General features: G+C 41.9%; 2 protein-coding genes across 2 annotated transcripts; both read right to left on the bottom strand.

Moving 5' to 3' along the window:
* Nucleotides 1-12,977: 12,977 nt before the first annotated feature.
* On the bottom strand, nt 12,978-29,433 carry LOC307247128 (cadherin-5-like; the record flags this gene model as incomplete). The annotated part of the gene is made up of 12 exons (XM_080023194.1): nt 12,978-13,064; nt 15,355-15,494; nt 21,202-21,298; nt 21,792-21,901; nt 22,336-22,469; nt 22,570-22,712; nt 23,662-23,769; nt 24,145-24,377; nt 24,749-24,916; nt 27,866-27,988; nt 28,390-28,657; nt 29,248-29,433. 12 exons carry the CDS (start codon nt 29,431-29,433, stop codon nt 12,978-12,980), a joined length of 1,797 nt encoding a protein of 598 aa, XP_079879320.1.
* Nucleotides 29,434-35,478: 6,045 nt separating this feature from the next.
* On the bottom strand, nt 35,479-52,463 carry LOC307247127 (cadherin-11-like; the record flags this gene model as incomplete). Its single annotated transcript, XM_080023193.1, has 18 exons — nt 35,479-35,518; nt 36,166-36,307; nt 37,360-37,435; nt 38,733-38,872; nt 41,182-41,278; nt 41,602-41,711; nt 42,398-42,531; nt 42,632-42,774; nt 42,868-42,975; nt 43,352-43,533; nt 43,938-44,105; nt 44,767-44,889; nt 45,291-45,558; nt 46,110-46,322; nt 48,219-48,292; nt 49,503-49,542; nt 51,082-51,180; nt 52,368-52,463. 18 exons carry the CDS (start codon nt 52,461-52,463, stop codon nt 35,479-35,481), a joined length of 2,253 nt encoding a protein of 750 aa, XP_079879319.1.
* Between the last annotated feature and the right edge of the window lie 19,626 nt (nt 52,464-72,089).

The following is a 72,089-nucleotide window of genomic DNA, read 5'->3' as shown; positions in this document are numbered from 1 at the left end:
TAAAATACATCAGTGTAGAAATTGCAAACCTTAGCTGACCTCAATTACAGGGCTGATTGCGACCACAAGTTCCATATATCAATTGTGTTTGCTGTGGTCAATTAGTAGTAACTGAAATAGGTATGTTCTATGGAGAATGCAGCTCCCATCAGTTGGCCAGGCAATTGGGGTTTTGTAAATAGGAAATTAATATAAATTAGTTATTGTATTGGGGCTGAGGGGTATAGTAAAAGAAGGTTGCTATGTCCGTCGTTGGCTCCATTTGGCCATAATGGAGAGCACCACACCCAGGACTCTACAAGGCTGAGACTGAAGATAAAAGGCTGGGCTTGAAGCAGTTTCTAGGGGGCTGCTCTGGAGGGAAGACTTTGCTTTGTTAGACTGAAGCGGTGAGCCAGATAGCAGCCCAGGGATCTTTTAGCTGGACAGCTTTTTTGATTGTTGAGCCATGACTCTGTTGACGCACCCGTAACATTATGTATTACTTATATTTGTATTTATTTCTTATATAAGAAACACAAATGGACTACCCATATTTAGAAGTTCATTTAAATGTGTATTTTATTTGTATTTCTTTGCCCTCATAATTTAAAGCCGCTGCATATCATTGTGTCCTGCAATGTCACATACGATGTGATCACAACACCTGCCACTGCCAGTGACCAATCTACCCTAACCCTTCAATAAATGGTTTAAATGTTTTTTTTAATTAGTTCATGTTGAGTCGTTTCAATGAAAGCAAACAGTATGACAGCATTATCAATCAACTGAAGCATATAAGCTTCCATACAAAAAGTGGCATACAAAAAATGAAAGGCAAGGAAACTTTATTTATAGAGCAAATTTCATACACGACAGAAATTCAACATGCTTCACATAAGGCATCAAATACACTTTATATAAAAGCAAAGAACTAAGGTTAAATAAAGGTTATTTTAACCAGTTTGACTCATCAGCTTTTATAACCACTTTGTAGAAGCAGTTTGAATTTACTAAATGTGTGGGCATTTTCTACACCCCAAGTTCCACCACACTAGAAACCAAACACTCGTTAGTTCCAATGGGGCCAAACAAATCGTGAATACACGGAAATTGCGAAGAAAAAGTTGTTTCAAAAATTTGGATAAAAATGCACTATTCCTGAATATGCTGAACATTTTGTGTTGATAGCTTCAACAGTGTTGAAGTAGTTGAATATCAAAAATCAGGCAGAAGAAAAAGAAATACAAAAAAGTAAATAAGAGAGTAGTAGTGTGACTTGCTAAAGCTAGCACACTAATAAAAGCAAAGATAACAGAAGCTAAATATAAAATCAAGTTTCAAATGTTTCCTTTACCCTGCGTAGTCTCGGTTTGGAAACTAGTTGTCTGATCCATCTGATCCATCTGATCCATCTGATCCATCTGACCCATCCACTCCGTACATCTTTGCCAACATTCTAAACTTTGGCCCACACCCCTTCAGGAAGCGGAAATCCAAATTTCTGTGGCTGGAGGAGCTCACCAGGGAGCTGAGGCTTCCAGCCAGAGACCCAGAGCCCTCGTAGCTGTAGCTTCGCATGGTGTCGTTGGGGAAGCTGTTCACCTCGTGGTCAACCTTGTCCTTTTTTTCCTGGATCATTACGGCCAAGTTGGCATTGCAGGCGGGGTGCGGCACGTGATCTTGGTGGCGGGGCAGGGAGCTGTCGCGGGGAGTCAAGATCTGGATGGAGAGGCCGTCTCTAGAAGAGAGAAAGAGATTGGCAGAGCACCTAGAGGTTGGAAGAATGTAACGATCCTGGCTGATGACGTCCAATTGTTTTATTCATAGGTTTTTAAAATGGAGATTTATGGAGAGGTCAGTCAGGAAGACTACATTATTGTCAGCAGGTGGCATTCATCGGCTCCGGCATGCATCCATCCGATCAAGAGCCAACCACAACCACAGAGGAGCCAATCCCCGGGCTCCCCGCCAGTATTTGTACAGCCACTCTGTCATTTCAGAAAGTGCTATCATCAGGTTCTCTAATTACCCGGTAAATACTCTAACTAGCATCAGGTTCAGCATTTCTCTACTTTCCAGATTATCTCAAAATGTCCATTTCCACCTGTGGTCTGTTCCACCCATGGAAAGAGCCGTCTCTCTCCAGCTCAAATGGCAGGTCTACCGGACAGCGCAGAGGGCAGAGACCACCCGTCGCCACACACTTCAACCAGCCAGAGAGCGGGAGAGAATTGCAAAGTCCTCCCCGGTCATTCCTTCATCCAAACGTTCACATATCACAAAGGTGATTATACCCCGGTTAATTTCACTCCTCAGCACCAGTCAAGACTCCCCCGCTCACCTACACAAATAACACCGTCACACCTCAACCGCTATGTAATTCTACATTGCGTGCTACCCAGCTGGATAGCACCAATTGACAGAAACTCAATCATTTCTTAAGACGGAAGTAGGTACTGTATTTATAGATGGAGAGAAGTAGGAACTTGTTTTCACGCAATTTGAATATGTGTACCTCAATGGCTTTGTTTATTATTTTTATTTGCTCAATGTTATTCAAGCAACGTAGAAATATATTTAGAAGAGCCCTGAACCTTACAAACACCGAAAACACTGTACACACGAGAAACATAGATGATGTGGAACATGGTCACCATCTACTGTAGGAGCGCGTTTGTGTTCTACTGACGATGTCTGACATTTTAAACTCTTGGGTAAGACTTTTATTTGTTCTAAGTTATGTTGGGGTAAATCTCAATGCCTTATCTCTGCTCCTGGTCTTCAAAGTGTTGGAATCAGATCCACAATGTCTTTAAGGCACAATATGTCATTTTTGCCGCCAGGTGTCTCTCAATCAAAACAATAACACGGAGATGGTATTTGATGACGTCCTGAGTAGCATGATAATTGTTTGAAAATTGAATCTAAAAGAACGTAAAGCAAACAGCAATAAATAAGCGTACTCATCAAAAATATTAGAGCAATACGAACAATTGTGGAGTAGAAAAAGTTTGGGGGGAAAAAGTTCCGTTGTACCATCCCGTGTTTCCTCGACAGTTGTAGTAGTAGAGAGGGTAAAGGGTATATGACGCCCTTGACAGGCAACCTAATGAAATTAATTGTTACCTATATTAAAATGAGGGATATCTCTGGGTTGAAAAATTGTGAAATAACTTATTTTAGATGGATTGTTTTTTTGCTTGATTTCCTTATTGAACAAAACTATAGAAGCACCGTGAGTGTCTGGGACATTTTTGTAAGTCACTCTGACAAAGTGAGAGAGGCTTATGCAGTCAACCCTATTGGTACCATCTTTCGTTGGAGGCATGCCATTAAACAAAGAGTTTATAGTGTCAAAGGCCCCAACCGCTTATGGTAAGTATACATATATGTTTAATATAAATATCATATACAAACTAGAAATTGGCACTCACTAGAGCACAGACCTCCACCAAATAAGCAAACTATAAAGTGTTGTAAAGCCACCATCACATCCCCTTTTGGCCATTAAGTGTATGATGCCAAGGGTAGTCAAGGAATCCTGAGTGGAAAGTTAATCAGTTCGTCCTTGGCCCATGTTCAACCTTTCTAGAAAGTTTTGTGGCGTTACCGGACTCCGTTCAGAAGTTATACACATATGATTGGTCACACCCGTTACAGCACCCCCTTTTCGCAGATAAGTATGGAAATTTAATCAGTGCTCAGTAGGCGTACGATGAACCTTCCGACAAAGTATTGTGCAAATTTGTGCAAATGGCCACGCCCATTGCTAGATACCAGTGGTTCTCAAACTCAAAAATAATTTTTAGTTGTGTAACCCCTCTAAGATCTTTTTTTCAGCTGAGTACCCCTATCACTGGCATTGGGAGAAAAGAAAAATCAACATAAATTATGTACTGTTTGTGTGTCATATGTGTTTTTTAAACACATACACAAATTATATATAACAAATATATTTTAAAACGTTTTTTAAATTTTTGGAGTACCCCCTGCAGTACCCCCTAGGTGTACAAGTACCTCCATTTGAGCGATATCCAGCAGATCAGATGAAACAGTGTAGAAAGCTAAGGAATGCAACAGGCAACACATCATTAAAACCACAGAAAAGGTGTTCTCGATCGCAATAAATGCAGTCTTATTGGTTAACATCCATGCGACTTTTAAGCAGCTCCTAGCTTTGTTAACCAATGAGATTGCGTTACCTTGATTGTGATTGAGAACACCTCTATCGGTCCTGGGCTTTTAAAGGTGTGCTGCTTGCTGCATTCTTCTCTTGCACTGATGAAAGTCCAATGAATATATGTATATATTTTATATATACATTTGTACCAACATCTAACTATAAAAGCAGGACTGTGTCTGTCTGCCGGTATGTCCTTTGATTATCTCAACAACTTTATGAAATCATTCAATTCCACTAAACGGGGCAATTATTACATCATCATCCCATATGTGAGCCAGTGGGGGGCGGGCTTCAGGGCTGTGCGACAGTCACAAAGAGTGTCTTTCTCCTGTGTATGACTAGCCAATAATTTAATCTTCTATTGTCTAACACAAGCCTAAATTACTGACATTCCCAGACAAAGACAGTCTTTTCCCTGGGGTATGACTTTAACAGGCGGTTTCATCTTCCATTGTGGAAAGTGGACAGTAGTGTGCGTGACTTCACAGTTATGCACACATGCAGCTGAGTTGGACCAAGCACGAGATGGACGGCTGGCAAACAATGATGTGCGCAATGCAAACATGAGGACAGAGGCAGGCCTGTGCAGAGACGTTAAGAGGGGCAGGTGCTCAAAAAAAGAAAGAAAAGGTACAAGGACTCAGCACCAGTTCGAGGCATTTTGGAGGAGGGGGGACGGTGCACACATTGCGGGCACGCCAAGGACACATTCCTCATGAATATGGATATCTTGCCCAGCCTTCAATGTCAGAGGCGCACAAGAGGGGAGGAGACCCCTATGCAAAAAGCGGAGCGCTTGGCAAGTGAAGGGAGGACAGAAGACCTAACAACGCTGCCTTCTTAACCAGACCCTCTACTACAGCGTTTTTCTTTCCGTTGAAGAATATTGTTTCGGAACTGAATGAGCGCCACTGCAGGGCTTCCAGCAGTTTTCCAACAGAGCGCACGCCCTTCAGCAAGTATGTTCTAAACTAGATGTTTAATATCATATTGTTATATATCAATATTATATAGATATAACGAAGGTTAATCACACTCTCCATTACTCGTCAATCAGCAGTGACTTAATTTCCCATTAATGCTTTCCCTATCTGTTTTTATAGATTTTCAATTACTTTATTCTATATTTTTCATTCCTTTACCTTACATTTCCTCATGAATATTTTAGATAAAACATACAACATCAGTCCTTGTTTTGCTTTCTTTATCGTTAAGGACATTGTTTTGTGATATTTAGCTCCTGCTACTACTGTGATCGCTGAAAGAAATGGACCAGACACTTTAGATATGAGGTTGACTGATTTACTTCAATTAAACACACTTTTAGATATGAGGTTGACTGATTTACTTAAATTAAACACATTTTTAGATATGAGGTTAACTGATTTACTTAAATTAAACACATTTTCGTTTCCTTCAACTTAACAAAACAGAGGTGGTGCCCGAATGAGATAATTTTTAATTATAGATTATTGCTTATTTATTTAATTACAAATTTTTACTTATTAAAGAAACCAAATTGTAGAGGTATTGGTTTCAATGTCCAAAATGTTGACATTGTGGTGCCTTTGTATGAAAAGCAAGGAAAGTATTCTGCTGCAACTCAGGGAACATTGACCTTACGTATGACCCCACAAATCCTAAAACTGGTCAATCCCACCAGTTTTAGGATTCCAGACGCTATTATGGACCTTTTCCTTAATCAGTACTTTGAAGCAGGCCAAACAGTATAACAACGCGCTGGCAATGGCAAGTATTGGTGTTAGGGAGATACCTATGTCTTGCTCCAATCCTGGGGTGCGCATACAAGGTAAGGTTTGTCATTACATTGCTGGTCCCCTTTCAGAGCATAGCCGTACCCACTTCCATGATCCTTCCCATGAGCTCCAGTACCATCACGCCCACCCCTCGAATAGCAGTCTGAATGAACACTTTTTGCCGAGAGCACAAGAGGCCATTCACAAGTGCAACCTTTACGTGCAGCAGTTCAAATCAGCCATTATGTGGCCCAGAACGATTGCCCCAATGAGCTCAGTGGTACCGAGACCTTAATCGTGGCACCATGAACCTTCCGTCAGATATCGACATGGCTGTCATTGCTCCAGGAGCAACGACGACAGAGCAGTTTGGAAAGCTGGCAGTCACTCTTTACCTCAGAGGAAGACGTCCGATGATCTACGCCAGGCATCCAGCATATGTTTCCTTGCAGTTCCAAAGGGGTACCACACTGAGCTGGCAGGAATCACACTAAAACTGTTCTCCCCTTACCATGTTCTACCCCTACCATCTTCAAGTGCACGACCCTGCTCATCAAGTCAATCTACTGCTCTGTGGTGGAAAACTGACACAGCAGTACGTATGTGACATGATGGCAAAAATTGAGTCACACCGCCTCAACTTGATCCGCCACAACCAGAAATCCATGAAGACTAAAAAGTACAAGGTTATTTTTGATGCCCTGAACAGTGATGCTAAGGTAATACTTGGGTGCCTGACTGTCCTGCCACCATCCACTTATGGATCACCACAGTGGTATACCAAGGAGTTCCAGGATGCACAGGCACTTTTTGTATTTAATACTATAATTTTTTAATACTATATACTAAGAGTATTTGTATGCCATTTGCATCCAGGACAGAGTTAATCTGCAAGAGGAGTTCAAGTTCTCAACCTGCAATACAACTCTTTATTATTCTTAAATCATCAAGAACTGCTGCAATAACTCTTGTCCTGTGGATGCCCTGTAGAATGACAAGAGCACAGTTTTGGTTATGGAGAGCCACCACCAGTCCCCGTCTTTGGAGAACTATTCATCATGTTTGGATCTATAAACAACTGATCACTACTCCAAGAGGGGGAGAATCACCACGGTGAGACAAATAAACATAGAAACAAACAACATTTACACAAAAAAATGAACATTGGATGACAACATGTATTGAAAAAAAACTAGGTCCAGGAATTAGGTCCAGGAAAACTGGAACTACAACTGGTCCCGTGGCCTCTTCCTGTCAAAGTTATGGCAGTAAATAAGGAGAGGAATGCAACCAGGAGGGTGCTGGGGTGCACTCCAAGCAGGGATGCGTGTGTGCATGTGTGTGTGTGTGCATGCATGCATGGGTGTGTGTGTGTAAGATGTCCAACGGTGAGTGTACATGACTTATCCCCATTGGTACTGGTGTAGAAGGTCGGTATTATGTTGCGGCGCCTCCAGGCAGCCCAAGGGGCCCTGAAGCCCCCCGAACTCCACAGCCCCGCGGACAACCCCCGGCTGCAGGAGATCCCCGGGTACCCCGCCCTGCGGCCACGGAAGACCCCTGGGCCCCCAGAGAAGCCAGAGGGCCATGGAGCAACTCCCGCGCCCAGCCCGAGGAGCATGACCAAGTCCCAGGGAGCACGAGGAGGCCCTGCGCCCCAGGGGCGCACACATACAACCAACCCCCGGGCGCAGGCACAAGACGCAGCCACCGGCACAGAACCCGGGGCCACGGGCGCCCCATGGGCGAGCTGGCAAGACCCCCACCCAGGCCCCGCACAAGGGGGGGGGGGTCTTGTCAGGGTCTTGTTTTGGCACTGGGAGATATAGGCGAGTCGCGACCGGATCGATCCAGGGGCCCAGCAGGCCGGGGAGCAACCACACGGCAGCCCCGGCAGACCTGGAGGGCCCCCACATGCCCCAAAGCGCAACGACACTGCACCGACTTAGGAAGACTCAAGTATTAAATGATGGAGTTATGCCAGTGATAAAAGTAGCCCATATCTCATTAAATGAATCAACATGGTTTTGGGATATTGCCAATAGTTTTTCCATTGAGATGTAATCTATTAATAACTGCAACCATTGGGATGTGGTGAGATTATCTCTATTTTTCCAATTGAGTAATATAGTTTTCTTGGCCATTGTTAAGGCGATCAAAATGGGTTGGTGTTTCAGTGGTGGGTCGACTGAGGAGAGGTCACCGAGAAGACATATAGATGGGGAGAATGGAATGCTGCGACCCAGAAGGGTTGATAGCTTCTTGGTGATGTTGGTCCAGAATGCTAAGATAGGTGGGCAGAGCCAGAAGGCATGAAAGTAGTCATCTCTGGTATCAAGGGAACATTGAGAGCAAATGTCTTCACCCACAAAACCCATTTTCAACATTTTGTGTTTCGTGATATGGGCTCCGTGCAAAATCTTATATTGGATGAGTTGCATTTTGGAGTTGCGGGTCATATAAAAGGTGTTGTTGCAAATAAGCTTCCAGAGGTTGACATCGGTGGGAACAGCAAGGTCTCTTTCCCATTTCATTGTAGGTAAAGATAAGGTGTCGTCTATTTTTAGTAAAAGTTTGTAGATTCGGGAAAAGGGATTTTTCAAGTGAACGATATGAGTGAGATGTTCAATCATTTCAGGTGGTTGTAGGATGTTTTTCGTCAATTTGATTTTAACTTTTAGAGACTGCTGTAATTGAAGGAATTGAAGGGAGCCGTGGCCACCGATATTAAACCTTTGGGTTAAGGTTGGGAAGGATATAAGCAAATTGTTTCAAAAATGTGTTCCAGATGAGTAATTCCTTGTCTTTTCCAAGACCTAAAGATTATTGGTCTGTTTTTAACCAGGAAATCTGTGTTGTGCCAGATTGGCGTGAATTTCTTCGGCGATAGGGTGTGACCACTGAGTTTGAGGAATTTCCACCAGGATGACTGAGTTGTTGCGATAAATGGGTTTTTAAAGCAATTATGTTTCTTTATAGATTCAGTAAGGAATGGGAGATCGGATAATGATAACTCCTGACATTCAGATTTTTCAATGTCTCGCCATCCATGGGCCAATTGTTGCTCTGGTTGTAACCATTTAATTATAAATTGAAGATGGTTTGCTAGATAGTAGTACCTAAAGGTTGGGGCTGCTAGGCTCCACAGTCTTTTTCTGTAGTGTTGCTAGTTTAATTCTTGGTTTCTTGTATTTCCATTAAAATTTGTTGACTATTGAGTCGAGAGTATTAAACCAATGTACTGTTGGTTGCACTGGGGTCATTGAAAATACATAGTTTATTTTTGGAAGTACATTCATTTTCACTGCTGCTATCCTACCAATTAGTGAGATGGGTAGGTTGTTCCATCGAATGAGGTTTTCTTCAATGGATTTGAGCAATGGAGTGAAGTTAAGGGTAAACAAATCTGATAGATTGGGGGAGATATCAATCCCAAGGTATCTAATATTGCCCTTTGTTATGGTTAAGTGAAGTTTCTGGGTTGCAGTATTACAGTCCCCCCCAATGAGTGGTAAGACTGTGGTTTTAGTCCAATTCATTAAATAGTCTGAGATAGCTGAGATTTTAGATATAAGATTGAACACCTCCGGTAGGCATGATATTGGGTTCCGTTTGTACAGTAGGATATCGTCTGCATACAAACTGATTTTGTGAACAGAGTTTCCTGTTTGCATGCCTACAATATTACTGTTTTGACGGATAGCTGCCGCGAGGGGTTCAATAAAGATGCTGAATAGTAAAGGCGAGCGCAGACATCCTTGTCTTGTGCTGCGTTGTAGAGTGAAACGCTGTCAAGTGTAACCATTGGTGACGACAGAAGCAGATGGAGAGTTGTAGAGGATTCTGATCCATTGAATGAGGGACTCTCCAAAGCCAAATTTGTTGAGAATTGAAAAGAGATATGTCCAATTCACTCTATCAAATGCTTTTTTGGCATCCAAAGAGGCAATGATAGTATTTAAGTTGTTTCTTTTAGATATGCTCATTAGACTGAATAAACAACGCCTGTTTGATCTGGGTGAATTATAAATGGGATTACTTTTTCAATTCTGTTGGTTAGTGTTTTACTTATAATCTTAAAGTCGCCGATTAATAAGGCTTATGGGTCTGTAACTAGAGGTGAGGGTTGGGTCCTTTTTGGGTTTCAGCAAAACTGTGATAAGAGCAGTGTTCATGTGCGGAGGCATGGTTGAGGTTGACTTGACCTCTGTAACCATTCTGATGAATAATGGGGAGATAAGTGGCCAGAAGTGTTTATAAAATTCCACTGGGTAGCCATCTGATCCAGGTGATTTAGTGTTGGCCATAGAGAAGAGCGCTTTCCTGAGTTCTTCAAGAGTAAGTGGTTGAACAAAGGTGGTAGCCTGTTCTGTCGAAAGTTTAGGAAGGTCGATATCATCAAAGAATGAGTGAATGTTTGTTATATTCGATTCAATATCTGAGTGATATAGGTTCTTATAAAAGTCTCTAAATATGTTATTGATGTCTTGCGGAGAATATGTTATTCTACCCTGTGAATCTTTAATGGCTGTAATAAGTGATTTTTCTCTATCACGTTTCAATTGATTGGCAAGAAATTTACCTGATTTTTCATTGAATTCAAAATAATTTGCTCTTGTCCGTGTCATAAGGAATTGTGTCTTTTGATGGATGATAGTTTCAAGCTGAGATGTAATTGTCCTGATCTCATTTCTGATTTGCTCAGAAGATGAGTGGGCTTGTTGGGAATGCAACTCCTCTCGTCGCTGTTGGAGTTTATTTTGCCATTCTTGTCCTTTCTTTTTCTTGTGAGTGGAGCATGAAATAATACTTCCTCTTAGAACTGCCTTAGCTGTTTCCCAAAGTAAGGATGGTGATATTTCTGGGGAGTCATTCAGTTCATTGAAGGAAGTCCATTCTCTTGAAAAAAAATGATTAAATTCTTTATCTGTCAAAAGTGAGGTGTCAAATTATAATTATAATTAATTACAATTGGGTGGATTTCTGGATTAGTGATTTGGACAGTGCAGAGTTACTTGTTAGGAAAAGGTCGATTCTAGAGAAACTTTGGTGGGGTGGTGAGTAATATGTGTTTTCTCTAGAATGTGGGTTATTTGATCGCCAACAATCCCCAAGAGCATGATCACTCATGTATTGTTTTATAGTGTCCGACGAACGCCATGATTTGGAAATATTTAGGGTTTGAGAGCGGTCTAAATTTGGATCCAGTACTGTGTTGAAGTTTCCTCCCAATATGATAACTGATTCAGAAAATTCTAAAAGTTTTAAAAATATATTGTGAAAGAAATTTGGTTATTTTGATGTTACCTAAAATCCCATTAATCATTATGAAACGCCCTTCTGGGTCTGATATTGTGGTTTTATTTTGATATGGGATACTTTTATTGATCAATATAGATACCTCTTTTTTTTGAGTTGTATGATGCGGAAAACATCTGATTAACCCATTTAGCTTTGAGTATGAGGTGCTCAGATGCAGTGAGGTGGGTCCCTTGCAGTAGACTGAAGCTGGGGTTCATCTTAGTGAGGTGAGTTAGGATTTTGCTACGTTTAGCAGGTGAGCCCAAGCCTCTCACATTCCAACTAACAAACTTAATGGGTGTCATTGAAGCTAGTTAGGGAGTGATGGCACAGTGCATGCAAGGCAATAGCTATACTACCGTTCCCATGCTTTCCTGTGCTTGCCTTCAACCCTCATACTGCTGTACTATCTGTGCATCCCACTGTATGCTGTGATGGACCAACATGCTTACAGGACATCAGACGTGTTGAGAGGATTATACTACAGTATATGGCAGTCTGCATTGTGCATGGCATTGTTGACAATGAGCAGGAGGTCAATTTGGTTATGGAGGAGGCTGCAAACGTCACGTTTGGCCCAGCAGTGCATAGAGTATTTGCTAACATGCTCATGTTCATTGTCAGAGAGGAACACTTGCAGTTCTGGGAAGACAAAAACATGTACTGTGGTAGGACTTAATGCGTGAAGCAGGTATGTATGTGATGAAGCGTCTTTGCATCCCCTATCAAGGATATCAAGCTGTTTTTCTATACTATCTGACTAGTTTTGTTTTTTTCTATTGGGAATATACTGTACATTGCACCAATAACTAATTCCAGTGTCTGTATTGATGCTCATTACTAGTAAAAATACATTCCTATAAGCAGCATATTATTTCCTCCATCATCCACATACCTGCCAATGTCCATCTCTTTTCCATCCTCCTCATGGTCGACAACCAGCGGATCATTGCTCACCTCTCCTCCATCCTTCCTGTTTTTGGAGACCAACTGATTGTTGCTCATCTCTCCTCCATCCTCCCTGTTGTTGGCCACCAGCTGAGCATTGCTCATGTCTCCTCCATCCTTCCTGTTGTTGGAGACCAGCTGATCATTGCTCATCTCGATTCCATCCTCCTCACTGTCCTTCATCCTGGCCAGGGTCTTATTCTTCTGGTAGCGCCTCCACATCATGAGCATTCCTGTGACAGGAGAGTGAGAGGAGATAACTGTCTCCTCGTCTCATCTTGACATTCATACATTCTCACTGTATACTTTTACTTCATCTATAGCCCCTTTCCCACTTGCACTGAAAACTGAAATCTACTGGCAATGTTCCGTTTTTGTTTCATGTGGGTAAGGGTTCCAGTGTCAGTGCTCTGTAAAAGTTGTTCCATAAATTTCCCCACTCTTAACCTAGTATAATTTTGGGGAAAATGTTGGTATGGCTATCAATGGAAGTGTTTGGGAATGGAAGCAGTTGCATTGCCGTAAAGTTGGGGTCAAGCCAAATCCGAATAAAGCACAAAAAGTGGATTTTTACAGATATGTATTTCATACAAATATAAAAAACGAAAACATTTTGAAATGGTGAGTCTATTCATAACCATGGCTCGCGGCTGCAAAGACTCGAAACTGAAACACGTCCAGTCTCTTCCCATACTGGTATTTATATTCTTAAATTGTATTATTTCTCTTCTTTAAAATGACACTCAGACCCTAGACTTGTCTTTTACAGTTAAGGTAGCCGTGTGGGGACATCGGGCACAAACACTTCACTTGCACACTGGCTGCACCGGAGTGTGGAGCCGGAGGGAGCGAGCGGACAGGGAGAGGTAGAACAGGTGCCGAATGTTCCTTTTCTGGAGCAAAGGGTGTAGGACAGTTTGAAAATGATCACACTGATTGAATAACGTTGGGTTAGGGTAATTGCGTTCAGGGATGGGGGCTCTGTCAGCGGAGGGAACCGAGTCCGTCACAGAGAGACAAATCGACAGGGAGTGAAGCGCTGGTCTAAAAAACAAATTAATTCTTTGCCTCGCATGATATTAAACAACTCTCGTGCGAGCATTACGTTATGTATCCGTAACATTGTAGGAACAGACTCCATACAGAACATTTCCGTAAAGGAGGCCAATTTGTGAATGACAACCTACCGCCTGCCTTTGCTGGTTATTTTTTTATGGGAAAGGGTGGAAAGGGGAAAGGGGCTTAAGCGTCAGAGCCGCTGAATTCCTCTGTATGTGTTCTTAGACATGAAAAGGAGCTTGTCTTAAAAGGCAAAATGTGTTTTCTCAAGATGGAGCAATTCAGGATCAATCAACTGCCTCCATCAACGGACAGATCAGCATTTATTGGTAATAAAAGATGATCTATCACTTCACAGTCCAGATGCATTATGGCGACTGCGACAATCAAATGTAGTGTGTTCTACATTTCCTGGATTAAATTTACAATCATTCTCTCATGTTCAAGTTCAAGAGATTATTTGTCACATACATACACATGCGGTCGTACATATATGCAGTCATGTCTGTTATTTCCAATGTTTTTGGGCAGAGGTCTTTCAGTTGTTCTCTTAGCCATGACTGCTTAAGGCTTCAACGTGGTTCTGTGTGACTCCTGACTTCTTTGTGATGTGCGCAATGTCGCAAACAGCCTAAAATGTACACATCTGTGATGGCTATACGCAGCCTACACAGCATGGTGTCAAGACACCTCTGTACACTGGGTGGCACTGGACTGAAAAAGGTGCATAAGCTTGCCCGACCAGGAAACTTCATTCATCATCCAACTTCAGCATGAGGCATAACAAAAGCGAATTGTTGTTGTGGTGTACTCACTATGCTTGCAATGCTTGTTTGTGAGGAGGAGAAGCTGCTGCTTTGATGAAATGCAATTTGATACAAAATGCTAAACAAATCTTACGGTGTGTGTCACTGTCATTTTATGTAATTCACGCAATGCAGGATGCCATAAAAGGCTGATATGCAGAGCTCGGGGCTAGTAAGAAATTCAGCTCCAGACCCAACCAGCTCTCCAAAAAAATAGGTGTGTGTGTGTGTGTGTGTGTGTGTGTGTGTGTGTGTGTGTGTGTGTGTGTGTGTGTGTGTCCGTCCATCTTCACTTACCCAGTATGGCCGGAAGGCAAACCAGTACGATTATCAGCGCAATAACACCAACATCCATCTTAGAAATGACTTTACACTCCTTGTAGATCCGCTTGTCGTCACATGGACATACCTAAAGTATGAGACCAATTGATATTTCAATCAGTCAATCAATAAATGTAACATAAAGCACGTTTGTCAATGTCTAGCAAATCAATCAGTTTTTCCTGTACAAAAAATGTAATAATATTTTGCTCTAAGCAGCAAACAAATCTTATTTACTACACATAGTATAGAGCAGTGTTTTTTAACCGCTGTGCCGCACCACACTAGTGAGAGCTCACCTGGTGCACCGTGAACATTTTTCAAATTCCACTTCCACAGTTTCACTCTGAGAGTGAGGACCTTTCGTAGTGATGAACGGTTTGACTCCTTTTTAAAACCTGGTTCTTGATGAGTCACTCAGTAAAAAGAGCCTGATTTTCCAACTCTTTTTTTCCATTTCGTTCAGTTGGTGTCACGTACGATGAGCGAGGGAGGACTTCAGGTGAACGGGTCACAATAATCGCTTCGGCTCTGAGTTGTAAATGCATTTCTCACAACAATCATTTAATTCTGTCAAAACTATTTACTTTGGTGGAATGCAAAGAGTATCAGTCACATTCAATATGAATTGTGCCAAATGCCTGGGCCTTTTTTGTCTTGGACATTAGTTTAGTCCTCAGTCATTATTTTCAGTTTGTGAGTAGAACATTCAATCTCTCGTTCCACTCTTTCCAGAGTGACTTCCAACTCCGAGTGGTTTGTTTCCTACAAACAAATCGTTCGTGAGGCTTGCATCACTATTAGGCCTGAATAATAAGCACTTATACATGCTTCTTACATGTTTAGTGGTTAAAGGGATAGTGGTGCGTCGTGTCATTGTAGAGGTGGGGAAACACTGGCAGAGTGTGAGAGTGAAGCTGCATAGACACACACACACACACACACACACACACACACACACACACACACACACACACACACACACACACAGACAAACCTTGATGGGCACTTGAACAACACTGCTCATAGGGGGGCGTCCTCCATCTTCAACTCGCACCTCCAGCATGTAGTCTGTAGGGTCATCCAGGCTGAAAAGGCTGCGCTTCAATCTGATGTCTGCTGTGTTGTCTGAGTTGTCTGAAATACAAGAAAATTTTAACATCACTCATAACAGAAGCATGAACACTGTGAGACACTGTTTTTCAGTCAGAGGCTTTGCTGATGTTCCCTCCTTTCTAAACCATGTTGACAACCTGTATCCCCCAATTCTGGGTGTCATTCTGGTCCTCAGATATTTTGGACTTGGTCCCTGCCATGGGTACAAGGGAGGTATCAACAGGCAGGTGCTTGACTTGAAGGACATGTCGTACCTGCTCACTAGTGACAGAGATAGAATTCTGCACAACTCAGTTGTGAAAGCCACTATAGTACCCAGCTTCTATGCAGTCCATTTCTAAACACACTAGTTCTCATCTCCTTCACCTGCCTCACTCCCTCCTAGACTGGGGGGACTCAATTTCAGCATATAGATAGATAGATCCAGCTTTTACTGGAATAGAATAAAAACACTAGACTAGACCCAAGATGATAACAGAATGAAATCAAATGAAATAAAACGACACAATAGATCAAAATAACAGAAAATAACAGATTAGAAAGAAAACAACTTCAACAAAGGCTACTGGAGCTAATTGGATGGTTGAGATGATAATAAGTGTAATTAGTCAGATCTCCTCCCAAAAGAAGTTTCCTTGGAAGGCCAGGGGAAGATCTCCTCTACACAATCTCTGTATTATCTGTATGCACAATAACTGCCAAAGGAATTAGAAATTGAAATTGGGAATTTATTTAAGTTTGTGGAAATAAGATAGAAAATTAACTTTACATAGCACATTTCATAAACAAGGGCATTTCAAAATACATTCCATTCATTGTAAAAGGCATTATATGAAAAAAGTGCAAATTGATGAAGTGCATTTTACTCGCTTACGGAAGTTGCTCATTCGTAATGTATGATTTCGCTGAGGAATGTACACACAGAGAACAGGGACATACACATTCAGCATAAAGACGTGCACATTTGTAATGTACACGCTAAATAAAAACACATTGTCCCTTCTTCTCTCAATCCATACTGTGCTGGTAGATAAAGGCAAAGATGTTCAAAATATATAAAAAATAAATTAATTGTTTACCTGGTTTCCTTGACTACCTAACGCATCCCTCTGCAGGGGTTTCCATTCAGCGTGTGAATAACTCCGGTTTGGTATTGTTTACAAAATGACGATACCAGTACCAATACCAGCACCCAAGTGATACCGACACCAATGGAGAACTTGATTCGATACATTTTATTTTTTTCGACTATACCCATTGTGGTGTGGGGTCGTTTGAGTTTAAGACCCTGTCTTGGGTCTAGGTAATTGGGCCTGGGATCAGGGTTTGTGTACGCCTGTTGCCCATTAAAGCAATCAACGAGCAACAGGTAAAACCCCCATCCCCATATACACACAGTGAGAGCCTCTGTCATGACATGTGTCCATCTGCTCCCGGCTTGTTCCATCTTGCCACTTTCTACAATAAAGCGCTGTGCTTGCAGCATCTCTGTCTGTGTCTCTGTGTCGGAGGGCCCTGAAAAGGCCACTCGGTAGCAAGCACCCATCATGCAAACTGAAGCGTTCAGTTGCGTAAAATGCCACCACTACTCCCCATGCAAATTATTTTTCACGAATACTTTGAAATTATTGAATTATAGATTAAATAACTACAAAACTGTACAATGAAGTATTTGAGCAGTGTAATTTTAAACAAATTGCCAGTGTCCAGGAGGAATGATTACAGCGAGGAAAGTCTCTTGCACTGTTCATGTGGACACATGACTGCTGTTTTACGATAGACATTAAAAATGATGGACCTATCCTTTGACAGACTGTTGTAGCTGCTGCTGCGGTAGTGAGCCAATAACACATTGCATTAAATCGAAGAATGCCTGCGGTGATTGGCATAAAAACAATACAATTCATCTTTTTTTTCTAGATCTGGGTACAAAAAGGACCTAATGTAGGTATCATTTGACTGGAGAAGTTTCGGTACTACTTGGTATTGGCTTTTTTTGATCGATGCTTTGGAGGTACTGAGTACCAATAGCCAACACTAGAATTCACGCAACACAATTTGGTGTGCATATAATAAATATACACGTCTTCATGCCAACTAGTACATGCAGCTGTAGTACAATTGATTTTTATAGTTATAATATCAGATGTAAATATAAGTCTTGAATGAGCCCTCCACTGTGACGGTAGACCACCACCAGGCACGTTGCCACAGCGTATGGGCACTACATTCTGTGAGTGCCGCTTCCTATTAAAACTGCTATTGGAGCTCCACCAGGTCAGCTGCACGGGGCAGTATTTCTGATTTTTATAGGTCTATTTTTCTTTTTTCAAATGCGTGCGTCTACACGAGCCTTTTCCATACAAACTTGAGATATAACTACATAGAAATGTTTTTTTAAAGCGTGCAATCAATTTTAATGTGTTTTATATGAGTCAACATTGTACCAGAGAGCTGGAGCTGCTGTCAGATTTGCTGATTGATCAAGATCCGTTTTAAATACAAAGAACAAAAATAACGGAAATATATAGATATAATGCAACGCAGTACAAACGTCAACAATTAACAATGCAGTTCACATTTCAATTATATTAAAATGTATTTATGGCAGACGACTATTAAAACATTTTGTATGCCTTAAACTGCATAACTGCAAGACCTTGTTTAAGGTAAAAGTGTCTGCAGAGATCATATGACATTGTGAGACAGTCTAAACAATCAAAATGTTGTTATGTGATTTTTAAACAAGTAATAAGCAGAAAGTTTTATATTGGTCACACAATAACTAATAAAAGAATTGGCAGTATTTCAGACATCAAAGTTATTCTCAAATCAATGTTAAAAACATGTTTAAATGGCTGGTTGTTTCCAATACTCCTTCCCTCTCTACAACAACATTGACTCATCTAAGACACCGACACAGCACTGTCGGACCTGTACGATGTGTTGTGCGGATTTCAAAACAAACATCCCGACGAGGCTGTGGTGGTGACTGGGGACTTTAACAGGGCCAACCTTGAAAAAGTTCTGCCTAATTTCCACCAACACATCACGTGTGCCACCAGGGGAGATAGAACTTTGGACCCTTACGACACACCTTACAAGAACGGATACAAGACCGTCTCGCTCCCTGCTCTCGGGAAATCTGACCACGTCACGATCTCGCTGGTTCCCATTTACAGGCGTGATTACGGGGGAAGTGAAGCGGTGGACGGATCAATCGGAGGCTGTGCTTCAGGACGCTCTGACTGACATAGACTGGGACATGTTTCAATCAAGTTCAAGTGACGTCAGCGAGTTTACGGAGGTGGCAGTAAGCTTTGTAGCTGCGCTAGCAGACAACATCGTTCCAACGGTGAACGTTCGGATATTTCCAAACCAGAAGCCGTGGGTTGATAAATCCATCCGCTGCGCTCTGAATGCTCGCACGGCTGCTTACAACGACAGTCTTGTAGACGGAAATATGGACAATTACAAAGCGGCGTTGTACAATCTGCGGAGGGCGGTGAGGGACGCTAAACGGACGTAGAGAGAGACCGTGGAACTACAGATGGAGCGGGGGGGGACACAAGACGCTTGTGGGAGGGGCTGCGGACAATAACAAACTACAAGAGCAGCTTCTCCCCAGCCACGAGTGTGGACGCCTCCCTTGCCAACGAACTGAACTCCTTTTATGCGCGGTTCGAGTCTGGCAATAGCACCGCTAGCACGCCGGCTAATTGGAGTTACACCGCTGGGGATGAGCGCGCACTCTCAGTGTCCGCGCACGAGGTCAGGAGGGCTCTGTTGCGGGTGAACACCAGGAAAGCTGCGGGCCCAGATGGCATATCTGGGCGAGTACTGAAGACCTGTGCTAACCAGCTAGCTCCGGTGTTCACCACAATATTCAACATCTCCCTGGCTGAATCAGTGGTCCCGTCCTGCTTCAAGAGGTCCACCGTCGTTTCTGTCCTGAAGATCGCCTCTCCAACCTGCCTGAATGACTACCGTCCGGTGGCCCTCACCTCGGTGGTCATGAAGTGTTTTCGAGAGGCTGATTAAGGATTATATCTGCGCCTCCCTCCACCGCACCTTGGACCCGTTGCAGTTCGCGTACCGGCAGAACAGATCCACGAATGACGCGGTCTCCCAGGTACTGCACACCACGCTCACGCATCTGGATGGCCAGAAGGGGGCCTATGTGAGAATGCTGTTCATCGATTATAGTTCAGCTTTCAACACCATAGTCCCCACCAGACTGGCTGTCAGGCTGAAGGAGCTCGGACTGATTGCTCCGCTGTGTGCCTGGATCCTGGACTTCCTCACAGCCCGCCCCCAGGTGGTCAGGGTGGGGAAGCATATGTCAAGCTCCCTCACCCTGAATACAGGATCCCTCCAGGGTTGCGTCCTCAGCCCCCTACTATACTCCCTGTACACACATGACTGTGTGGCCAGGTCCAGCTCCAACACCATCATCAAGTTTGCAGACGACACCATTATCGTGGGCCTGATCACCGACTGCGATGAGAAGGCCTACCGCCAGGAGGTGGCTGACCTGTCACTCTGGTGCCAGGACAACAGCCTCCACCTGAACGTCAGCAAAACTAAGGAGCTGATTGTGGACTTTAGGCGAGGATCACAATCAAGGACGCACACGCCCTTGGCAATTAATGGGACTTCTGTTGACAGGGTGAGCAGCTTCAAGTACCTGGGAGTCCACATCACAGAGGACTTAACATGGACTTTACAAACAGACACTCTGGTGAGAAAGGCAAGGCAGCATCTTTACCACCTATGGCAGCTGAGGTAATTCCGGGTCTCGGTGAGGATCCTCAAGTCCTTCTACTCTGGAGCAGTGGAGAGCATCCTGACAGGCAACATCACTGCCTGGTTTTGGAACTGTTACTGCTCAGGACAGGGCCCTGCAGAGGGTGGTGCGTTCAGCTGAACGTACCACTGGAAATACCCTCCCCGCCCTTGCAGGAGTTATACACCAGGAGGTGTAGTAGTAGAGCCCGCAGGATCATGGAGGATCCTCATCACCCTAAGAATGGACTGTTCCAGCTGCTGCGGTCAGGCAAGCGCCTCCGCAGTCACACAGCTAGAACAGAGGGACTGAGACTGAGTATTTTCCCGCAAGCCATTACAACTGTCAACGCTGACCTCACCAGGGCTCCTCACTGAGCCACACACATAGGCTCCACTACCTTCTGTACTGTATGTAGCATACTGTGCCGCATACTGTGTCACTGTTCAGGGTTGTTTGTGATGCCGTATTGCTGCGCCGTACTGTTGTATACTGTGCTGTATTATCCCAAACACTACCTCACTTTATTCACATGCCACTTTAATTCACATGCCAATTTAATGCACATATCTGTATATACAGTACATAATAGCCTATTCCATATACATAAGCATATTCCCTCTATTCCATTTTATTTTATTGTATTATATTTTATTCTTTATATTTGTATTCTATTCTATAAGTATTCGACTTACTGTATTACGTTTTAGGAGTCAGTTAGTTGGTCTATTAGAAATACATTTTTCACCGGGTGCGTTGCATTACATTTCACTGCATATATGTATGAAAGTATGTTTATGTATGTGACGAATAAACCTCTTGAATCTTGAATCTTGAATTTGATATTGTTCACAAGCCTTTCTTTCTTTATTTCTATCACTACAGTGTTTAAGGAAAACAAATGATGAATAAACTATTTGTCCAACCGCCACAGGGACTTACTGGTTGTGATGGAGAAGGTGGTTGAAGGTTGAACGAGGGAGAAACTAAAGAATGGAATCTGGTCATCTGTGTCAGTGGCGTTTAACCTTCCGATTACCTGAGAAGCAGAGAAAGACTCTGTTTCAATGTAATACATTTATTTCATTGATTGATCACATTTGCGCTTTCAATTTCAAAAAGGCATCTATCTATGTATCTACATTTTCAAAGAAGTCGAAATCAGGCAGCCTCCATTTACTCCACTATGATCCAAGTTACTGTACCTGAACATGCTGCCATGTTGCCATGTGACAGAAGTGATGAAAAGGTAAAATGAAAGGTTTTAATCCCAGGGTGGGACAAAATGCAAGGTGGCCCAGCACAAATCCTCTCCTGACTGGCAGCCCAACCAAGGGTGTCTGGCGGAGGACCGGGGAAGCAGCAGCCGCAGCAACCACCACAGGTAACTGCTGGCAGCTAGCGTCTCCGCCCAGCAGCCACCACCGGGACCATTCAGTGCCGGAGGTCCCTGAACACCCCACTTGGGTGACGCGTGGTACGCAAAACTGCCACACCAGGCATCTTGGTTAGTGAGATAATGCATATCTTACCGTTCCTGCCATGTCATTCTCACAGACAAAGACCTCATCCCAAACTAGTTCTGGTGCATTAGCATTGATGTCCTGAACCAGAATGTTGACCTTGGAAAAGGATTCCAGACCTGAACAGGAGGAATGACCACATGGATTGTCACACAATCAGTCATAGATTCAACATAAACACTTAAGATACAAAGGGCATCCATGCAAATGCAACCACTCCCTTCTTATGCTTCATCATAATAACGACAATAATCATAATGATTGTTTTATGGTATAAGTAGGAATTGCAGTAGTTATACTAATAATGGTAGTGAATAATGGTGGTAGTGCTACTACCCTGAATCTGTCAAATACCTTAAGAAGAAGATATGATTTGATCAGAGCTGTTTTATCTAACTGTGTGTGTGTGTGTGTGTGTGTGTGTGTGTGTGTGTGTGTGTGTGTGTGTGTGTGTGTGTGTGTGTGTGTGTGTGTGTGTGTGTGTGTGTGTGTGTGTGTGTGTGTGTGTGTGTGTGTGTGTGTGTGTGTGTGTGTGTGTGTGTCTGTGTCATACCGCCTGGCTCCTCCTGAGCTCTGACTTGGAAGATGTGTGTGGCCTCCAGCTTTCTGTCCAGCTTCCTCAGAGTGAACAGCTGACCTGTGATGGGGTCTACTCCAATCGGACAGTCCTTGTCTTCTATTGAATACCTAGAGGAGGAGGAGGGATTACAACTAATAAATAATTTTCTCTCTATAACTTTAGTGTGGAATATATTTTTATATAAATACTATATAATGTGTGTCGTACCTTATGCTCTTGCTGGCCTTGTCAGGATCTCTGGCGCTCACGGCCCCTATGTTGGTTATAATGGTTTCCTCCATCACGCTAAACTTGTAGATAGGCCTGGTAAACATCGGGGGCTCGTCCACATCTATTACCTTGATGTTCACCTGTCAAATTTAGTCAGTTCAATACCACTGAAACATTTTGTTTATACATACATAAACACTTTCTTCTTCAATCCTAGAATCACATTTTTTAGGATTGGCTGGCTTAGTTTGCACATGTTTTGTTCCATTTTGCTTGTTTTATCCAAACCTTGAGAGCTGCCCCTGTATGAGCACAGTCTACAGCTGGCTAATGAGCTGCTCCTCTATAGCAGGTTGGGAATGTTTTTCTCTTTTAAAGTTGCTCTCGTGCTATCAACCACAAATAGAGTGTAATGATTGAACAGGGATGTGAAGGATATCTTCAAACTGACACTTCACGAGTGGTTTCACTACAGATTTTGCAGAAGAGCTATTCTTACCATTACAAACGTTCATACTACATTACACATATCAGGTGTGGTTAGACAAATTAGTCAAGCACTTTGTGTCCCATGGACTAGAAAGAGTGCTATATCAGATGCCGTTCATTTACCATATCAAATACCAACGCTCCAATTTCTATACTGCAAGGCCTCATTCCAATGACCTCACGAATGGTTTGATTTAGTTTTTTCAACAAACTACTCTCCATAATCATTGCTTTGCGGTTGAGGACAAAGGGGCGATGACAGTTTCCTGTCATTGTAAACAAACACAGCTTGATTCAACTGACCAGGACTAAGACAAGACCACAGTGAAGATAATGGTATAGCACAGAGCTGGAGACCACGGCCCTATAGCATCATCTCTACCAATAGAAAAATGAAATGGGCACAGTCTCAAATCAGCAGGGAATTCAGTTACAACAAGGTTTTAACATTGTAAATTCATGTCTGTTGAGAAGACACAGACTGGAAACTGTTCTTATTTTTCAAGGGTGGGAACCAGTGTGAGTCAAGCTGTCTTTTGAATGTGGGCCTGGAAAACCATTTGAGACTTTACATGTGTCTGTATTGCTGTGACAGCTCACCTGGGCGCTGGTGATGGCACTGTCTGCATTATCAGCAGGGGTCTCCAGGTTGTTCTCCCACACATGCACAGTGAAACTGTAGCTGCTCCTTGTCTCATAGTCCAGGACCTTGAGTGGGAGGGTGGGGATTATAAATTGATGACTGTAACCGTCCAAAAAAAAAGCACCACTTGGAGATTAATTAATTAATTTTTAATGCTACACTGGTGCTGATGGGTTTCGAAGCCTTCGACAAGTTTTCCAAGCACTTGTTCGTTATCAGCAACCTCACTATTCCAAAGGACCAATAGAAATCCAGGATGCCCAATGGACTGGTTGTGTGGGAGATACCAGCAGTTGAAGAAGGTTTGAAGAAAGAGTTCCTACAGGTGGATGTTGCTGCTTATATTTAAACAAATGTGTTGGTTTCATCTTGATGTCATTCTTTCATCCCTATCCAAAGACAGCCCTCATGGCTTTGAGTTTCCCTGCCGCTGACCTCACCTGTCTGAGCATGAGGTCCCCATCTTTGACTGGGCTGAGTTTGACTTGAAACATGTTGTCAAAGGGCGGCGTGATGGTGAAGACGGGGTCTTTGTTCTGGATCTCGTCTCTGTCCTCCAGCGTCAGAGTACCTATGGTCTCATTCAGCTTCTGGTCTTCTGGGACCTGAAACTCGTACGTGCCTGTGGACGGGGAACGCAGCTGGTGTGAAATCTGCGACTTCCACTGCTGTTCTAAACACAGAATGCATTTTCCATCCACAAAGACATTGATCTGTCAGTCATTTAAACAACTTTGATGTAGAATTTCCATTTAAATGCCTTACATTTTCACATATATTAATGTGTTTAATATTATATAAATAAGAATAACATAATTAAATAAGCTTATAGTGTCATTTATCGTACCCTAAAAGGATGTATTCTTCTACATGCAAACATCACTCAAAACAATACGTTGCTGTTAAAATATAAATAGAAAGTGCAGCACAAACACTTCAGTTCCAATATCATTAATACTGTCCCTGGACGGCCCGGACTCCACTTCTCAAATGGTCTTTATTGAATTCCATGAAGTCATGTTTAGTTTCTACTCTAGTCCTTACGTCTGGTGAAGGAGGCGATGTTGTCGTTGATGTCAATGATGGTGATGGTGACAGAGGTGGTGGCCGTGTGGCCTGCGGGTTGGCCTTTCAAGTCCTGGGCCTGGACCACCAGCACATACTGGCTCCTGGTTTCACGGTCCAGGGAATCAGACCTGGATGTGACTACACCTGGAGAGAGAGAGACTCTTTCAAACCCAGATTTTGTAAAATGGGACAAACACCAAATAGAAACACTGCATGCAGAATTCTGTAAGAGCATCCTCCATGTCCAGAGGAAAACCCCAAACAACACATGCAGGTAAGAATTAGGCCCATACCCACTAATCATTTATATTGAAAAAAGAGCAATTAAATTCAAAAACACAGAAAAATGAGCGACTGCCTCTCCTATCATTATAAAGCCTTGAAACCAAAAGATGAACATAGAGAAGAGTCCCCTCAGTCAACTGGTCTCCCCTCAGAAAAGGAGGTGACTACACACCTTTATGTGTTTACCTGTTCTTCACCTTTATTACATTTTTTTGTCATGTCATTTTTTTATTGTTTATTTCACTTATCATTGTTGTTATTAAATATTGTTTCCTCTTTATCGGCGTCATTACTACTCTATTTTTTTATTTCATTATTGTCTTAATGTCTTTTCCTTGTTGTGTAACAAAATAATTATCTTATTATGGTTTATGCTTTGGTAACGTAAGAATGCTTGAGAGACTTTTTTGACCTGTAAGGTTTCTTTATGAGGGAAAGGGACAGACGGAGAGAGAGAGAGAGCTTCAGCTACTGTATATCCAGCTTTTTCTTTGTTTTTATTCTTCCTGTTTAATCTTTCCACATCGTAAAACAGTAAGTGATTGTCCCTTTATGCCTATTTCTGCATTTGTTTTCATCCTGCAGGTGGAAATAGTGATGCAGGCGTGTTTTTTCTTATTTTTATTTTATTTTGAAGTGCAAATGGGCACTGAGATTCTGTTGGAAACCGTTGTATTATACATGGACTCAAAGAGGTCCCCAGCCCGACTGTTAGGATGTTTCCTTCAGTATTTGATCATTATTTACGCTTTATTTACTTACCATTTGCCGCTAGAGTGCGAGCCTCCTGTTTGGTGCCGGTGCATATGGCGTCGCTAGCTACCGGGCGCTTCTTTCAGGGTGACCACATCTTCCCGGTCAGAGGTTAGAGGTGAAAGGTTAAGAGCAGGAGTTGGGAACAAACGTGTCTCCGTAGAATTACGTCTGGTCTTTAATGTTGTGCGTCATTGACAAGATGTAAGTTTTCACTGTGTCACTGATGTGTCACTGGTGTTTCCTAGCCTTTATTAACTAAATATGTATTACATATTTGCATAATGACTTGTAGATTTGTATGAACGTATGTATGTGTATGTGACAAATAAACCTCTTGAATCTTGAATCGACAATTGATGTTTGTATCACTAATTTCATTTACATATGACATACTTGAGATATCATTTACCTAATTTCTTTATTTCCTTTATTTGTTTATCTTTCACCCACACACACACACACACACACGCGCGCGCACACGCACACACACACACACACACACACACACACACACACACACACACACACACACACACACACACACGCATAAATACTTAGTTGTATCAGAACGACTTTGCCTTGAATTAAAACAACTCAACGCCACTCCATGCCTGGGGGGGGGTTAATCAGAATATCAAGTTCAAGTTCAAGAGAGTATTTGTCATATACATATGGTCCTACATATATGCAGTGAAATGTCATGACACCCGGTGATTACGCACTAAAGCTCTAAAAGCTCTAAAAATACTAAAAAATACCAAAATGTGCGTAATCGACACGCGGTGCTCGCGCAGGCAGCCGCAAGGGGAGGCGCCACAATCGCGATTCTGGGTTCTATAATTATATAATAGCATTAATTGACTGTGTTGTACTAAATATACATTTAAATTCTACCGTAAAAAGAAAGTGAAAGGGCGATTTCACAATGATTCAAAGTCCTGCAGTAAATGAAAGTGAAACACTGGAGAGAGACTGATCCAAGATGCTGAAGGGCCTGCTGCCCTTTCAATTGTCAAGTTTGGATGAAATAAAATAATATAAAGCCAAATAATATAAATATTTAAGCAGGCGTCGCTGTGTGGTTTTAGTGGGAAAAATGAAGACAAGAACTACTTTCCCGACATTTTTTTATAAACACTGCAGGAGAATAACGGGGCGACAACAGTGTTTTAATGAATCACATATTCCAGAATATGTAACTTTGTTCAGCCGGTTGGAAAAAGGAGAAGAGGTTTGAGTATCCTGGCAGGATATGAATATTCATGAGCTACACGTGGTAATATATGAATATTCATGAGCTACACTTTCTGAAAACGTCCTCATTGGTCGAGTCCAAACGAGAGTTTATTGGTGGAACTGGTGTGAGTGGGAAAACAGACTGGATCACATAACAAGCTTCAAAGAAGGTGTTTCATTACTGTCATCACTATCACACCTGTATCTCAGACAATAGTTTTGTTGTTTTTCTATAGGGTTCATAAACTTAAACTGGGGGGGATACAACTGGCCCTCATGGCCCCTGGTGGCACCGGGCCCGAATGAGATACAGAGAAAAGTTATATAAAACGGACACACCCATCCCTGGTTCTTGTTTTCGGTCTGGACACCTCAAGCCCCGGAGTAGTTGTGAGCCGCTCGGCAGGGATAGAACCAACTCAATAATATTCATAGCTTCATCATGGGAGGCACAACGCCACAGGGAAGGTGTGTGTGTGTGTGTGTGTGTGTGTGTGTGTGTGTGTGTGTGTGTGTGTGTGTGTGTGTGTGTGTGTGTGTGTGTGTGTGTGTGTGTGTGTGTGTGTGTGTGTGTGTGTGTGTGTGTGTGTGTGTGTGTGTGGCCATTTTATTGTATTTTATCTCAGAAAAAAAGGAAACGCTGTTTGTTGAGAATTTCTTGTATTTATGAATTGCGTCACGGGCCTGACAAATGGTCTCGGGGGCCGTATACAGCCCAGAGGACGGAGGTTTCCCCGCCCCTGATTTATGAGATTAAGAATGTTAAAACATAAAAAGAATATTTATTGTCATTATGAAAACAGCCTGGCAGCCTACCTGTATAGCTGTTGATTTCAAAGGCAGAGAGCTCTCCCTCTGGCCTCAGAGAGTACCGTAGAGCTCCCTGAGGTTGTTTAGGGTCGTCAGCATCTGTCGCTGTCACTGCAACCACTTCAGTTCCTGTTTTGGGAGAAGTAAACAGTAAGAATTCAGTCACAGGACCGCTCCACGTGAATGTGGACAAGACACTGTGGAAAACTCCACTCAAGAGGATACAGGAAAAACATCTCAGCAAGAAAAGATCTGTATTTAATTGCATCGTTGGAAATGAAGGGGAAACAACAGAATCTTTAAAGGAAACTTTCCTATAATTCAAGATGATGAATGGCCTCCATATTCTGTTATGAATGTAAACACATTTCAGAGCTTTAACACCTCACATGGAGGTGACTATGAGCTTAACTGTTGTAGGAGAAATGCTTCATGGTTACATCCAATTGGCTTTTGTTGGACTTTGAGCCTTTATGTGGAATAGGACAAATGAGCGACCCAGCAGCGTTGCTGCTTAACAACATGCTCACCAATTCTAGACCTCTCCTTGATGGATCCACTGTATGTTGTTGGGAAGACGGGGACGCTGCCGCTGGAGAACACCTCGACATCTAACAGTATAGAGTCCACCAGCGTGTTATCCCCGTCATACATCAGAGCCTTCAGGAAGTAGCGGCTCTTCTCCTTTTGGTTCAGAGTCTTGATGACAAACAAACGTCCTTCATCGTCCACAGTGAAGATGGAGTTCGCACCCTCACCTTCAAGGTGATATCTCTTCACCTTCTGGAATGACCAGATCTGTACAAAAATAAAAATAAATTGTGTCACTAGTTTTCTTTTCTATTATTGAATTCTATTTTCAATTCTATAAAAATATTTTAGTATTTAGATCAAACTTTCACTACCTTGTAAACTTACTATAAATGATGGGTTGGGTCACATTTCACAAACCACATTTCAACAATAAAATCTGAGTAAAGGAATCTCCAGAATCTCAAGGATAAAGGTCAGTAAACTACTCGGACGAGGGATGAACTGATACCAGTTTAACAAGCTCAACAACAAAGACCCTACACCAAGAGACATATGTACCTCCAAATATCTACATAAAGGTTATGAATGAATGAATGGATGATTTAATGAATGTGAAAGAATATTAAAGTTTTGATATTTAAGAAGTGACTTGATTTGCCTATTTTATGAAACAGCGATATTTAAGATGTCTCTGATGGAGGAAAATCTATTGTATGTAAATACAGATTATATATCACAAATCATGGTGTTGTAACGACCCTCATGTCTATACTGTTGAGTGGAATGGATCAGTGCTCTGTATCAGATGGAAGCTAAAGTGTAGCACTCGGAATCAGTGAAAAAACAGGACCTACCCGTCCTATCACGTAGGGGCTGGTATCAACCCTCCCCTCGTACATGTAGAGCGTTTGCTGGTAGATACCCCTCTTCTGCCTCAAGAGGTCGGGGTGAGATTCCTTCCTCACAACGTCAGAGGAACCAGAGGAAGCTGTCTCCTCTCGTGTTAGAACGAGGGTTAAGGCCAGGACCATCAGCCCCATCGTCCATGTCTGCAGTCCAGCCATCATCTAGGATGAGAGAGGGAATTAATTCATGTGAACAGCCATTATTTTAAAGTATAATTCTGTTTAATTTCACAAGTAAATAAATGTAGTAAAATGTACATAATTACAAATAAACCTGTTCAAAATAAAACAAACAGAAAGCACTGAGGAGCGTTTGAAATCCCTGTTTGTTATATTTACTATGTGCTCTGGCCATAGCAATTACATATTTCCATGTTTTAAATGCATTGTTGAGACGCTTTGAAAGCAGAGACAGACAACAGATGAGTCCACCTGGCTATCTTTTGGAAGTCATGTTTACCCTCTTCCAAAATTCACAAAGCCGTAGAGGAAAGAATAACTTTATTCTGTTGTTCTTCTCAAAAATAAATAGTAATACTATACAAACTTACCCTGCATCTCAAGGTTAGGAAATCGATCCTAACAGTCCCCAAATTCAAAGCAATGCTAATTTGATCCAGTAGGCACAGGGGTTAAGGTATTTCATCAACTTTTTTAACCTGGAAACTTCTCCAATCGGCAACGTGCTTGGGAGAGGTCGAGCGCTGTCCTCATCCATGAGGGAGGAAGTGGACACTTGGCAGCTAGATCAGCCCAATGAGTGGTCTTCTTCTGTGAGGTGAGGTTTAACAGCCGTTTGCATAGGAGGAGCGTTGTGACGTCACAAAGACATCATATGCCGATGACCCGGTTGACCTGGCTATGTGGGGAATTGCCCTCATATGCTTACATGAGTTTCCATGACGACAGGGTTTGTGCTGACAGATACACAATAATATTAGGCAAAATAGTAAGTAGGCGTCGCTGCCAGAACACTCTACATAAAGAATAAACTAATTGTCATTGCACAGAGTACAAGAGCTGAGACAACAAAATGCATTTTACTATCCTAGTAACTGACGTATCTAGGCATCACGGGACTAACAAACAGACTGTGTGGGTGTCATGGTGGCAGTTTCTATTAATTGTATCTTTAACTCATGGCCCTAAAAGCCTGATCACTGTTTACCAATGAGATACACATCGCTAATGAACAATACTTAAGTTATTGTTCTTATTCATCATAATATCATACTATTAATAATAATCATATTGGATAATGTCAATATTTTGTAGTATTTACCAGATAACTATTGTAATAATTATTCATTCATATCACTGAGCCCTGTGTAACAAGTGACACAAATACATATTCAAGTTATTCACTTTATATAATGTTTATGTATTTATGTCTTAACCATAAATAAGGTCAACCCCACTCTAAATCTCGATAATATACTTTAAATTTCCTCAAAAACAATGAAATTCTAAATACAACTGTGACGAATACACGACACCAACAAAATGAAAGTTTTAATTTTATTCACACAAACACTTGATTATGCATCTACAGAAGTATTATTAAAGAAAATCAATGGTGTTATCAGTGTTTTCCCACGTGAGGACTGGAAAATCTAAAATACTCTTCAATGGGTCTTGTTCGGTAGCCCCTTGATCAGTGATGGAAGACCTTCTCCTGCCTCACATTTACAGAACAACAACTTGAAATCAAATATCGCAATTAAGATTCTCCCACAAAATATAGAAGAAAAATAAAAAGTTCTATTCCAGGCTTTCAATACCACAGCCAGTTGTAAGATATTAAAATAAAATAAGGCAAGGCAAGCTTATTTGTAGAGCACTTTTCACACACAGGGGCAATTCAAAGTGTTTTACATAAGGAATACCACACTTTTAAACATAAAAGCAAATAATAGAAAGTTAAAACATGAGAATATCACAGAAATTATGGGTTGGATTCAAAACAGGCCTCGTCGGCTGCACCCATTTCAGATGATCAGCTGAAGGTGTTGAGCACTTGTGCTCTGAGATCAACCCTGAACACCTTCAACATCCCATTCTGCATTTTACACGTCAGAAAACTGTGATTAACCTCATTTACTGTATAATGAAAATCTCAAAACAGACTAAAAGACAAGGTAAATGTGCAACTGAAATACATTTGTTGGAATGTGTGAACTGGTTAATGGAATGAATGAGCTACATGTGCACGACTGTTAAAACATGTTTCTGATAAAACAAATGTGAACGTTGTTAGTTGTTAAATCTTTTACAAAAAGCTTTGCTCACCCCTGGTTTCAAGGAATATCATGAAGAAGATCCAAGATTCAAAAGGTTATTTGTCACAATCACTGAGTGTCATTACATTTCACTGCATATTATGTGATGTACGTATGGCTCCAATTTGTGTGTTTGATCCAGTGTAGTTTTTTTTGTTTTGTGCATGTCTGTGTGTGTGTGTGTGTGTGTGTGTGTGTGTGTGTGTGTGTGTGTGTGTGTGTGTGTGTGTGTGTGTGTGTGTGTGTGTTTTTGGTGTGAGATGTGATTTTGCAAATTAACATTATTTTTATGTATGAATGCTTTTGGGATGCTTTTTACTCACATCTGTGTGAGTATGTGTGTGTTTATGTGTGTATGTGTTTTCTTGAGTCAAGTCGGCCTCCTGTAACCTGCGTAGCCTCAGTTTGGAAACTAGTCTGATTCGTCCGATCCCTCCATGTACATCTCGGCCAGTTTTCTAAACTTTGGCCCACACTCCTTCAGGAAGCTGAAATCCAAACTTGAGTCGCTGGAGGAGCTCACCAGGGAGCTGAGGCTTCCAGCCAGAGACCCAGACCCCTCATAGCTGAAGCTTTGCACGGTGTCGTTGGGGAAGCTGTTCACCTCGTGGTCAACCTTGTCCTTCTTTGCCTGGATCATCACGGCCATGTCTCCATCGCAGGCGGGGGGCGGCAGGTGGTGCGGGCTGTGGTCTGGGTGGCGGAGCAAGGAGCTGTCGTGGGGAGCGGAGGTCAGGATGGAGAGGCCGTCTCTAGAAGAGAGAAAGGGAAGGACAGATGATTGGCAGAGCATCTGGAGGTGGAAGAATGTAATGATCCTGGCTGAGGTAGAGCTGGTTGTCTAGTAATCTAAAGGTTGCTGGTTCAATCCCAGGCTCCTCCTGCTAGCATGCTGTAGTGTCCTTGAGCAAGACACTTAACCCCTAATTGCTCCTGATGGCTGTGTCCATCGGTGTTTGAATAATTGTAAGTTGCTTTGGATAAAAGCGTCTGCTAAATGTCATTTGAATATAATCTGTGTTTTAACAGCATCTAATACGACAAGGTAGCTCTGAATAAACACCCGACAATCCTTCCAAGAGTAGATCAATGTGTTGGGTTGAGATCATGCTTCTTTGCATCCCATCACTAGAATATCAAGCTGCTTTCCTGTACTGTCTGACATATTTAGGATTTTTGTATTGAGAATATACTATGGTACACTGGACCAATAACTAACACCAGTGTTTGTATCGGTGCTCATCACCAGATAAAGACATTCGGTCTAACTTCCAGATGCGCCGTACTATGGACGCACCGGTAATGGCTCCGCAATCAACCCGTAGTTTTGTTATTATTTATTATTATTTGTATTGTTCTTATTTTTGATGCAGAGGCCACATTTCACTAAAAAAGCAGTGCCATAACCAAAAAAGTATATATGCATGTGTTGTAGTGCGGTGTGTCATGTGACAAATAAAGATTCTTAATTAATACAGACTTTTTCGCAACTTACCGGAGTACGTGCTGCGATCCATTTGTCCTGGCGCCGCTGTGTTTACCAATACACCCACGGAGGAGAAAGAGAAGAGGAAAACGTGCCGGAATTCTATGCAGATCTCGGACGAGATACCGAACATTTTACTGGCAAATGTTCAATCCCTGGACAAAAAATGGACGAACTACACGAACGGATTAAGTTCCAGCGGAACATCGCGAACTGCTGTGTGCTGGCGTTCACAGAAACCTGGCTGGACGCTACGGTGCCGGACTCTGCCGTTACTCCGGCTGGATTTTCCATCTACCGGCACGACACTCACGGAGTCAGGTAAACGCAGAGGCGGTGGGGTCTGCATTATGATTAACTCTCGCTGGGGTTCGGATATATCAGTACTTTCAAAACACTGCTCTCCGGACCTGGAGCTCTTAACTATAAAACTCTGTCCCTTCTACCTCCCGCGGGAATTCAGCTCCGCTATAATCACGGCAGTCTACGTACCCCCGCAGGTGGATAAAAGGTGCGCATTAGAGGACCTTTACGGAGTAATCAATGGACTGGAGAAGACTCAACCTGAGGCAGCTTCGATTGTTTGTGGCTAATATGAGGAAAATTGTACCTAAATATCACTAGCATATCAACTTCCCTACCAGGGGCGATCAGACTCTCGACCATTGTTATTCACAACTACGGGACAGCTACAAACCCCTCTCCCGCCCTGCCTTAGGTAAGGCAGATCACACCTCCATCCAGTGAGGAATCCACTGCCATCTCCAGGACTGTTTCGAAACCACGGACTGGCAGATGTTCTGTGTTGCAGTTGATGGGGACATGGATGCATGGATGCACACAGACTCTGTCTCAGCCGACATCTCCAAGTGCATTGATGACGTCGTCCCGAGAGTCAAGGTCAGGACTTTCCAGAAGCCCTGTGTTAATGGTGATGTCCGTGTTAAGCTCAGAGCACGGTCCTCCGCTTATAGCTCAGGGGACCTGGAGGCCTTGAGGAAGTACAGATATGACCTTTGGAAAGCCATCAGAGATGCCAAAAGAGCCTACAGGGACAAGCTGGAGTGAGACTACCACAGTTCCGACCCCAGACGCATGTGGTGGGGACTGAGCACCATCACAGACTACAAAGGGAGAAACAGGAGTGATGCCCAGCCAGCCGCCTCTCTTCCTGACAAGCTCAACACCTTCTACGCACGGTTTGAGGTGAGCAACACCATCCCAGCTGCAAGGCTAGCGGAGGACCAGGACGACTGCACTCTGTTCCTATCTACGAGTGACGTGAGGAGAGCTCTTAAAAGAGTAAACCCATGGAAGTCTCTAGGGCCTGATGGCATTCCAGGCCATGTCCTCAGAGCGTGCGCCGACCAGCTGGCGGAGGTATTCACCTCCATATTCAACCTCTCCCTGATCCAGTCTACAGTCCCCACCTGCTTCGAACAGACAACCATTGTCCCGGTACCAAAGAAACATCACATCACCTGCCTGAATGACTATCGCCCCGTAGCACTGACCTCTACCATCATGAAGTGCTTCAAGCGGCTAGTCAGAACCCACATCTGCTCCTCCCTTCCTGACACCCTGGACCCCCTTCAATTTGCATATCACCCGAGCAGATCTATGGACGCCCTGGCAGCCCATCGCCCATCGTCCTGGCAGTGCACACCACCCTCTCCCACATGGACAAATGCAACACATACATGAGGAGGCTGTTTGTAGATTACAGCTCAGCATTCAACACAATTGTGCCCACTAAGCTTGTTCCCAAACTCAGGATCCTGGGTCTTAACAACTCCCTCTGTAACTGGATCCTGGACTTCCTGACGGGCAGACCCCAGGTTGTGAGAATGGAAATCGTCTCCTCATCTGCACTGACCCTGAGCACCGGAGCCCCGCAGGGCTGCGTACTCAGGCCCGTCCTGTACGGCCTGTTAGCACAAGACTGTGCGGCCACGCGCAGCACCAACACCATCCTGAAGTTTGTGGACGACACCACCATCCTAAGTCTCATCTCCAACAATGATGAGTCCTCGTACAGAGAGGAGGTCAGCGTCTTGGCAACATGGTGCCAGGATAACAACCTCTCTCTCAAAGTCTGCAAGACTAAAGAGATGATCGTAGACTACAGGAAATGACAGTGGGGGGGGGCACGGCCTCATCCACATCGACGGAGCTGAAGTGGAGAGCGTCTCCTGCTTCAAGTTCCTCGGATGGACACACCGTCTCTCCTGGACGCGGCAATAAAAACTGCCCAAAAGCGCCTATTCTTCCTGAGGAGACTCAAGAAGTTTGGCATGTCTGTCAGGACTCTCACCAGCTTCTACTGATGCACCATTAAGAGCATTCTCACCGGCTGCATCACCGCCTGGAATGGCAGAGAGGCGCTCCAGGGGGTGGTGAAGACAGCGGAGCGCGTCATTGGTTGCCACCTCCCCCTGTGCACCTCCTAAGGCATCTACCGCACACGATGCCTTAGGAAAGCACGGAAAATCATAAAGGACTACAGCCCCCCAGGCTACAGACTGTTCACGCTGCTGCCATCTGGTAAACGTTACTGGAGCATCCGGGCACAGACTACCAGGACTAACGAAAAGTTCTTTCCCCCAGGCCATCAGGCTTCTCAACCTGCAACATCTGTAGTCACCTATGTAAATGAAATGTACATCACCACTACTACGTGTACATATCCACCGACACTCCTTCACTTTACATTTATATCCATATCTTGTGCAATAGACTGACCTATTTCTGTTGGAACTGCTACAATGTTCCAATTATTTTAGTTTCCGTTTTAGGATTATTTTTTATTATTTTAATTGTATGTACAAACACTGTGACCTCTTTCCCGTATTTGTAACATCGACTCTTACTATTTTTTATATTCGACTCTTATTTTATTTAAAAAAAGATATATGTTGTTCTTCCTTATTTTTGTCTTGTTATTTTATCTTTTTATGCCCACACTACGTAGTTGTTGTCTGTCATGCCCCAAGAATTTCATTGTACCGAATGACCTTGTGTTGTACTGTACACTTGACAAATAAAACACTTTGAACTTTGAACATTCCTATAAGCAGGTCATTTCCTCCCTCATCCACATACCTGTCCATGTCCATCTCTCCTCCATCCTCTTGGTTGTCCACCACCAGCTGACACCTGCTCATCTGGATTCCACCCTCCTCGTAGTGGTTCATCCTGGCCAGGGACTTCTTCTTCTGGTAGCACCTCCACATCACCATCATCCCTGTGACAGGAGAGTGAGAGGAGAGATGTATTTTTTCTCGCTCAGTCTCATCTGGACATTCATGCATTCACACTCTATAAGATATACTAAGGTACAAAGACGCTGAATTCTTCTCAATGTGCTCATAGACTTTGTAGTGGAGCTTGTGAAAATGTGTTTTCTCAAGGTGGAGCAATTCAGGATCAAGCTACTGCCTCCGTCAAAGTAATGCTCAGGAGTTATTGTTCATAAGAGATGATCTTTCACTTTATAGTCTCGGTGCATTATGGCCACTGCAACATACAAATGGAGTTTAGTGCTTCTTCTACATTTACTGCGTTAAATCAACAACTATTTTGAGCCTTTTATTATTGATTGTTCCTGTTTCTTCTGAACATCTTCTGAACATCCACCATCTTATTTACTTGCGATTTCAAATAGTTGTTGTTTCTAATATTTCCAATGTTTATTGTTGGCAGAGGTCTTTCAGTTGTTTTCTTAGCCATGACTGCTTCAGGCTTCAACGTGGTTCTGTGTGACTTCTCTGACTTCCTTGACGTGTGCAATGTCACAAACAGCCTGAAATGTGTGTGTGTGTGTGTGTGTGTGTGTGTGTGTGTGTGTGTGTGTGTGTGTGTGTGTGTGTGTGTGTGTGTGTGTGTGTGTGTGTGTGTGTGTGTGTGTGTGTGTGTGTGTGTGTGTGATTACCCAGTATGGCAGGTAGACAGACCAGTACGGTAATCAGCACAATGACACCAACTCCAATCTTCAAGATGACGTTACATTCCTTGTGGATTCGCTTGTCATCACACCGACAAACCTAAAGTATGAGACCAGTCCCCCCCAAATCAAATGTTTTGGACTGGTCACCAGATGATTAAGTGAACATGCACAAAAATAAGGAAAAAGTGTTTTTCTAATTATTCCCGAAATAAAAATACATTTTCAAAAATCATTTTCAGTTAAATCATTTAGTAGATGCACAATGAAAAACTTCAGTCGGCTTCATTTTCTGTGAGACAGACCAAGAGGAAGAGACTCGTGTGTGCGTCCCTGTCACCATAGCAACTCACTCTCCCACTGCTTTACCCAACAGTGCAGGAGAAGAGGAAACACTTTGCTGATACAAAAGCTGCTGCTGCGCTGACTCTGCACAGCATGCATGGAAATAAATGTCAATATGATAGAAATGTATATTTCAATTTACAAGCTTCAAGTGATCAAAACAGTTACATTACATAACAAACATGAAATGTTCAATATTTCAAAAAACATAATGACACAAATAATTTTTACAGCACAAATCAGCACAAAAGCAGCAGGAACGGCAATCATTTCATTACATTTTAATCCCATGGGGAGTCAACTCCACGGAGGTTTGTACGTGTACTTAACTCTGCTGTTGTTAGATCCAACATCGTCCAGTCGGAATGACAGGGTCACAAGACATTTTGATCTTCTTCCAAAATGTTTGACAACCCCTGGTCTAAGCAGCAAAAACACCTTATTTACTACACATAGTATAGAGCAGTGTTTTTTAACCGCTGTGCCACACCACACCAGTGAGAGCTCACCTGGTGCACCGTGAACATTTTTCAAATTCCACTTATTCCCAAAATAAACAATGGAAGTTATTATTTTGCAGCAAAATTGCAAGGTTGTACTAAATCATCAGTTCCAGACAGAATACCAGCTCCAGCAGAACAAGTTTCACTCTGAAAGTGAGGATTATTCGTAGTGGTGAACAGTTTGACTCCTTTTTAAAACCTGGCTCTTGATGAGTCACTCAGTAAAAAGAGCCTGATTTTCCAAATCTTTTTTCCATTTTATTCAGTTGGTGTCACGTACGGTGAGCGAGGGAGGACTTCAGGTGAACGAGTCACAAGAATCGCTTCGTTTCTGAGTTGTAAATGCAATTCTCACAACAATCATTTAATTCTGTCAAAACTATTTATTTTGGTGGAAGGCAAAGAGTATCAGTCACATTCAATATGAATTGTGCCAAATGCCTGGGCCATTTTTGTCTTGGACATTAGTTTAGTCCTCAGTCATTATTTTCAGGTTGTGAGTAGAACATTCAATCTCTCGTCCACTCTTTCCAGAGTGACTTCCAACTCCGAGTGGTTTGTTTCCTACAAACAAATCGTTTGTGAGGCCTGCATCACTATTAGGCCTGAATAATAAGCACTTATACATGCTTCTTACATGTTTAGTGGTTAAAGGGATAGTGGTGTGTGGTGTCATTGTAGAGGTGGGGAAACACCGGCAGAGTGTGAGAGTGAAGCTGCATAGACAAATGCTGACACACACATGCAATGAAACACACACACACACACACACACACACACACACACACACACACACACACACACACACACACACACACACACACACACACACACACACACACACACACACACACACACACACACACACACAGACAAACCTTGATGGGCACTTGAACAACACTGCTCATAGGGGGGCGTCCTCCATCTTCAACTCGCACCTCCAGCATGTAGTCTGTAGGGTCATCCAGGCTGAAATGGCCGCGCTTCAATCTGATGTCTGCTGTGTTGTCTGAGTTGTCTGAAATACAACACAATTTTAACATCACTCATAACAGAAGCATGAACACTGTGAGACACTGTTTTTCAGTCAGAGGCTTTGCTGATGTTCCCTCCTTTCTAAACCATGTTGACAACCTGTATCCCCCAATTCTGGGTGTCATTCTGGTCCTCAGATATTTTGGACTTGGTCCCTGCCATAGGTACAAGGGAGGTATCAACAGGCAGGTGCTTGACTTGAAGGACATGTCGTACCTGCTCACTAGTGACAGAGATAGAATTCTGCACAACTCAGCTGTGAAAGCCACCGTCGTAACCAGCTTCTATGCAGTCCATTTCTAAACACACTAGTTCTCATCTCCTTCACCTGCCTCGCTCCCATTATAATTACACAATATAACAGAATAGAGGAAGAACTTCAGAGGACATAGGCTACTGGAGCTAATTGGATGGTTTGGATGATAATAGTGTAATTAGTCAGATCTCCTCCCAACAGAAGTTTCCTTGGAAGACCAGGGGACGACCTTCTCTACACAATATCTGAATTATCTGTATGCACAATAACCTCCAAAGGAATTAGAAATAGGAAATCTATTTAACTTTGTGGAAACAAGTTCAAAAATTAACTTTACATAGCAATTTTATAAACAAGGGCACTTTACACTTTAAGTACTTTACATAAAATGTAAAAAGCATTATATGAAAAAAGTGCAAATTGATGAAGTTTAAATCAAGCACCATGAATATTTGTTGATTAGCAGTAGCAAATATTAAAACGTTTCGAGCCTGGATTTAAAAGTAGTAAGAGAAGTGATCTTCAAGAAGTTTGTTCCAACAAATTGTGGCATAATAACTTAATGCTGCATCTCTTTTGTTTTGTCTTGTCGTTACTCGGGGTAAAGTGAGACGACGAGATGACCTGAAGGTCTGAAGGGTTCATATTGCAAGAGCAAATCAGAGATGTATTTTGGGTCTTCTCGGCCACTCAGTGACAGAGCTATGTAGATGTAAGTTTCCTCAGTGTAACTGGAGGAAGTTGGGTGTGGTGTGGGGGAGGTGTGGTTTGAGCAGCCACACATGTCTTGGCTCTAGGTAATAAGGGTTTAGGATCCCCACACACACAGGAGAGAAGCTCTTATGACATGTTGTCCATCTGCTCCGGGCTTGTTCCACCGTGGCACAGTGGCAGTTTTGCCTCCCACTTGCCACCAGAGTGGGGTTTTCAGGGCCCTCCTCATAAACACACCAGTTTATTGTAGCGAGTGAACAACATGGAACAAGCCTGGAGCAGATGGACATGTCATGATAAAGGTTCCTCTCCTGTGTGTGTGGGGAAAGGGGATTTAACCTGATGCTCGTTGATTACTCTAACGAGTAACAGTTGAACAGCCACACTGATCCTTCACCTCATTACCTAGACCCAAGATAGGTGTGGCTGCTCAACCCCCCTACCCCCACCCCAGTGGGTTAATGGCCGCATGTAAAGGTTGAATAGAAATGGCCCAAGGATTGAACCGTTGGGAACTCCATACATGATGTTGGTTCATTTGGACACATAGTTACCAAGGGAGACGAGATGGTCCCTGTCTTGTAAATAAGACTTGAACCAATTCAAGACTGGCTTCAATCTGTTATTATTTTTAAAGGCAGCGATTCTTATTTTGTCCACACGATGGCAGCACTCAATCTGTATGATGTCACTATGGAACGTACACACACAGACGAGGACACACACGTTCAGCATAAAATCATGCTTATTTATAATGTACACATAGAAACACACATTGTCCCTTCTTCTGTTAATCCGCACTGTGCTGTCAAATAAAGGCAAAAATGTCAAAAATATATAAAAATGTACTGATTTAACAAGATGTGATTACTGGGATGAATTGTTGCCAAAGTATCCCAGCGAGAGGTTTGATTGATGATGATTAAATATATCTTATATTATAGATGTATTTTAATTCAAAATATAGATATATTTTTAGTGCGGCCCCCAGGTGGTTTCATATTTCCCGATCTGGCCCTTGTGGAAAAGGTTTAGACACTTCTGATTTAGACGAATGTGATAAAGAACCTTAATAAGAGCTGTCTCAGTGCTGTGTTGTGGCCAAAATCCAGATTGGATGTTGTCCAAGTCATCATTTGAGATTTGGAAACTGCTTACTTGTTATAAGACTATTTTTTTTCCAAAGAGATGGTTAATTAACAGTAGATTTTATGTCATTCATAACGTTGTTCTTCCTCTTTCTTTCTTTATTTCTTTCACTACAGTGTTTAAGGAAAACAAAAGATGAATAAACTATTTGTCCAACCGCCACAGGGACTTACTGGTTGTGATGGAGAAGGTGGTTGAAGGGTGAACGAGGGAGAAACTAAAGAATGGAATCTGGTCATCTGTGTCAGTGGCGTTTAACATTCCGATTACCTGAGAAGCAGAGAAAGACTCAGTTTCAGTTCAATAGTTTTATTTCATTGACTTGATCACATTTGCGCTTTCACTTTAAAAAAAGCATCTATCTATGTATCTACATTTTCTAGGAAGTCAAAATCAGGCAACCTCCATTTACTCCACTATGATCCAAGTTACTGTACCTGAACATGCTGCCATGCTGCCATGTGAGAGCAGTGATGTAAAATGAAAGGTTTAAAAACCAGGTAGGGACAAAATGCAAGACACAATACTGTAAGAAAACACAGCAACACCTGACTAGCCAGGCCTCTTGGTTAGTTAGAACCTGCATATCTTACCGTTCCTGCCGTGTCCTTCTCACAGACAAAGACCTCATCCCAAACGAGTTCTGGTGCATGAGCATTGACACCCTGAACCAGAATGTTTACCTTGACAGAGGACTCCAACCCTGAAGAGGAGGAACGAGCACATGGATTGTCACACAACCTAAAGCCCCTTTCCCACATGGAATCTGTAACATGGCTGGATAAAAAAACATCCGTCCAAGGCAGTAGGTGGTCATTCCCACATTGGCCTCCTTTACAGAAAAGTTCCGTATTTAAAATTGAAGAATTGGCAATTTTGTAATTTGTGTCATTAGAAAGACTTGTTTTACAGAGCCTCCGCGAATTGGAATAGCTACAAATACACGACCCAACCCGCGTGCAACCTGACCAAGTCCCATGGCCCTGGACAGCGGCCGGCCCACAGCGAGGGGAGAACAGAGTGGACCCCATTACAGCACCGTACAGACCTCCTATCACAGTCTAAGTAACTGACGCTGAGACATCATATATCAGCCTCTGAGAGTAGAGTTGTATTACCACAAGCATCACGGTGAGTTATACCAATGACAAACAGTGATTTATTGACAACAAGCAGACAGCTGCTTTTTGTAACTTGTGCTCATTTCACAGAACCGGGAAAATTGTAATACATACAGTACCTAAATGAAGTAAACTGGACCCTGTGTATTGCTGCCTGCAGCTATATCATTATTAGGATTATTTCTGTTGCTGTGATTTTGTGTGTGTGTGTGTGTGTGTGTGTGTGTGTGTGTGTGTGTGTGTGTGTGTGTGTGTGTGTGTGTCATACCGCCTGGCTCCTCCTGAGCTCTGACTTGGAAGATGTGTGTGGCCTCCAGCTTTCTGTCCAGCTTCCTCAGAGTGAACAGCTGACCTGTGCTGGGGTCTACTCCAATCGGACAGTCCTTGTCTTCTATTGAATACCTAGAGGAGGAGGAGGGATTACAACTAATTAAGAATTTTCTCTCTATAATTTAAGTGTAGAATTTATTTATATATAAATACTATATAATGTGTGTCGTACGTTATGCTCTTGCTGGCCTTGTCAGGATCTCTGGCGCTCACGGCCCCTATGTTGGTTACCATGGTTTCCTCCATCACGCTAAACTTGTAGATAGGCCTGGTAAACATCGGGGGCTCGTCCACATCTATTACCTTGACATTCACCTGTCAAATTTAGTCAGTTCAATACCACTGAAACATTTTGTTTGTAATATCATATATGACTTTACATGTGTCTGTATTGCTGTGACAGCTCACCTGGGCGCTGGTGATGGCACTGTCTGCATTATCAGCAGGGGTCTCCAGGTTGTTCTCCCACACATGCACAGTGAAACTGTAGCTGCTCCTTGTCTCATAGTCCAGGACCTTGAGTGGGAGGGTGGGGATTATAAATTGATGACTGTAACCCTCAAAAAAAACAGCAACACTTGGATGTTATTCCATCAATTTTTAATGCTAAACTGAAGCTGATAGGCTTATAAAGCCTTTGACGAGTTTTACAAACACTTGTACATTATCAGCAACCTCACTATTCCAATGGACCAATAGAAATCCAGGATGCCCAATGGACTGGTTGTGTGGGAGATACCAGCAGGTGAAGAAGGTTTGAAGAAAGAGTTCCTACAGGTGGATGTTGCTGCTTATATTTAAACAAATGTGTTGGTTTCATCTTGATGTCATTCTTTCATCCCTATCCAAAGACAGCCCTCATGGCTTTGAGTTTCCCTGCCGCTGACCTCACCTGTCTGAGCATGAGGTCCCCATCTTTGACTGGGCTGAGTTTGACTTGAAACATGTTGTCAAAGGGCGGCGTGATGGTGAAGACGGGGTCTTTGTTCTGGATCTCGTCTCTGTCCTCCAGCGTCAGAGTACCTATGGTCTCATTCAGCTTCTGGTCTTCTGGGACCTGAAATTCGTACGTCCCTGTGGATCGGGAACAGAGGAGGTGTGAAATCTGCGACTTCCACTGCTGTTCTAAACACAGAATGCATTTTCCATCCACAAAGACATTGAGTGTGATGTAGAGTTTCCATTTAAACGCCTTATAGTTGTCACATATATTAATGTGTTTAACATTATATAAATAAGAATAAGCATCATTAAATAAGCTTATAGTGTAATTTATCGTACCCTAAAAGGATGTATTCTTCTACATGCAAACATCACTCAAAACAATACGTTGCTGTTAAAATAGAAATAGAAAGTGCAGCATAAACACTTCAGTTCCAATATCATTAATACTGTCCCTGGACGGTCCTGACTCCACTTCTCAAATGGTCTTTATTGAATTCCATGAAGTCATGTTTAGTTTGTACTCTAGTCCTTACGTCTGGTGAAGGAGGCGATGTTGTCTTTGATGTCAATGATGGTGATGGTGACAGAGGTGGTGGCCGTGTGGCCTGTGGGGTAGCCATCCAGGTCCTGGGCCTGGACCACCAGCACATACTGGCTCCTGGTTTCACGGTCCAGGGAATCAGACCTGGATGTGACTACACCTGGAGAGAGAGAGAGACTCTTTCAAACCCAGATTTTGTAAAATGGGACGAACACCAAATAGAAACACTGCATGCAGAATTCTGTAAGAGCATCCTCCATGTCCAGAGGAAAACCCCAAACAACACATGCAGGGAAGAATTAGGCCCATACCCACTAATCATTCATATTGAAAAGAGCAAAACACAGAAAAATTTGCGACCCACTCTCCTATCATTATAAAGCCTTGAAACCAAAAGATGAACATATAGAAGATTCAAGATTCAAGATTCAAGAGGTTTATTTGTCACATATATAAACATACTTTCATACATGGACTTCCATTAAATTCACATATATATGTGATTTTATTTTAATAGATCATTGACCACACCCACCCACTCACTCCCCACCCACATCATCCATCAGATGCTGTCTCCACTGGGGTGGTGGTGGTGGTGGTGGTGTGTGCGTGCGTGCATGTGTGTGTGTGTGTGTGTGTGTGTGTGTGTGTGTGTGTGTTTGTCTACAAAATGTGGTAGTTACAGTGAGCAGGTAAAATATTCCTCCTTTCTTATTTTCTAAATCTATTTTCATCTTCTTTTGGGGAGTTTTATAAGATTTAGAATGTTCAAACATATAAAGAATATTTATTGTCATTATGAAAACAGCCTGGCAGCCTACCTGTATAGCTGTTGATTTCAAAGGCAGAGAGCTCTCCCTCTGGCCTCAGAGAGTACTTTAGTTTTCCCTGAGGTTGTTTAGGGTCGTCAGCATCTGTCGCTGTCACTGCAACCACTTCAGTTCCTGTTTTAGGAGAATTAAACAGTAAGAATTCAGTCACAGGAGCGCTCCACGTGAATGTGGACAAGACACTGTGGAAAACTCCACTCAAGAGGAAACAGGAAAAACATCTCAGCAAGAAAAGATCTGTATTTAATTGCATCGTTGGAAATGAAGGGGAAACAACAGAATCTTTAAAGGAAACTTTCCTATAATTCAAGATGATGAATGGCCTCCATATTCTGTTATGAATGTAAACACATTTCAGAGCTTTAACACCTCACACGGAGGTGACTATGAGTTTAACTGTTGTAGGAGAAATGCTTCATGGTTACATTCAATTGGCTTTTGTTGGACTTTGAGCCTTTATGTGGAATAGGACAAATGAGCGACCCAGCAGCGTTGCTGCTTAACAGCATGCTCACCAATTCTAGACCTCTCCTTGATGGATCCACTGTATGTTGTTGGGAAGACGGGGACGCTGCCGCTGGAGCACACCTCGACATCTAACAGTATAGAGTCCACCAGCGTGTTATCCCCGTCATACATCAGAGCCTTCAGGAGGTAGAACATCTTCTCCTTTTGGTTCAGAGTCTTGTTGACAAACAAACGTCCTTCATCGTCCACAGTGAAGATGGAGTTCACACCCTCACCTTCAAGGTGATATCTCTTCACCTTCTGGAATGACCCGATCTGTACAAAAATAAAAATAAATTGTTTCACTACTTTTCTTTTCTATTATTGAATTATATTTTCAATTCTATAAAAATATTTTAGTATTTAGATCAAACCTTCACAACCCATCATTTACCATAAATGATGGGTTGGGTCACATTTCACAAACCCCATTTCAACAATAAAATCTGAGTAAAGGAATCTCCAGAATCTCAAGGATAAAGGTCAGTGAACTACTGGGACGAGGGATGAACTGATACTAGTTTAACAAGCTCAACAACAAAGACCCTACACCAAGAGACATATGTACCTCCAAATATCTACATAAAGGTTATGAATGAATGAATGGATGAATGAATGAATGAATGCATGAATGGATGGATCAATCAATGGATGGATGAATGAATGAATGGATGGATGAATGAAATATGTAAATATGGATTATATATCACAAATCATGGTGTTGTAACAACCCTCATGTCTATACTGTTGAGTGGAATGGATCAGTGCTCTGTATCAGATGGAAGCTAAAGTGTAGCACTCGGAATCAGTGAAAAAACAGGACCTACCCATCCTATCACGTAGGGGCTGGTATCAACCCTCCCCTCGTACATGTAGAGCGTTTGCTGGTAGATACCCCTCTCCTCCCTCAAGAGGTCGGGGTGAGATTCCTTCCTCACAACGTCAGAGGAACCAGAGGAAGCTGTCTCCTCTCGTGTTAGAACGAGGGTTAAGGCCAGGACCATCAGCCCCATCGTCCATGTCTGCAGTCCAGCCATCATCTAGGATGAGAGAGGGAGAGAAAGAAGGAGGGAGAGTTTTAACTGAAACTTTGGAAACATTTTAGAATAGCGTCAGTTTATCACTCTATTCTATTCTGTTGTTGTTATTATGGAGGCAGGCACAGCATGTCCCTCACTCCCCAACGTCCAGTTCTTCTCAAAATCAATCATTAACCTATCATCATTAGCATATTCTATTCTATTCGAAACCAACGGTTTCTTTCATTTTCTTGTTTTTTTGGCAAAAAGGAAACATCCAGAGACTCTCTGTGTTGATGAAATGCACTGTGGGTAATTGTTCTATAAGTGCTTGAGCGCCACTTGTGCCCCACTGAATTTGTTTCATATCAACTCAATTCAAGCTGGAATATAAAAGCTATTTACGAATAACTTTAATGGAAAATGGAATAATGAAAGAACAAATAATATTATATACAGTTTTACACAAAATGTATTTTCAGATGATGACAGTGACAAAGGAGGTGGCTTCTATAATTATTATTATTATTGATATAAATAATAATAAAAATAATAAAAATAATAAAAATAATAATAATAATTTATTATTATTAATAATAATAATAATAATAATAATAACAATAATAATAATAATACTAATAATAATACTAATAATAATGATTTTTTTTAATTATTATTATTATTATTATTATTATTATTATTATTATTAGCATTATTATGAAGGCTGCATCAGATTTGTATTATTCTCTGATTTCCCTTGGGGTAAAAGTCAGGAGCAGGACGACCGCTAGAGCTACAAACACGGTCGAGGTGTCGTTAGAACCAGGACGTCACAGACGTGTCGTGGTTAAAGTTTCAAATTGTAAATAATCAAGTAAAAATGTCAAGCTGTTTCCTGTTTCATGGAATCGTAACCCGTCAAAAAACTCATCAAAAATACATTAATCCATAGAAACTTGTGACCATTTTGAGTGAAGTCCACCCCAAATGTGGGTATGAGTGATGCGTTCATGTACTAGGAATGCATCTAAAAAATAAAACCCGGAAATTGTAATTAGTCACAGAAAGACGCCAACTCTTTTTGGAAGGCGTCACCACTAAAATTACATAACTTCACTTCTCTTCGTAAGCTTCTGTAAATACGTCATTATCGCCACACAAGACACCAAATGCCAACTTTCATCACTGTGATGAGCAATAAAAGTGAAAAACAATGACAGTAGCCCCGTCACAATTATAAATATAATTTAGTGGACTAGAAATTGTCAAAGAAATGATTGAGATGAAGGAAAAGCAGATAATTACACTGATATAAACACCAAATAAATATGTAAAGAAAATTGCTGTTGAAAGGCTTGAAAATAAAATAACGGCCATGGTACATATCAATATAATATAGACTCTAGAGTATATATCAATGATATAGATAAATCATTGTTTGCTGACACAGCAGATATGACCAATGAAGCCACTACCCACGAACCCTTGAGCAACATTCCGATGGATCGACTTCAAAAAAGAGGGAGGAGGATACATGGATTAATGATGGACAATCCAAATCAAATGACAAAAGCCTCCATAAAAAGGTTCCATTCAATTAGAAATGCTGATTCCAATTTTTGGAATAGGAACAACATTATTCATCAATGCAGGTGTTCAGCAGCAGATTGGAAACAGCACGAAGGCAAAATAAATCACAAACATTAAGACAAAGCAAGAATTAAACAAAGTGACCATAAAAGCACAAAACATTTAAACACAGATAAAAGTAGAGGTTTTGGAGGGAGGAGATAGAGTGAACATTTATGGAAAGCCAAAAGTGCCACAATTTTAGATGGATCTCATTTGCACTCGCAGAGTTTGGCACTGATGACGTCATAACAACACTACTGCAAAAATTCCCGTCCGCCTTCTCACAGCCCCGTGGCCCGGCATCAGTCCGCAGCCCGGTGGTTGGGAAACTCTGTGATAGGTGTCCATGAAACTTAAAACTGAGGGGGGGAATCTAGTTGATTTTTAAAGAGATTATTTTCATAAAGAGCTTATTCTGGGACCCAAAATGGTTTATTCCACGGAGAACGCAGCTCCTTCATCAACCAGCCAGTCACTAGTGTTGGTGTCAAAAAGAAAATAATGTAATATTCTGTATATTAACACACACACACACACACACACACACACACACACACACGTAAAAAAATATATACATAAATTATTGAATATACATGTATCATCTTCATTGTGTGAAGCTGGCAACACACATTCTACCAGGAAAGCTAGGCAAGCAACATGTCTATCTACTGTATATACAGTACACAGATCCAACACACATAACGGAGACGACAGTAATAGCACCGTACACAAAATGTCACAACCACACAACAGACACAGTTGTTGTGTGGTTGTGAGCACACATATATATATATATATATACAGTATATATATACACAGTATATACGGAATATATACAGTATATACACAGTATATATATACAGTATATACAGTGTATATATACACACACATATGTATACACTGTATATATGGTGTATATATACTGTATATACGGTATATAAAGTATATATTTGTATGTATGTATGTACTTCGCGTTCATTACTTTTCTTCAGTAAAATCCCAGACATTCATATGTATTTTTTCCACTTTCACGACATTATCACAGTGTGGAACTTATGATGCAGAACTAAAGTCAAGCCTGGGTTTGGTTTGGACTCTGAACAGTGCACTCTTTAAAGACAACATTTAACCATATCAGGATTTCCAAAATCCCAGACATCACCATATTATAACAATATATTGTGTAACACACACACAGCACTCTGCGGTTAGAGGAGAAGACAACTTACCAAATGACCTGAAGACCTCGATGTAATGATCTGCAAACAACCACTAAAGACTGATTTCACATGAACAAAGCGGGTTACTCTGGGTTTGGCCTGTGTTACTCTCTCTCTCGCTCTCCCTCTCTAACCTTTTAGAACAGCCTCACTAACACGGAAGAGGAGGAGATGGAGGAGGAGGTGGAGGAGGTTGGGGGGGGGGTAGAATCACTGGACTTGATCGAACATAATGTGGTAAAATTAAACTTTCCATTCTATTCCTGGGAGCCAGTGCGACCTTGACATATTGTACTACGCAAACTTGTTTTTTAATCATGTTCCTTTTTTTTTAAACAGTTAGTTTTACCTTTGTTTCTCTTTACATAAATAGACATTTTCACCATAAGCTGATGCACAAAAGGCAGAAATTGGTGAATAAGATAAGATAAGATAAAGATAAAGATGCTTTTATATATATATATAATACCACATATATAATACATATATAATTCCACCCCGGTGAGCAGAGCGAGACGCACCGCGGCCATCCCAGTTTATACCTGGTACTTTTTTTTGCGAGACCCTAATACTCTTTCATTGTAGATGTATTTAATGTGTTTATTTTCATCCATGCATAACGGGGAGACACTCAGCCCCCCGGCCCCCCAACAAAAGATTCTGTTCTGTTATACCCCCCAATTATTGCAATCAAAGTTGAGTGATATTTACACCATAAGAGGAGATTAGAGGATGTAAAGGTGAAGTTACCAGCAGCGTTGCACCTTACACACACACCCATCACCTAACACACACACACCAATCACCTTACACACACACACACAAAGCACCTTACACACAAACCCATCACCTTACACACACACACCAATCACCTTACACACACACACACACAAAGCACCTTACACACACACACCCATCACCTTACACACACACACACACACACACACACACACACACACACACACACACACACACACACACACACACACACACACACACACACACACACACACACACAGCACCTTACACACACACACACACACACACAGCACCTTACACACACACACACACACACACACACACACACACACACACACACACACACACACACACACACACAGCACCTTACACACACACACACACACACACACACACACACACACACTGTGAATGTGGATTTTCAGAATGTTGTGTCGTCATCAGAGCGGTACTGTCTGGATTTTCCCTCATTTCTGATCCAAATGTAGATCGATATTGATCAAACTCAAATGACAACTCAAAGACGTCTGAAGCGTCCCGGTTCTAAAGAGACCTCAACCATGTCTCCGTGTACTGCTGTCGTGTTTCAGATACTTTTAGCAAGAAAAAAAAAAAAAAGTCAGAGTAATTATTTTACGAATTACCTAAGAACATAATAACCTTAATAACAACCCAAAAGTTAAATTCAGGTCATAGTTATTCGCCTTGTACATTTATCTGTGTTGTTTTTAAAATGATTAAAAAGAATATACTGTGATACATGCCATCATCGTGAATCTCTAGGAGTTTACTGGACATATACTCAGTGCAGCCGTCTATTCACAATGACACATTTGTCCTGGGGCATGATCACAACCTTGTAACTTAAATGTATATTTGATCAACAATCAGCAATTTAATTGTGAATTTATATATTAATTAATAAATAATAATAACAAAAATCATATTTAGGTTTATTGTATGTTGTTTGTTTGAGTTCATTTTGGGATCACTGTGTACTGCCAATTCTTTTTGTATTGCTTAATAATTATTCTCAATTTGTTCATGTGGCGCTGTGGTGACACCAGTTTTCCGCCGGAGAGAAAGGGGTGGATGGATCCATCTATCCATCTATTAAACCAGTTTAAAGAGCCCATTCCAGCTCTGCTTGTTGTGTAGGTGTGTCTTACCGGAGGTATCCCAGCATGCATCTGCTCTTCCACTCGTCTCTGGACGTCTTCCAGCTGGTCCTTCAGCTCCACCAGGTCCTGGAGCTGGTCCAGAGGAGTCTTGAGATAAGAAAGAATATAACTCACTGTTCTTCCAATCTTTTGTTCATTTTTGCCAGGTACTCCAATAGGGGTTTGTGTTTGTTTGCTTTTTCTCTGTCTTATGTATTTACTTAATTTGCAGTAATAGACTTTCACATGAATCCTGTGTGATCCAATTAGTGTCTGGGGCGTGTGGCCGATGGATCACTCTGGAGCACGTTTGAATGAGATGAGTTCGGAGCAATTTTATTAGCGTCTTGGGATATGCTAGCTCCCTGGCTGATAAAAGTCTCAATGAAACAAGCAAATGCATAAACGCCAGATAAGCGTAGTGTGTGTGTGTGTGTGTGTGTGTGTGTCAATAAACGCCAGATATGCGTAGTGTGTGTGTGTGTGTGTGTGTGTGTGTGTGTGTCAATAAACGCCAGATAAGCGTGGTATGAATGTTGTAAATAACATGTTAAAGTAGCACACACATGAGTCCCTGATGAAACAGTAGTGTTATAACCTAAATATCTGGTGGGATCGCTGGAAAGGATACTGCAAGTTTTCAAATTAATTTGTGAATAACTAAAAGAGGCAAATCTGTATGAGTGGTAATAACTTTTTTTCTGTTTTTCTCTCTATCTTTCCGGATCCAACCGCAGCTGAAATGGGAGCGTTCTGTACGAAAACCACTCCAGAGGACAGAATGGACCGGTCTGGCGAAAAGTATGGTCGACAAACATGGCAGTGACACAGTACAACAATTTCAGTTATGCAACTGGGTTTTCCAACTAACAGCAGTTTTAGTTTAAACCAACTACGACAATTGAGAAACTGGAATGTTATGAGAAGGGAAAGAAGAATAGAATTGGAGAAGCAGATTGGAAAGCGTATCATGCATGGGTAAAAGAAGCACAAAATAGGGAGACAAAGCAGAAACGAGCTGATACCACTCATCAGATGGTAAATGTTCCGGGGCCACACAGAATTGATCCGCTCTTGGATCACCCACCACCCTTTTTACAACCACAGGCTCAAATTCCAACAACCCCCACCCTTCTTGAGAACCCCCACTCTTCCATCTGTGATTGAGCTACAGTCTTGCTCCTCCGAGGCCTGTACGTCCGCTTCATCTAATCTGTCTTCCCCCGGTCCTTGTTCATCTTCTCCCCAGGACTTCTAACCAGAACATGGAGGGAAGGGCGGAGAACTCTTCTCACCTGTTGCCACCGCACCAGAATCCAATTAGGACCGATATTCCATTGCCCAATGATTCCCTCTAACCTGATGGAAAAGACAGAGCTGGTTCTCCCCATGGTGGAATGTCCTAACCCCCAGGCGGGTGGTAATCCAGTCCTAGTCTGTCGGCCATGGAAGATACAAGAAATTACCCTGGTGATCGGAGATCTGCTGGAAACGGAGAAGGATACACCACTGCCATCCAACGGTTAGTACAACAGCACCGTCCAACATCATATGAGTTACAACAAATCTTCATGAACGGTTTAGGATTAGGATGGCAAGACGTTAATGCGGGATGGGAAGACACTGCGGTTTATGATGCCGCTGTTGGGTCTCCATATAAGCTTCAACTTGAACTAGTACTAGGACGAATTATGGTAACCCAGCCTCTATCATGAGGTGGGATAAGATAAGAGCTTGTAAACAGAAAGAAGATGAAAGCCTGGACGAGTGATTCCAACGCCTTGTGCGTTGAGATGTCGATAGCCCATATGAGCAACAGCTAAAGAGTGCTCTTGTTGAAGGTCTTCAGCCAGAAATCAAAAGGATGGCCTGCACCACCTGCATAGGGTACGAGGGTGTTGGACTCGCCAAGTTTAAACGCAACGTGATACATGCTGTATCCCACTATAATAAACAAAAAGCAGTAAAACATTGATGTCGTGTTGTGACTGCTGACGGCTTGCAAATGGCTCAAATGTCTTTCTAGGAGAGGAACCAACGAGGTGGCGGAAGAAGACCAGGACGACCAGGCAGACGAGAGAATGCACCAGGCCGAAGAGGACCAGGATACGTTCATCTGCCACTACTGCAACGAACGTGGACATTATGCCTGTTCCTCCCGTTCCAGACTCAACAGAGACGAGGAAGAAGAGAAGGGCGACTGGAACGAGGAAGAAGTGTCTGTTCGCTTTCCACAAGGAAGGGGAAGAGGTGGGCGTGGCAGATACCAAGGACGCCATCAACAATGACGGTGTCCCAGGGCAGGGTTGAGAGAAAAGAATGGCCCCGATCCCACAATAGACCCTTCTCCTCCAGATGCCTCAGTTGATCTCGATTTAGATGCTACATTCATCCTCCCTGTTTTCTCTCAGCTTCAGTCCCTGAGAAAATGCAACAGGGATTTTTGCTAACTATAACACTGAGTAACACTGAGTTCTCGGCAGTTGTGGTTATTGTTGTTTTTGGAAAGTGGAATGGGGCAATTCTTGCCTAACCAGTAGAATGGAGAATGTTTTGTTGCTTTTCAAACAAGCCTTATGTAGAATTACTTTATCTGTGGATACGGGAGGTGGTTTTATGTTGGCTGTTTTTGTTGCAATCTTATGGAGATGAACAACGTCTTGGTGCATACTATGCTCGGAAACCAGATGCTGGAGTTATTGGGTTGATGACATGCCTTAGCTTTTATCTTGCTACAAAGCAAACCGGCTCATTTCTCTCAGGCAGCACCTCTCCATCATCAACCTGTGCAACTTTCACTTTGCTCACTCCAACTTCTCTTCCTCCCTCTTATGGAGATTTACATGACTGCTTGACAGCGACAGCCGTTGTGGCTCCGCCCCGCCCTGATCCCCATTTTGATCTTCCTATTTGTGTTGTTTACGTTAATGTACTTGACCCCATCTCTTGAGGAAATGTTGGAGCCAATGCAGCCAACAAGGCCGCCGTACCCAATATTGCTCTGTCTTATAATGATTGTTGTCTCCTCCTCCACGGATGAAAAGACAGGTTTCCTCACTAACCTTGTCTTTTCCTTTCCAAAGGCATCCTGCACGGAATTATTGTGGTGGCAGAGCCACATGGTACTGTATGTACTGAGCCAAATCTCTCCTGCTAGTTTTTCATTGTTTTGCTTGTTTGACATATGCTAAGTACCATTTGTCAAAAAGGAGGGATATTAAGTAGTTCGAGAATTAAGTAAACATAATGATTGTGCTAAGAACAATGCAGGAACCTCATGATGGACTTATCAAGCTGATGCTTTGTCATGGTTAAATATTGTTTGGTGAGTTTGACTGGGTTTTCTTAATGGAATCCCAGTAAAGGTAAGCTCAACTGAGTTTCATTCCTGCCATTAGTGAATAGTGGGAATGCAAGGAGGATCACATGGTGCGACAGAACTGTCCCAGCAGGAAGTGCTGACCGGGAAACCAAGACTGCCCAATTTAGTTTTTGTCATTTTTAGATTTGACTTTATTAATGGATTGTGTAGATGGGATTATGTTCAGGCAACATTTTAGAAATGTGTTCTAGGAAAATTTCAAAAACCCTGCATGATTTACACACACAGGTCGGTTATTTTGTAGCCTAATCGATTACATATTGTGGTAAAATTATTATTGTTACAGCAAAAGCAGACAAAACAGTTAAATAACACTCAGAAACACTGAATTGATTGGTTTCACTTTTGCATGACGGGACATCTTGACGATACAATAGGAACCTTTAGGTCTTTCCCAAGTGACTTTTTCTGATACCGTATCCCAATTAATTCTGTGCCATTAGAAAACTATCATCTTTTATTCATTCAAGATTCAAGATTCAAGAGGTTTATTCGTCTCATACATATACATACTTTCATATATGCAGTGAACTGCCTTGCCTTCTCCTCATAAATGATCCCCACGCTGCGTTGAGTAAGCTTATGGATGTGGGCACAGGCTTGTAGTTATTAATAGTTTGTTTGCACATACGCTACGTTTAGGATTAAGTACTGTAGATGGGTCGGGCCTTGAAGAGTGATTTCTTTTACTCCCTCTTCTTTTTCTCAACTCCGGCCACGACTCCACCCCATGAATGCCAGAAGGCCTTCATACCCCTAATAAGCACATATGGGTCACTTTTTGTGACTTGTGACTGGAAGGGCAGAAAACAGCGCCATCTACTGTGCCTGGGCACAGGTCAAAAAATATTCCCAAGCCCGACTGCTATGAAGTTTTAAATATGCATTAAGTTAAAAAATAAATCTCACTCTCCTCAGGTGCCACCCTGCCATACATCATGTTATTTAACACTGGAGTGAAAATTTCTCTTCATGCCGATAGTTTGAGTTTTAACTGTCTAGGTTTTGAAGATCTATCTCTGAGACGTACGCCTCTACACTTATACAGTAAAGGGGAATGGAATTTAATTTGTGCTGCCAATGCCATTAGAATTTTTAAAAATCAGACCGCACAGTGAAACAATTCGTATCAGGACTTTTTCTTCAGTGGAAAGTAGTTCCAATGAAAACTGTGTCAGGTGTGTTCTGGATGGATTATCCACCGTATCAGAGACACAGTAAAAGCAGTTTTAAGAGATATTATTGAGACTAATATTGAAAAACGTAGACAAATAAAAGCCAAACCTATCTTCTGGATAAACACCACCGGCCACATTATAATCAGAGCCTCACCTCCATCTAGTTATTCTGCCAGTCAAACTCAGTGACAGTCCCTCATGAAGGAAATGACACATGGGTTCATATGTTGTCTTCCGCTTTACACTTCTTCCACTTTTCCGGCTTGTCTGCACCTTGGCACCGCACTCGCTGGAGTCAGGATTAATCCTGACAAGGAACCAAATAGAAATGAAAACAGAAGTTCATGTTTAGAATCACCTGGCCGCTTTGACGAGCACATCAAGTTAACAGCAGTCCTCTCAGGGCAGATCAACAAGTTTATAGAAATATCAAACTTTTATTTGATAATTATAGGGTAAACCTAGCATTTCAATTTCAGGTCAACCAAAAAGGATATGAACTTTAAGAGCAAAATCTTTTATGTCCAAGTGCCTCCAAATTGTGAAATACATAAAAATCACTTAAATGCTGGTTGGAGTCTTGATCTTAGGAGTCCTGTTCTTGTATTGCCCTACAGCAGTCAAATGTCCATGGAGGTTATTGTAATGCTGGGTATAAGTTCCTGTTTATCTACTGTTGTTTTGGAATGTTTTATTGAGGGAGGTGTTCACCGTAGTGGCGCCAGCTCCTTAGTTTTGCTGACGTCCAGGTGGAGGCTGCTGTCCTGGCACCAGAGTGACAGGTCCGCCACCTCCACCTCCTCGCATTCTCATCGTTGTCACTGATCAGGCCCCAACACGACGGTGTCGTCAGCAAACTTGATGATGGTGTTGGAGATGAACCTGGCCACATAGTCATGTGTGTACAGGGAGTACAGTAGGGGGCTGAGGACGCAGCCCCGGGGGGATCCTGTGTTCAGGGTGAGGGAGCTGGACGTGTGCCTCCCCACCCTAACCACCTGGGGCCTGGCTGTGAAGAAGTCCAGGATCCAGGCAAACAGCGTAGTGCTCAGTCCCAGCTCCCGCAGCTTGACAGACAGTCTGTGGGGACCAGGGCATTGAAAGCTGAACTGTAGTGGATGAACAGCAATCTCACACAGGCCCCCTTCCGGCCACCAAGGTGTGCACAGGTCCACATTTGTCACAGAGCTTGATCTAATTTGAAAGGAAAGAAAGAAAGAAAGAAAGAAAGAAAGAAAGAAAGAAAGAAAGAAAGGCTTGTGAACGATATAAAATCTACTGTTAATTAGCAAACTCTTTGGAAAAAAATAGTCTTATAACAAGTAGGCAGTTTCCTAATCTCAAATGATGACTTGGACAACATCCAATCAGTCGATTCCCACCAAATAAAACCCACCTGGAGACGCAAAACCCATTTGACCCCTATAATGAAGATAACACCGCATGTATAGTTTCATACACGTATGCTTTGTATATAAGTACTGTAGTTTGTTGCGTTTATGAAATAAAAGCACTACAAACTGATAAAGACGCTCATTTTATTTCTGTGCTTGACACAGCAAAACACTAAATTAATTTGAACTCTCAAAAGAACAAGACTCTCAAAAGAGTAATTTTTCTTTAAAATAAAATACAAAATGCAGGTCCTTCACTTATTTGTGGATTTGAAAAAAGAAACATTCACTTTAATTAAAAGGGGCAAAAAAAAAGATTATGTTATTTTATGTTTTATCACGACTTAAGTCTATTTCAGTGTGACGTCATCTGCGACTACTTCCTCAGTCGCGTGTCGCAGTCAACCGTCGACCTGAATATGAAACACAGCTCCATCAGTTCAGGATCCCATATAAATATCTATACTTGCAAAATGATCCCATATAAATATCTATACTTGCAAAATGAAAAGCTCGTTTCTCTCACCGGCTTAATGCCATGTCTGCCCCTGAACGTCACTGCAGAGCTTCTCCATACCGGGGCTGTATGACGTCACTTTGAGCGTCACACATGACTGTAAGCTGTCGTCAGTGAGTCGCAGCTTCGTCAGCAGTGAAAGCAAATCAATCCGTCCAGGAAGCATTAAACGTTCTGTTTCCCTCAGAAACTTTTCTTTTTCATGGATGTATCCGTGGTTAGCTTAGCGGGGGTCGAGAGCCCCAAATAAGTCACCAGCCTGTCGGCAACAGGTGACGCATGAAAGGTGCGACGCATATTTTGCGTCAAAAAATATTAAATATAAAAAATATTTTAATATTAAAATATTAAAACAAGTTTTATTTTAATGTAAGAAGATCACCTACATCTCCAGGATCATAACTATTACACTGAAAAAATTAACTAAATGGAATAAAATTTATTTATATTAAATAGCCATTATATACTCAGATAATGGGTGTGGGTGTGTGTGTGTGTGTGTGTACACACACACACACACACACACACACACACACACACACACACACACACACACACACACACACACACACACACACACACACACACACACACACACACATTTCAGGCTGTTTGTGACATTGCACACGTCAAGGAAGTCAGAGAAGTCACACAGAACCACGTTGAAGCCTGAAGCAGTCATGGCTAAGAAAACAACTGAAAGACCTCTGCCAACAATAAACATTGGAAATATTAGAAACAACAAATATTGTACATTGCAAATAAATAAGATGGTGGATGTTCAGAAGAGGTTCAGAAGAAACAGGAAACAACCAATTATAAAAAGCTTAAAATGGTTGTTAATTTAAAGCAGTAAATGTAGAAGAAGCACTAAACTCCATTTGTATGTTGCAGTGGCCATAACGCACCGAGACTATAAAGTGAAAGATCATCTCTTATGAACAATAACTCCTGAGCATTACTTTGACGGAGGCAGTAGATTGATCCTGAATTGCTCCACCTTGAGAAAACACATTTTCACAAGCTCCACTACAAAGTCTATGAGCACATTGAGAAGAATTCAGCGTCTTTGTACCTTAGTATATCTTATAGAGTGTGAATGCATGAATGTCAAGATGAGACTGAGCTTGAAAAAATACATCTCTCCTCTCACTCTCCTGTCACAGGGATGATGGTGATGTGGAGGTGCTACCAGAAGAAGAAGTCCCTGGCCAGGATGAACCACTACGAGGAGGGTGGAATCCACATGAGCAGGTGTCAGCTGGTGGTGGACAACCAAGAGGATGGAGGAGAGATGGACATGGACGGGTTTGTGGATGAGGGAGGAAATGACCTGCTTATAGGAATGTCTTTATCTTTATCTCAATACTAAAATCCTAAATGTGTCAGACAGTACAGGAAAGCAGCTTGATATTCTAGTGATGGGATGCAAAGAAGCATGATCTCAACCCAACACATTGATCTACTCTTGGAAGGATTGTCCGGTGTTTATTCAGAGCAACCTTGTCGTATTAGACGCTGTTAAAGCACAGATTATATTCAAATGACATTTAAAGGTGAGGCACTTGCTTTTTAGTTCAACTAGTTAAAAAAACCTCCAAATAAAACAATTAGATGTCATCAGCCAGGATCATTACATTCTTCCACCTCCAGATGCTCTGCCAATCATCTGTCCTTCTCTTTCTCCCTTCTAGAGACGGCCTCTCCATCCAGACCTCGGCTCCCCACGATGCAGTGGTGTAGGATGGTGTCAGGGGCCACTGGGGGCCCCCATCCCATGAGCACGCAGACGATGGGGCCCCTGTGAACTACGCTCCTTTGCCTCCCTGTGCCCCGTTCCTTCAAATAACCCCCAAAACACACACACACACACACACACACAACTTCTTTAAGGAGCAATAGATGATAGTTTTGCTTGTACTTATCATTATGAGTAATTGTTGACTGCACAGTGTAATGGCGATAGAATAATGACATCATCAGCGTTTAGATTGGTTCCCTATAAGCCTCCATTTCAATATGCATTCAATGATCGATTTAGGGCAATACGTGACAGGAAGTGCGTCAACCAATGAGCAGCCATCAGCCGAAATGGGGGACGGCGGAGCAATCTACTCCAGGTAGATCATAAACCCTTGAATATAAAAATGACTCATTGAGATCGGTTGAGAAATGTAAACGTTACAGAGCTTTTTATCCAGAAAAAACGCAGCTTCCCCATTTACTTGTATTTGTTTACAGTCTTGCCAGTTCCAATATGGGGGCATAACTGCAACGGGCCTAAGCAGTCAATGCGGCGTCTATATAAATATATATATATATATAATTATATATATATATATATATGTATATATGTATATATATCTATGTGTATATGTGTATATATATACTACAAACACAATTAAACTACAATTGTGACAGTTTGAATTGAGCTCTTCAGTAAACATGCTTCTTTGTTCTTATTTCTGAAGTGGTGTTGATCATCACACAGAAAGCTCTGAGGAAAACCTAAAGTGATCCGGTTGTCTTTTGCACTTGGAAACACAAGGGGGAAGTTGAAAAGTTGTCTATTGCTCCTTAAATAGTTAAAACCAGGGGTGAGCAAAGCTTTTTGTTTAAGATTTAACAACTAACAATTTTCACATTTGTTTTATCAGAAACATGTTTGACATGATTTGACAAACATGATTTTCATTATAAATGAGGTTAATCACAGTTTTCTGACGTGTAAAATGCAGAATGGGATGTTGGAGGTGTTCAGGGTTAATCTCAGAGCACAAGTGCTCAACACCTTCAACTGATCATCTGAAATGGGTGCAGCCGACGAGGCCTGTTTTGAATCCAACCCATTATCTCTGTGATATTCTTATGTTTTAACTTTCTATTATTTGCTTTTATGTTGAAAAGTGTGGTATTCCTTATGTAAAACACTTTGAATTGCCCCTGTGTGTGAAATGTGCTCTACAAATAAGCTTGCCTTGCCTTATTTTATTTTAATATCTTACAACTGGCTGTGGTATTGAAAGCCTGGAATAGAACTTTTTTTTTCTTCTATATTTTGTGGGAGAATCCTAATTGTGAAATTTGATTTCAAGTTGTTGTTCTGTAAATGTGAGGCAGGAGAAGGTCTTCCATCACTGATCAAGGGGCTACCGAACAAGACACATTGAAGAGTATTTTGTTTTTTTTCAGTCCCCACGTGGGAAAACACTGATAACACCATTGATTTTCTTTAATAATACTTCTGTAGATGCATAATCAAGTGTTTGTGTGAATAAAATTTAAACTTTCATTTTGTTGGTGTTGTGTATTCATCAAAGTAGTATTTAGGATTTTGTTGTTTTTGAGGAAATTTAAAGTATATTATGGAAATTTGGAGTGGGGTCTGTCAAAGCAAGACATGACCTTATTAATGGTTAAGACATAAACATTATATATGCTAACGCTTCCTATTTTTCCTGCTCCCAACACATCAACTGTTATTCACTTCACCTATCAGTGGTTTAATGTTGTGGCTGATTGGAGATGTGTGTATATATATATTAATATATATTTATATAAATATAAATATAAATATATATATATATATATAGATATACATATATACATACATACACACATATGTATACATACATATACAAATATATATATATATATACATATACACACATACACATATACATATATATATATATATATATATATATATATATATATATATATATATATATATATATATACACACACATATATACATACACACATAAATACATATACACATACATACATATATACACATACACATATATATATATATATATATATACTGTATATTCAGACACATATGTATGTATACACACATACATAGATCCATACACAGATAAATAGATATACTGTATGTGTGTGTTTCAGAAATGACATCATACTTCTTTATTCACATTGTACATTTAAAATAAGTTGTTACATTAATCCTCAATGAAATAAATACAATTTGCGGGAGTACATCGAAAAGTCGATTGTATTATGTTTCCATACTGAAGTAAAATACGTTAATTATTACATTAAATGTGTTGGAATCAATACGTTTAATACATCAAATAATATTTTTTGACCATCTCTATATTGTTTATTTTCTTTTTACGTTCATTGACATTTCACTGCATATATGTTTGACCGTATGTATATGTATGTGACAAATAAGATCTTGAACTTGAAGTTATTGTACATGGATTTTTATTCTTCTAGTAACTTCTAGTAAAGTTAGTTGTTGTTAGAATCTTTAGGGTTATTTGTATCGTACTTCGCTTGTATAAATATACAAATGCATATAAGATACATTAAGTATGGTACATTAAATATACACCTATCACCTCCAGGGTGCGGAGGAGGGAATTCTAAAAATGCATTACATTCAATTCACCACCAGAGGCCGCAGCAGGTCAGAATTGATATATTACATGAAATCAAACGGGAAATTAAATCCATTAAATATTGCTGGATTCAATAGACACGTTTGGGTAAACTACATGAGACAGAATACATACTTTCCAGAAAAAATAATAATAGGTTATTGATCGTTTTGCAGTATAAAACTACTTTAGGTTTACATTTTCCCTTTTTGTAAATTAGGTAAAAGTTAATGTAACACAAATATGTTTTCCCAGATAGCAACTGTCAGCCCACTCAATATTATTTTTGAGAATATTAATATTCTCAATCAGGGGCCTTGGACAATTTTAGACAGTACGGTTCCTAAAAGTCACATCAAATATTGGTTCAAGAAAAAAAAACACGAGTGTCGTTGATCCCAGTTCTATGTCTGTTCAATGGAGGGTTTCTCCAATTGGATCAGGTTTGATTGGGGAGGGGGAGGCGGGGTCCTAAACCCCAGTCCAGAACAATCACACGTATTGATAACCTCATCACGGCGACAAACTAATCCAAAACTCTCCGGAACTGGGCTGCAAACCCCAAAAACCTTAACCATCCAACCATCTTCGAGAAATTGCGCTTGTTCCACCTGCGAGTCAAACAGGTGGAAACAGGCAAGAATTTAAAACACGAGGCTGCAATGAACAGAATACTTTATTTTTTAAGAGCGTAACAGCAAAGCGATGTTCCCATCACAGCACCTCGGTCGGAGGCTGTGGGAGGTTTCCTCAACGGGACAAAAACACGACATTCTCTCAGTCAAAGTCATCCCACTGGCTACAGGAGCGATGGAGCTTGAGAAAGGAGCTTCATGAAACTTACTTGCACCAACATCACGCATCCCAGCGACCGGACATCTGTCTCCTTGTAGGGCTCCCCTGCTTGTTTTAATCATTTAAATCATATAATGATTAAATAATAGGGAGGCTTGTCAGTTGCTGGTGTAACCCTCTGATTTTGTGTGGAAGGCAGAATGCAAGACACGATTCGGGTCCAGCAACAGCCTTTCAGTTCTCAGACAGCAACGCAGAGGACGACAGGGAAGCTGAATCTGATACCGGCGTTATCCCAGACTTGGAGAATATTTCAAACAGCTGATTTCAACCTGAATGTGACGATGAAACGGAATATTTTCAAGAACCACCGGAGGAGACCACGTTCGCGGTCTCCTCCGGTGGTTCTTCCGGTGGTTCTGCAACATCGGAACGCTGACGTGATGAAGTCAGTTGTTCCTGACACCGAAGGGTTCGCCGGCTGCTGCACCACCCGGAGAGCGTAGTTTCAAGTAATGCCGTTCACAGCAGGTCCTCCGCCAAGTCTCTGATAAGAGGTGGTGTCGGGATCGTTTAAATCTCTAGATTTAAATCAGGGACTAGTTAATTTTCCAGTTAATTGTTTCCTTATTATTGTTTTACTGATTTCATGTTATTTCATCTGTTATTTCTAATTTCTTTACCTTTTATTGCCAGTTATGTTATTAATAAATACTTCTTCAAGGTTGTTGTTTGTGAAGTTTAGCTCCCAGTAGTTTCTAAATATCACTGAAAGAGTAGGATCACACGCTTTAGATATAATTATGCTCAAAGCTTGTTTAAATTAAATCACATATATTATTTTCTCTCAACTAAACAAACGAGTGTTGCCCTAATGAGACAATTACTAATTATTGAACATTAACGTAGACAAAAGATACACCCACAAGACCTGCCGTTTAGAGATGCTCTGACCCAGTCGTCTAGCCATCACTATTTGGTCCTGGTCAAAGTGGCTCAGATCCGTACGCTTGTCCATCTTTGCTGCTTCCAAAACATCAACTTCAAGAACTGACTGTTCACTTGTTGCCTAATATATCCCACCACTTTACAGGTGCCATTGGAACAAGATGATCCATGTTATTCACTTCAGCTGTTGGTGGTTTTAATGTTGTGGCTGATCGGTGTATGTGGCTGATGCATACTGTACCAGACTTGGTAATTACAAATGTTACAAAATACATCTTGTGAATAGACCTCTATGGGAATCTATGCTCCAGTTTTCCCTTTGCGGACAGAAAAAGAGCTGAGGCTTAACAAAATGCGAGGTGTTTAGGAGCCTCACTGCATGCGACCACGATGCTCCTGCTTGGTGTAATCGTCCTTTTGCGACAATGACGTGTCGCTTCTGCTGTGGCCCAAGAGTCCTGTTGGTGCCCCAAATATGTACATTGACAGCCCCATTATCATGCTTTTATCCCTGCAATCTTACATTATGGAACAAACTGGACATCTTAACTGTGACTCACATTTCTTTCGGTATCTACGAGTAAAGGATTTTGTACGAACTCGCAAACCAAATTATGGAAAAATACCATCACATTGTGCATTAGACAGAATTGGTATCAAACCCTGTTGAAGTGGTGCCGTTTCTATTGTTAACCGAGGCCTTTTGAATGAGGTGGACATCAGTGAAGCTGAACTGGGTCTGCAGATTCCAAAGATTCTGTGTGGCACTAATTTGATCTTACTTTCAGCTGTAGGATTTCTTAATTCAGAAAATACTCGTATTTCCAGTTCCGGTCCTATTTCCATTTCTGGACGTAGTCTTCTGGCCTAAAAGTTCCAAGCAGGCAGTGCTCATTAAGCCAACAGTTCCCTGGGAAGAGAGGATCAAGGAGGCACATTAGCGGAAGCTCAAAAAATACCAGTCCCTCATCCTTGAGAGCCAGCTGAAGGAAAGAAAGGCCTGGAATCTGCCTGTGGAAGTTGGCTGCAAGGGCTTCAGAGGGCAGTCCCTCTGGAAGGCCCGGTGGCTGCTTGGAGTGGAAGGTCCAGCCAGGAAGAAGCTGGTAGCTGACGTCAGCAGGCAGGTGCTGTGGGACACAGCGACACCTGGTGGTCAGCAGTAGTTATAACAGACACTTCATCTGGAGACTGCAGACCTGGAGCTCTTGTCAGCTCGTTGGTTTCAGAGTTTCAATCTCATATTGCGCAATCAAAACATAAAAAAACCCTTCAATTAGATTTTCTGATATCTATTTTTAATTACTGAAGTGCTAAAATAAATATTATAATCAATGTTAATATGCTTAATTAAAGGTTTAAATGTCTTGTCTAATGAGTAGATGTTGAATAATTTATTTCAATGTAATCAAACAGTATGACAGCAGTATAAGACAATGACTTGAAGCATATCAGTCATTATGTGCCAGAACATTACGTGCTTCAGTGACGTTTTAAATTATAACGTCATCAACTTGTCTGTAGTTCAATACACGCTCCAAAAAACACTGAAAGCATCGAGGCCTTAGTATGAAGCGTCCCATTTCTGATAATAATAATAATGACAATAATAATCAACACCAACTTTCCAAGGTCCCACGTTTGATCTACTTCCTCAAGCCAGATGAGAGTGCAGCAAAGGAAACAAGGAGCAAAGGATCCGGCAAGTGACTAGGAGATGCGGGCAGATCTCAAGAGGCTGCACAGATTCTGGGATGTGATAACCACACAAACCTCAGACCAGACATCTTCTGGTCTAAAGGTTCCAAGCTCCCGGAGAAGAGAGGATCAAGGAGGCAATTGAGCAGAAATTCAAAAAATACCAGTCCCTCATCCTTGAGAGCCAGCTGAAGGGATGGAGGGCCTGGAATCTGCCTGTAAGAGTTGGCTGCAGGGGCTTCAGAGGGCAGATCCTCTGGAAAGCCCGGTGGCTGCTTGGAGTGGAAGGTCCAGCCAGGAAGAAGCTGGGAGCCGACATCAGCAGGCAGGCGCTGTGGAAACAGCATCCGGGTGGATTTGGATCAAGACCAAGGAGAGGTGGCAGAGCCAACCTGGCAATGGGAAAACATCATAGGAGCTAGACCCGGAAAGCTGGGTCCAGCGTCGAGCCCTTTCAAGATGTCATGGACTCATTGACGAAAAATGGATGAAGGCGGGAGCCCACTTGAAAACCCCCAGAAGCCACTCGTCTCAGTCCCAGGAGAGTGGCTAAAAGGAGGAGCGGGAAGACAAGATTGTTGTGCATCGAGGCCTTAGTATGAAGCATATATATATATACACAAACATATATATATTTATATATAGACTGTATAGACACTGCATTGACTGCTTAGGCCCATTGCTGTGATACGTCAACGTTGCCACCATACACCACAATCCATCCTTCTCCCCCAATGAGAGAGATCGTCAGAGATCATAGAGTGGAAGCTCGTCCTGTCAGGAGGTTACGCTGTGTGGTTATGCATGGCCAGTCTAATGGTTGTCAAGGCCTTCCTTAACTCCTCTGAAACTCAACGGTGGGGGCTTAAGGAAAGTTTATATGCCATTTATATCGCGCTAGATCGGGCAATCACTTCCTGGACCGCAACTCCTATCTCTGAGAGCAGACATCTGAAATGAGTCCTTCTGAAGGCACCAACAGCTTTGGCTTTTACAGTAATGGCGCCCATGGCAAAGAAGCCCATTACCTGCGTCAGGCCACAGGTAGAAGTTGAAGATGGCGATGATGGTGATGAGGATGCAGGGGATGATGATGTTGATGACGTAGTAGAGCGGCTTGGCCTCGAGGATGAGGTAGAAGGTCATGTCCTCGTACGTGTCTGCGTTCATGTTCTTCTGGCTGGGCTTGTGCCGGATGTGCCACTCTCCGCTCTCTAAGGGGAAAGCATTCACGGCTTAGATTTACCGCCCGTAGATCGGACACGAGGTGGTGAAAGCGACTCGTGCGGAGGGTTTTGACAACAGCTGGAAGAAGATCAAGTTGGTGGAAAACATGCAGGTGACAACAGGAATCATTAGAGGAAACCAGCAGAAAACCAGAAACAGTTGAGGAATGTTCAGAATAGCACTGCTGGTATAATGATGTGGAAACGATGAAAATAAAAGCCGAAAGGCCGCTGTTCTACTGGTGTTCAACTGGAATTCCGTCCGATCCAACTGCTAATTTGTCCCTCTATGCATCTCTCTACTCATCCATTCACATCAACCTTAAAAATAACTGTTTTTATCTAGTTATCAAACCACCTGCCCACACAGATCCTACCCTTTCATTTTCAAAGTGGCAGTACTGTTACAGTATGAATCCAATCAGGTGTCTGACCTCACATACACTACAAAAATAATGCATTATGGGACATTTATCAATCTTATAAACTGTATGAATCCATATAGCCAATGGATCGGGAAAATATTTAATGTCTTGCACAATTTGCAAGAGATAATGGAAAAAGAGTCATTTTGAGATTAACAATAGGTTATCTATAGGGTGGAAAGGGCAACTCCAAGATATACAGTATATGGTCTCCTATACACTTTAATCACCTAAAGCCACATTTACTCCTCACATTCACCCCACTTTCTCAACCTCTGTTTCTATTTAATTGATTTTCCCTCCCTAACTCTCACACCCTCCCTCCCTCTCTCCCGGAAGCCCACCGCTGAAGGCCTCATCCAGCAGGATCTCCCGGACCTCCTTGCCCTTGGCGTCCAGGGCGTATTGCAAATCGATCTCCGTCGAGTCGTAGGTGTAGGAGCGGAACTGCATGGTGCAGTTCCAGGGGGCTCCAGGTCACCCTGCCGCTGCTGTAGACCTGGACGTGGACGTGCAGGGCCATGTCAAACACCCCGTCGTTGCTGCACATTACATGATGCTGTTAGAGATGTCACATTATACTGTTGATAAACTGTTGTCTACTCCACTTTTCTCGCACTGGGTTTTGTGTGGATGTCACAAAAATGTGATACCATGTTTTTTCAGTATGGATGATATGATATTATCTCATATGAAAGAGTGATACAGATGCTGACATCAGTTCTCTGACACAGAGGCCTTTAAGAGGCCTTTACTGTATAAAATGGAGAAAAAAATGATAATATAGCAATGACTATGTTTTAACTCACAAAAATTGGTCTAGTCTAGATTGGATGAGATCAGATTTTATAGATACTTCATTCATCCCCAGAGGGAAATTGCAGTGTTACATCAGAAGAAAATAGGCTGCCAACACATGATGGAGGAAACCCCTCATTCCACTACTTCCTGAGAGTTTATTCTATTGAGGTTTTGCCTTTTTGCCCAATTGATGGTTCAGGATGAATGGGTAGAAGCTACAGTACTTAAACAAAAAGCCCTTTGTGTCTATAAGACACATAAGGTGAGAAGCTCTGCACCAAGAAACGTGCCACCACACCCTCAAAACAAAGTGGTTACAATGGACAAAATTGTCACAGCTTAGATTGCCATGTGTTATTCTGTCACTTATCCTGTTTATTTTCTCCTGCCATTTCAGATTCAGTCTTCCCTAGAGTTCTGCCCCTCCCAATCTGCTTTCCCCCAGTCAACACTGTGGCATCATAGCGTTATGATAACATGTCAGTCTAGGCGTGTTCATATACTGTATATTGGTCCGGTTCACTGTCGCAGTCTCAGATTGTCATTGTCTCTCTTCCACCCAGCTGTCCAGTGTCCTTGCCTGCCTGGTCCTGACCGAGTTCACGCTTTCTGGACTCTGGACTCACCCCTTCACCTGCCCCCTTTTGTATAGTCAGCTGTACGGATGGACCTCCTGGTTTTGACCACTGCCAGTTTATTGCCTGTTCTTTGCACCTACTCCTGAACCTCCGTTGTGTCCTGCATTTCGGTTCACCAGCTGGCCCTTGCACTTGGGTCAGGGGAGGCAGGTGAGGGTCATCGTGAAAAGAAAAAAACAAATGATGATAAAATAAAATACATGCATACCATGCATACACTGCAGTATATCCTTTTATTTGTATTGAATGAGTATGTAATTAATTAAATGCTAATAGTAATTGTGGAACTGCAATGGCAAATGAACAACACACGGAGGGTGCAGAGCAAACGAGCGCGTTCTCTCAGCCGCTATAAAATGAACGTTCTTCCTTGGCCAAACATGTACCTTAACTATGTGTGTGTAAAGAATGCTGCTATGAGATATGAAACACAACCAGTAGTCAACGTGCAAGCTGTCAACTGAATGTTGAAGTAAAGCTCCTCTATTGGGTTCATATATTTGTAAATCTGACTGGAAAAAGTCAAGTCAGCCACAAAGCTCACCGCATCTCACTGATGTGTGCGTGCGTGCGACTAATGCTTTGATTATGTCCAATAATAGAAACAACGGTGAGATAATCTCATGAATATATTGAGGTGCAGGGTTTAATCAGCTTTATTAATGACGAGACGGATGCTTTGGAGATCGTCTCACATTCACTGAACAGGCTTTGCTCCCCTATAGCGGCCATGCGTTATATTGCACACGGGGAGAAATAAAAAGATTATCATTACGCCAAATAAAGTAATTCTCCTGACGATAAATGTTCATGTTATTTTCAAACGATTCAGGAATAATTATGATTCGTTCCATTTACCAGAACTACTTATGCAGCTCGATTTAGATGAAACTCGTCAGTGGTAAAACATTGGCGCATGAATCGTCCTGAGTGAAATGGCTTTTATAGGATAAAGAGAAGGGCTCCTCAGCCACACTATAATGAAGGACACTTCGAGGACTTGGAAAAGCACTTTGTTGTTAATAGTGAGTATTTGAACCGTCATTATTATAAGAATCGAATAAAATACTCATTCATTGTTTAAATGTTGTTATCAAATCGATGGTGATTAAACCTCTATTGGACTCGTCATTTACAACCAGCCCCGATTAGCCTAGACGACTTGGCTAACTGCTTTATAGTTAATTCTATCTAGAAAGCAAAATGGGTAAGTGTTTATGATGCAAATATTTTATATATATATTATATATTATGTTTTAGAACTGTTTGTTTTTAAGAAATAAAACGTGAACGTGATGTGTTAACGAGCTGCTCTGGCTAGCTCTGAGCAGGCTCGACACGTGGGAGGCCTTAATGAGCTGCTTGCGGAGAACGTGTCCCCATTACGCACGGCTTCGTTCCATACATCATCCCCGTTTGAATTAATAAATATTGAATGTAATTTGCATTCAAAATAGGTCTACACAACCCGGGGCAGCACTTCAAAAGTAGCCCAATTGCGTGAAAGCTCAGACCTGGCAACCCTGCTGTGTTGCAACACGTGGCTGACTTGTTCCAACGGGAGACATGGTTCACCTTCCGACTTTAAAATGTTCATTGTGGGGACAGTGAGGTGACCAAATTGCCCCCTTCACCGTGATTCAGACTCTGTCCTATTTTCATAGTCACACAACCTTGGTGTAAACCAATGCTTTTGTCTTTATTTGTACACAGCTGTAGTAAAAATCATAGAATACCTTTTACAATGTTTTGGTGTCGTTAAGTGGATTCTTCCTTAGTGAATAATAGGAATTGTATGGTTGGTATTGACATCATGGATACCGAGCCTTTTTCTTTTTAATTTGTGTAATTTGATTTTTCTTGAGTCCAAAACATTGATTGTATGAGCAGCGTGCATCATTACAAGGATGGGATGTAGGTTAAGCCCAAGTGTTATCATGAATCCAGATTTTAGACAAAAGCTGTTTCTACTGTATCTGATTGATTTTGTGTTAAACCTTACCAATCAGCGCTGGAAAGATGACTGGTGGAGCAAGAGGCGGCGTGGGCCAAGAAATGGGACACCTGGAACGGTCAGAGAGAAGTCACTAATCTGTAAACTTTTACTACAAGGATGATTGAGCCTGACATGGTCCTTATAGTACATGAATTTAACTTTAAAATTAGTAGGTCCTTACATTTCATTTGATATAGTCTGTATGAACCCTTTATTTATTTCCTTAGGATCTCCAAAATCCCCTGCTTGGGAAGCCCATCAGCCACCAAATTGAAGTTTAATTTTTTTACCTTCTCCTGGTGTCCCAGGCTCCAGAACCTCCACCAAAACCATCTGGCACCTGCTGAGGGTGAGCTGGTTGGACGAGGAGGACAGATGCTCCCGGACCTCCATCTACAAATGGAATTTGTATGTTTTATTTTATGTAGCAGTCAGATATTTAATCACAAAGGTAAACTTAATTTGAATTAGTTTACTTAAATCTTTCTATGATGTGTGGTCTCAATCTTAGCTCAAGTTCATAAAGAATGTCTTAGACCAGCTTATAAGTTTACGTCAAGATTAGGGCTGCATGATGATTAAAAAAATGAAAGGTAAGAATGAAAAGTAAAGAAAAAAAAAAAAAAGATTAACCAGTCTTGCTGAAGGACATTAATGACGTCTGACAATCCTCTTTTTTTTATTCACCAGGAAAAATCTTGTCAAGCATTGAAACGGTGAAAGTGCTGTTTACCGTGTTTGATCATTGTCCATGTTTAACATAGAGGTGTATTCGATTTTAAGTTCAGAGCGTCAGAACTGCTTTATGGCAATAGTATGGAAATCTGATCTGCAAGATGGTGCAAGTGTGAACAATGCACTGAAAAAAGTTTTTAGTTAATCTAACTTAAAAGAATTGGGTACTGGTTCACATCTATATTTTATAACTTGAGCCAATCTTCTTCTTCCGGCTACTGCCGTTAGGGGTTGCCACAGCATGTTAGGGGTTGCTCCATTACTTTCGGTTTCTGTGCATCTTCCTCCATTACACCAACCGTCTGCATGTCCTCCCTCACCACATCCATAAACCTTCTCTTCCTCTTTTCCTCTTGCCTGGCAACTCCATCCTCAGCATCCTTCTCCCAATGTAACTCTCATCTCTCCTACACACGTGTCCAAACCACCTCAATCTGGCCTCTCTCACTTTTTCGCCAAACTGTCCAACCTGAGCTGCCCTTCTAATGTACTCATTCTTAATCCTGTCCATCCTTGTCGCTCCCAATGAAAATCTCAAAATCCTCAACTCTGCCACCTCCAGTTCAGCCACTTGCCTTTTTGTCAGTGCCACCGCCTCTAAACCGTACAACATAGCTGGTCTCACTTCCGTCCTGTAGACCTTCCCCTTCACTCTTGCTGGAACCCTTCTGTCACATCACTCTGGACACTCTTCTCCAGGCTCTCCTCAACCTGCTCCCTACTCTCGCTACAAATCACAATGTCATCCGTGAACATCATAGTCCACAATGACTCCTGCCTGATTTCATCTGTTAACCTGTCCATAACCATTGCAAACAAGAAAGGGCTCAGAGCTGATCCTTGATGCAATCCCACCTCCACTTTGAATGCCTTTGTCA

Source organism: Zeus faber (assembly GCF_960531495.2).
Source record: "Zeus faber genome assembly, chromosome: 22".
Lineage (NCBI taxonomy): Eukaryota > Metazoa > Chordata > Actinopteri > Zeiformes > Zeidae > Zeus > Zeus faber.
Note: the sequence above shows the minus strand (reverse complement) of the source record. Positions and strands in the feature narration are given on the sequence as shown.